Source organism: Heterocephalus glaber, unplaced genomic scaffold, assembly GCF_053883595.1.
Source record: "Heterocephalus glaber isolate CG9 unplaced genomic scaffold, H.glaber_assembly_v1.0 deba00001072, whole genome shotgun sequence".
Classification (NCBI taxonomy): Eukaryota; Metazoa; Chordata; class Mammalia; order Rodentia; family Bathyergidae; genus Heterocephalus; species Heterocephalus glaber.
In genome coordinates, this window is record NW_028258189.1 from 5,768,313 (window position 1) to 5,840,401 (window position 72,089).

A 72,089-nucleotide genomic window follows, 5' to 3' on the forward strand; every position below is an offset into this window, starting at 1 on the left:
CATTCCCGAATGGAGAACCCTTGGCTACATGTTCCACAGAGTTTCCATGAGGCCACATTTCCTGCAAAATAAACTCTCAGATGAAGGTGGAGAGTCAGGGACACACAGGACATCCTTGGAAATCAGCCAATTGTATTTTGGTGACGTGAACACACTGATGTCATTATAACTTTCAAAGTAATAATTGGTACAATCTTTCCAGTGATTTGGTTCTCTAATAGCCCCAGATGGCAATAATAGAAAACAAAGCACAGCCAGGAACACCCTGGTTAAGCATTTCAATTTTGAGAAGGAATGTCTTTAGAAAAGCCTGTCAGAATTGCATATATGCAACTGTGTTGGGAGGCTGAAGAGGGAGGATCGCCAGTTTGAACCCAGGCTGGGCAACTTTAGTGAGACCCTGTCTCAAAATGAAAACTCAAAACAAAAACAAAACAAACAAATAAATAAACAACAACAAAAAAAACCAACCTAGGGGTGTAGCTCAGTGTGAAGTTCAGTCCTCAGTACTGAAAAAAAGGTACAAAAGAGGAAGGAAGGAGATAACAAATAGAAAGAAAAAGGGACAGAAGAAAGGGTCACCAAACAAAAAAAATGGGGTGGGAGGGGGAGCAAGGGATGAAAAAAATAATTCTTAGAAGAGGGAGATAAAAGGGTTAAAATAAGTGACCTTCGCCCAAGATCTCCCTCCCTAATCCTTCAGCCTGTGGATGTGCCATGCTGCAAAGGTGAATGCGGGGTGCAGGTAGCACTGACATCAAGCCTCAGCTGGTCTGAACACGGATTACCCTGGGTTACCCACGAGGCCCGGTGTAAGCACAGGGTCTCAAATGCAGAAGAGAGAACCGGGGACTCCGAGCGTGGGAAAGACTGCCTGCAACAATGCTGGCTTTGCAGACGGACACAGGATCCAAGGAAGGTGGGCCTCTCCTACAAGCTGGAGTTTGCAAGGAAACGGATCTGCCCCCAGAGACTCCGGAAGGCTCTCAGCCCGGCCAATAGGTTGCTTTCGGCTCACAGAGACTGCGTGGGACTTACGACCTCTAGACCTGCAGGAGAACTAAAATCCGTTGTTGTAGGAGCCCAGGCTCGTGGAAATGCATCCGGAAACTCAGCTTGAATAGGTGCGAGATGCATGTGTTGAGACATTAATACTGACATGAGAAGATATCGGCCTGTCAGGAGGACACTGAGTTCAAGCCTAACACGGCCAACTTAGTGACCTAGAGAGATCTTTTCTCAAAAAAAGTTTGTAAAGAAGTAGTGGGCTTATAGTACCTGGTTTGACCCCCAGTACTGCAAAAAGGGTTGATAGATTGATAAATAGATGTGATGGATGGATAGATAGATGATAGATAGATAATAGATAGCTCTGACGAATGGAAACACGTGGTGAATTTCATTTCCTTTCAAATGACAATCCTATCTTTCAGCACAGTGGTGCCTTAAAACCACATTAAGTGCATGAGGATTGCTCTATGCTTTTGATCACGCTCCTAGTGGAAAAATAAAAGGCAAAGAAGGATTCAGTTCATTTGATTTGTTCTACATCCACTCAGTCCTCTCTCCAGTTTATGTTCTTTGAAACACTTCCGTGTCTTCGCTTCTAATTAGGCCCTCAATGTGCATATCCAGATTCCAATTCCCTTTTGTGGAAAATATGCAACTTGATCTGTCTGCTTTTTAAAAGGGGAGATGGTATTTTCCAGGTGCTTCTCGGGTGTCTAGGCCCTGGGCGTGCGTCTCTGTCTGAACATGCTACTTGTGTATGGCTCACTTCGGGACTCTGAGAAACAATCTCCCTTGGAAACTCTTCCCCAACACCCGCAGGCTGCGAGCTGCTCGTGGAAACAGAGGGGCCTGCTGGGTGACACAGCTAGTTGGTTGGAGACAGATTTGCAAAGCTCAAAGACGTAATGCGAGTGCCTGGGGCCACCAACCTCAGAGTTCAAGACTCTGATTCATAGACACCTAGCACCTTTTCCCCTAAAGCTGCCAGAGAGCATGGGATCAAACTCTGTTGCTCAATTCACATATTTTTAAAGTAGACCTAGTAACGCTACTTAACGTGCAAGGCGTAATTTGCAGTAAGCAGTTTCATGCAGTCTAACTTGAAGTAAGAACTTTTTAAAAAAGCATTGCTAGAGATAAAGAGGGATTAGTGCTGACAGGGATTTGATTCCAGTTGAATTGGCAGGACAGCCCTAAAATGAGGAAGATAATGAGAATATCGCTGATAATCAAGAGAACCCTCTCCAAAACCTCTGAGGACAGTCACCTTCAGAATGGGAGCTCGCCCACAAAGTGAGTCTTTGCAGATGTGTCAGCGAAGCATGTTAACCGTGTGCTACACAGTCTCCTGGCCTCAGAATCACCTTAAGATTTGGATTTAACAAATGCTGGTGGGGGTGTGGGGAGAAAGGAACCCTGCTCCACTGCTGGTGGGAGTGCAGACTGGTGCAACCACTGTGGAAGTCAGTATAGAAATACCTCAAAGAACTAGGACTGAAAGTCCCATTTGACCCAGCTATTCCCCTGCTGGGTATCTTCCCCGAAGAATTAAAAGAATCATACCACAGTGATATATGTGCACCCATGTTCACAGCAGCACAGTTTGTAATAGCTAAAGCTTAGAAACAGCCCAAGTGCCCATCAACTGGAGACTGGATAAAGAAAATGCGTTTTGTTTTATTTTATAAAATGGAGTACTACTCAGCCATAAAGAATGAGAAACTAGAGACATTTATAGCTAAATGGATGCATATTGAGACGATACTCTTAAGTGAAATAAATAGGACACACACGTGTAAATATCAAATAGTTTCTCTGGTGTGAGAAACTGAAAGTGTAAATAAGGAGCAAAATGTAGACTTGATAATGTGAAATAGGAAGAAAAGGTCTAAAGGGTTAGGGGAAGTGGGAGGGGAAGGGGAAAGGGAAGAAGGGAAAAGAAAAAATATGAGAAAAGGGAAAAAATTGTAACAAAGTCTTTCTAAATAGGGAAGTGTGGAGGGAGTGAAGGGAGGGCATGGGAAGGGGAAAAAATAAGAATCAAGATACATCATGTATGGGTACAAGATCCCAATGATGAATGTCACTGTACTGTGTACCTAAAATGTACCAATAAACAATGGGAAAAAAAGATTTGGACTTAAAAAAGTAGACCCCAGACTCCTAAGAGCCCCACGCTGGCGATTCTGCCCAGGTAGGTCTTCCCTTCCTCCGACTCTTGGCTTTCTCCTCTGTGTCCTTCCTCCAATCGCTGCCCAAATTCTCATTTGCACCTCAGCGTCCCCAAACCGATCCAGCACTTCCTGACCGAGAGATCTCAGTACCCACAGGAAGGCCAACAAACTGAATGCACGATCACATGGACAGATCAGGTGTTCAACTCCCAAAGGCCTCCGTTCCACGAGGAACTAAAGAGATCAAAATTATGCAGGAAAATTCACTCACCCAAGGAAAAGGGAACACGTGGTTGCATGAATTAGCTAATTCATGTTAACAAAGAACCATTAGCTAACTAATATTAATACACAGCCTATTACCATGCATATACCTATAATTTCAATTGACATGCATTTAAATGAAAAGAATCTACTGTATCGTAATAGAGGCATACATTATGATGCAAATTTATTAATATTCCTATAATTAGTGTTTAAATATGGATGTAACCTTGGTTCATGAGTTTTACTTCTGTGGATTCAAACAAAAGAAAATATATGGAAAAGTTAGCACCAGACCTGAGTATGTACACTGTTTTCCTTGGCACTTTTCTCTAAGCAATTCAGGGTCACAGCTATCTACACCACATTTATACTGCACTAGGTATTGTTAACAAATGTGAGATGAATAAAAATACATTTTTGGGGTACCAGGGATCAACTCAGGACCTTGCGAGGCAGGTTGGTGCATGCATGTCATCCCAGAACCGTGGAAGGCTGAGGCAGGAAAACAACTTGCCTTTGCTGGGGGCAGAGGGCTGAATAAAGGTCACCAAAGATATCAAGTACAAATTGGTCAGTAGCTGGAGCGTAGGCGGCTATGTGAGAGATAAAAGGCAGAGTGACGGATAGATAGAGGTGACAGATGCACAGACACAATAGACATGTGGGTATGATAGATAATTATATATGACATAGAGATGGTAGAAGATGATAGATACAGTGAAGATGGAGAAATACATACAAATATCAATTAATGAACCAGCATTTAGACTGTTGTGGGAAATCCCGAAATGGATGTTAGATACAGATTGGTATATGGTCGGGAGATAAGTATCTAGATAGATACGACAGATGGCAGAGAGATGAATAGATATATAAATGACGGGCACATACAGATGATGTAGATGTACACACAGAAATGGAAAGAAATATCATCGATAGAGCCTTTCCCCAGCCCAGAAAACACGGACTGTGTTGGAAGGTAATAAATGGTCGATAATCGAGAGGTGGGAGTTTTAAAATAAAATGACCGGTGCACAACGGTTGCTGTATTTCCAAGGAAATATGGTCTAACTGAGATGTCAGCTTCAGCCCTGAGTCCATGCAAAATTTCCATGGCACGCTTGGCTTCGTGCGGAGTCCAGTTGCTTCGGGAGCAAACAAAGATCATGATTCAAAATCGATGCCCGCCTGGAGCGTTTTGCGAGCCCTTCCCGGGAACACACACTTCTGATCCGAGGAGAGCGCAAAACACAGCACATGGGTCGTTTCCTCGGGGAGCGAGCGCCTCGGTATCTGCTCACGTGTGCATCTCAAAGCTCCTCTTACTCAGACCGCAAAGTGGCTAAGTAGACTGAACGCCCTCACGGAGGAGGAATCGAGGCATTTGTTGGAAAGCGGGTGCACGTGGCGAACATGCTGCCGAGGGCACGAAATCAGACACACGGGCTTCAGTACCAATAAAGAGCAAAAGAAAAGGTGAACAATGGGGAACAGGGGAGAGGTCTTCCTCCAATGAGAAGGGGGCCAGCAGACGGAGGGAGGAGAGGCTGCGGGAAGAACAAAAATGCGTTCTCTCCATGCATCAATCCCCCACGATCAATGCGCTCATTGCCTACTGCGAACACGGACTCGTAGAGCATAGAAATTCCTAAGTATTGAGAAACATTACCAGGCAAGGCACGCCCGAGTGTCCGCTCCGTTGTTTGACTTAGCAGGACACCTAACTAGAACGCCGTGCAGACCCTAAAGACGATTTTGCATGGTGGGATTCCCAAGCCGGCTTCCGTGACACACGGTCCTATCGAGGCAGAAGTGACAGAAACGGGGCCTTGCGAGGAGTTTCTAGGTAAATGTCATTGAAGAAGTACCTGTGCCAATGGGTGAGCCAGGCTTCTCACCAATATCCTTACTGAAAAGAGAGGGGCACAAAGCTACGTTTTATCCCCAGGGAAGCCAAGTTTGGCAGAGAAAGTTAACGCAGAGCTGGAGCAGAGAGGGGGCCTTTGCAGGGAGGGGAAAGAGAAATCATTGCCAGTCAGCCACGAGGGTGTCTCCTTTGGCGGAAGATCAAATGTTCGACACCATTCATTTCTAGCATTTTTAAGCCACAGATTTCACGGTAGTTTTTTACAGCCGCCCGAGGAGGAGGAGGAGGAGGAGGAGGAGGAGGAGGAGGAGGAGGAGCAGGAGGAGCAGGGAACCCACTGAAGTCAAACCGAGCTTGATGTTGCCTAAGTAATCATCAGCACACCTCCTAGCTTCTGTTTCAGCTGGGCTGCTGTCTTCCTGCTTCTTCTCCGCGGGCTATTCCAGGCAGCACGAGGAGGCTGTTTTCCTTCTGTGCTTTCTAAACACTCCGAGAACTCTGTTTCCAGCTCTTTATCTGTGAGTGCAGCCTGTTCACATCCCAAAAGGCCAAACTCCCCAAGTGCTTTGATGGTGCCCTGGAGTGCTTCCATGTGCATGTGCAGGGAGTGTGGCTTCCTACGGCTTGTTACACACCCGCACACACACCCGCACGCGCACACAAACACGCACACACACATGCCCATGCATACACACACATGCGCGTGCACACACACGTGCCCACACCTGGATTTACAATGCAGCAAATCTCAGCGGGTTTCTCTCTTCCTGATTCAGAGCTCTCCTGGCGTGAAGACTGATTCCTTCTCTGATTTCACAATGACTCCAAGTCTTCTCCGGCCCTTCCCGTTCATAAAGGGACACGTCTGACCCAAGGGTCCTAACCCAGGGTCCTGAATCCATCCGCAACTGCAATAAAAAGTGCCTTTGTGGATTTCTTCAGTATGTCACATAAGGGCAAGGTCTCCAGCAACTCTTTGAGCTCAGAAATCTTTGCAAGATATCCCGGGCTTCTCTCTCCCCGGTCTGATCGAGGAATCGCTCTGTTCCTTAATTCTGGCCCAGGAGGCACCTTTACCCTAGGAAGTGGAGTCAACATAAATGCGGGCCAAGTAGACTGATGTAAAAACGAAACACCAGAGTCTTGGTGCTTTAATACTATCATACTTCATTTCTAGAGCACTTTTGGCTCGACAGCAAACTTGAGCAGAAGCACAGAAATTTCTATGTATGAAGTGTGATTGAAAACTATGATGAATATTTACATTTTTTTAAAAAATCGTATCTCACTCAGGCTGTGCACACCCTCCTCCCGCCGTCCTGGCCGCTGTCTGCAGCAGCTCTGGAGTCCTCTTTCCTGAGGGTCTTTAGCTGCACCATCCCGGCTGCCTCGATGTCCCAAGTGGACTCAGAACGGTGACCTTTCCCGGTCATCCTGACCTTGGGGAGGAGCCGGGAGTCGCACGGTGCTGGCTGTGGTGACTCAGGTGGAGGAGGACACAGTGCCGTGTGTTTCCGAGCTGCCTTTCCGCTGGACGGCGCCCGGCAGAGCAGTCACCGTGTTTGTGACCTCACCTGGTGAAGCCCTCGGGAAAGAGGACCCCAGAGCGGCTGCAGGACACAGCCAGGATGGTGGGAGGAGCATTTACAGTAAGGGGATTTTGAGGGGGATTCATGGCCATGCATCTTTGACTGTGAAAGATTTTTAGCCTTGAAACCTTCGCCGTACATCCTGCTGATTCTTCACAGTCTCAGCCCTATTTCCTCTCTGCATTCTGAGGACAATGACGACCATAGTCCAAAAATGCTCCAAAACAGACCTTGCACCCATTCTCAACACTGCAGACGGTTTCGGTGGGAGTCTTTGGGTCTCAAACAGTCGGCGTGACTGCATTTACAGAGCACTGAGCTCGCACGACAGACTCAAGTCACGGATCCAAAGTGTGTATGAGGATGTGCGGAGCTGCAGTGGGTTGAGAATCAGCAGACTTTATGTGTTCTGGGGTCCCAAATCCCATCCCCGATCCCTCTGGTTTCTAGCCCATCTTTGGCTCAGGTATAATCTCATGTTGAGATACAGTTGATTTGCAAAATGTTATGTGGAAAAGCGAGGCGGGTCTTGGGTCTTGGTTTTTGTCAAATTGCCAGTGAGGCTTGAGGTCCTTGAAGGGGGGCGAGGGCATTGCTCTGGGTCACCTCCCGTTTATCCCTGTCCTCTGTCTGCAGCCCCTGGCCTGTGCAGCACAGGCAGCAGAAGAGGAAGGAGGAGGGGAAATCCTACTATTTCCTCCCCTCAGGGAGACCAGTTAGCTTTCTGCAGAGTGGCATTCGGCAGAGCCCAGCACTGCGAACCCCGTGTCTGTGAGCAGGGTGTCCCAAGGGCTGCAAAACTAACTCCCATTTCCCCCAGAAATCCTCTCCGCATGGCCCCGGGAGGCTCAGCCCAAGTTCCTTTCCGTCACTGCATTTTCTGCGTCGGTCGCTGCCTAACGGAGCCTCATTTCTTACCCCATTTTACGGACAGGAGAATTCCACTAGAAGAGCAGGGCCCTGTATTGATTTATTCACCCTTTGGTCTGATTTCCACACCATGCTGTTTTAACAAAGGCTGGGAAGAAATTCTGGGGGAATGGTCACCAGTGCACCAGACAGCCCAGCCGGGGAAGCTTCTATGCGGCAGAAGAAAGCAAAACAAAGATGCAGTCTCCTCTTCCCCTGGCAGCCGGGGCCAGCGTCTGAGGTTTACCCAAGCGGACCTGAGGCGGCTTTCCCAGGGAACAAGCTCAAAGTCTGCAGACAGATAGATGTGCCCCAGCCTCATTCCAACTCGGACCCCCAGGATTTTTGAGGTATGCGGGCTCAGGAATTCTCCACACACATTTCCTAGGCAGGCTTTTGGGTTCTGTTTTGCTTCTGTACCCAGCCTGGGATATTCACGTTCAGCCCTTCTCCTGACCAGCAGTGCTGGGAAGCAGGCTGTGTAGGGGACTCAGAAAGCCACTTTTCCAATTCCAGCTGAGCGCATGGCCTGGTGACTCAGAGCTCTTTGCAGTATTCAAACCTCTTGTATGAATCACAGCCTGCTGAGACCCACAGGACACCCGGGTGAACTTCTGCAGAGACCCTGCAGGCCAACGTAGAAGAAGAGCAGGAGGAACATAGGGAGAAAGCAAACCTCACTGAGCCAGGGCTCGAAAGATCCTGCATGTGGATGCTGTGTTCTGCCCGGTCTGGATGGATCTACTCTATCAGAGGGTCCTCCCTTTACCCTGACAAAGAGGGTTTTAGAGAGGCATGGTGACAAACATCTAAGCCCCCCAGCCAAGAAATAACAGGCTGGAGAGGGTGGTGGTTGGACCTCCACCAACCCCCTGACTCAGCTGTACCTGGCCCCCTTTACCCTCAGGAAAAATCCTCCAGGAGGTGGCTGGCCCTGCCACGCTACCGAGCCCTAAACATCTGATGGTTTTTCCAGCACATGCACATGGGTGATAAAGCAGCATTGCGAAATGAGACACAGCATTGAAATTAACAATAACTAAGAAGAAGAAAGTGTGCTCATCACGGTACGCCGTGATAAATAAAGGTTATGTGCATTCTCTCTCTCCCTATCTCTCTTCCTTCCTTCCTCCATCCCTCCCTCCTTCAAAATTCCTGATTTCGCTGTGGCCACCCCTGTTCCTGTGATAACAGGAGAAGGTGTGGCCTCGTATGGATGAAGTGGAGAGAGGCCAGTAAGCTCACACTGCACCCTGTGCCCGTCATACGTACTTACAGGAAGGCTGGCACGGACCCTTGCGCACATTCAGAGAGAAGATTCCTTCTCCTTGCTCCACCAAGCAAACCATTTTTACCCTCTGATTCATTTGCGAGCTCTCACCTTTTCTCATAAAGGAAGCACTTCATAGTTTCTCTTGCATGGGAGTTTATTAAGTAAAATAAGTGTTGCTGGCATATATCAAGCACTAGACATTGGCGAAATGGTGCAACTCTGTAAGCCCAGCACTCTGGGAGAAGGATCGAAAGCTCAAGCCCAGCCTGGGGAACTTAGTGACTTAGTGAGACTCAGTCTCAAAATGCAAAATGAAAAAGGGCCAGGGATAGAACTCTCTGTGAAGGCCCTGGGTTCCAAGTCCAGTACCATGAAAGAAGGGAAGGTTGATACCACAAATGTTGCCCAAGCACTGATACAGCAGCTAAAAGCCTGTTGGGTGGGTAGTGTATACAGCGTGGATACAGTGGATCCAGGAATGATGGCCTACATCATGGACCAGATACACAGAATCAGAAGTGCAAAAAGTCATCTCATTACACACAACTACTTGCAATTCACTGCCTCTGCATTGCTTAGGCAGGAAATTTTACCCTGAATATTTTTGAACTGTGTTTTCCCAAGGTCATCTGAAGCCCTGGAATTTTCACAAGAACCCTGGGGTTTGGAGAGACCTTTCTGTGGTGTAGACAGGACCACTGTGGCTTTTGCAGGACTCTTAAACATTGATTTTTTCCCCCCTCCCATGAATCCCGCATTCTTAAACAGAAGTCTGCTGCAGGTCCAGGGTGAATGCAGGGTAGGAGTCTTCTCCAGGATGCTTTTCTCTACATGGTCTTTGAAAAGCCATGAGCTCTCATGCTTGCTGCCAGGGTGGCTTAGTAGATAGCTTGGTGACAGCAGCGAGCAATGCCATCAGGCTTGTAAGACACATGTTTTTTTCTTGCTGCGCTCACAGATGTGATTTGTAGATCAAAGATCACACCAGGAAAAGTACACAATGCCTCAGGATGAATGTCAAAAGGAAAATACGGAATGCACCAAATACTGGGGAGGCTGAAGCAGGAGTATTGCCGCCAGTTTGAAGCCAGCCTGGGCTACGCAGTGAGTTCAAGTTCAGCCTGAACTATTTAGTAAGATATGTCTCAAAAAATTTAATTATTTAATGAGCCACTGAGAATCAGTAACACTATGTCAGCCAATTTTTATTTCTACTGTGTACTGTGACAATTCTAATCCATGCATTTCTTAAGAGAACTGAGCTTCACTCACACACACATTACTTCTCCCGTGTGTGCACATGTGTGTTCATTTAAATGAACACCTAGTGTGTGCTAAGCTCCTTGCTGTGACCCAGTATCAGAAAGCTACTGTAGCATCAATACAGGTAAGGAATTTTCATCTGTAATGGTGATGAGGCCCAGGGGAGCCACATGCATGAACAGAAATCAAAGCCACAGAACAATGATCAAGAGGGATTTCTCATAACAGATGGATTAAAAAACAGCCCCTGTCCCAAAATGGGCAACTGGCATGAAGAAGTGTTGCTTAGAAGAAGGGCAAATGGCCAGTGGGTAAGGGAAAGAAAGGTTCACCATCTTGGACCACTGGAGAAATGCAAATTAAGAGAACACTGGGATTCCATCCTAACCCGGAAAGAACGGCCATCACCAAGGAATCGAGTGATAACAAATGCTGGGAGGATGTGTAGAGGAAGGAACCCTTCTACATGGTTGGTGGGAGTGCAGACTGGTACAACCACTATGGAAATCAGGATGGAGATTCATCAAAGAACTAAAAGCAGAAATTCATGGGACCCAGCTATTCCCCTTCTAGATCTCTTCTCAAAAGATTGAACGTCATCGCGTTACAGTGATCCATGCTCAGTCATGTTTATAGCAACACAACTCATGAGAGCTACTTATTGGAAGCAGCCTGTATGTCCATCAACAGATGAATGGGTAAATAAAAAGTATTACACACTATGGGGTATTACTCAGTCATGAAAATGGACAGGACCCAGCCATGCCTAGGAAAATGGATGCACCTCGAGACCATACTTCTGAGTGAAATAATTCAGATGCACAAGCTTTAGCATTGTATGGCTTCTCTTACATGAGCAACACAGAGTATAGAGAGCAAAATAAAAGAGAGAGAGTAGGAAAGAGGGAGGCTGACTCTGAGGAGATGAGTGGAAGTGGGACAAGGGAGGCCAGGCAAAGAGAGGAAACAAAGCTGATCAACATGCACCGTGTATGCTTTCCAGTTCCCCAAGGTGAAAGTCACTGTTAGGAATCAAAAACATCCATTAATTCATTTGAAAAATACCATCAAGAAAGTAAAAGACAAAAATCACAACAATCAAAAAGTGCAAGGATCTGGTGCCTTGCAGTTCTGGACAAACCGGTCTCCCTATCCTTTGAAGGCAGGCTGGGGAGCCTCTGAGAAACCCCACATGGTTCTGAGGGTGACCATGACACCCCCAATCTTTGTGAAGGCCTAGGGCTGGAGAAAAGGCAGACTCCTGGAGGAAGAAGTTGGAAGAAGCCAGCACGTGATTCCCCACACTGCTGCAGTGCCGCAGGGAGGGAAACGGACATCACAGCCAGACACACTTAGGACCGAGGAGCTCCCTGGTGCTGGCCAGGGCCTAGAACTCCATTCCACCCAGAGGATCATGGGGCTCTGACCTCATTTGCTCTTAAGAGGAGAGGCCTGCTACGAAGAGTTGGTCATGGTAGGCGTGAGCAGAACCATCACAGCTCCCTTCCCTGCTCTTCCCTTCTTCTCTCTGTCCATTTCCCTTCCACCATGCTGAGAGCCGCTCCCATCTGGTGCGATGTTCCTGCCTTGAAGCAGCTGACCATGGACTGAGCCCTCTGAGACCACTGGAGCAGCAGACCAGGGACTGAACCCTCTGAGACCATTGGAGCAGCTGACCATGGACTGAACCCTCTGAAGTCATTGGAGCAGCTGACCATGGACTGAGTCCTCTGAGACCATTGGAGCAGCTGACCATGGACTGAGCCCTCTGAGACCATTGGAGCAGCAGACCAGGGACTGAACCCTCTGAGAACATTGGAGCAGCTGACCATGGACTGAGTCCTCTGAGACCATTGGAGCAGCAGACCAGGGACTGAACCTTCTGAGACCACTGGAGCAGCCGACCATGGACTGAACACCCTGAGACCACTGGAGCAGCCAAGTATGGACTGAACCCTCTGAGACCATTGGAGCAGCTGACCATGGACTGAACCCCCTGAGACCACTGGAGCAACTGACCATGGACAGAACCCTCTGAGAACACTGGAGCAACTGACCATGGACAGAACCCTCTGAGACCACTGGTGTAGCTGACCATGGACTGAACCCCCTGAGACCATTGGAGCAGCCGACCATGGACTGAGCCCTCTGAGAACATTGGAGCAGCTGACCATGGACAGAACACTCTGCAAACCATGAGCCCAAACCACCCCCTCCTCTTTTATTTTGTGGATGGTAGTTATTATCTTTTGCCAGCAAGGAGGGAAGGAGTTAGTTACAAATATAAAGAGAAGTTCCACGGGAAAGGTGATTTAAGTGTTTTTTTCATTCATTAAGTTTATTGGTACATTTTAGGTGTACAATACAGTTACATTCATCATTGGGAATTTGTACCTTTACATGATGTATCTTGGTTCTTATTATTTTCCCCCTTCCCCTGCCCTCCCTTCAACCCCTCCACCCCTCCCTATTTACAAAGACTTTGTTTCCATTTTTTCCTTTTCTCATATTAATTCCATTCCCTTCTTTCCTTTCCCCTATGCCTCCCACTTCCCCTTCCCCTTTGGACCTTTTCTTCCTATTTCACACTATCTGTTATACATTTTGATCCTATTAATAGTTTTGGTTTCTCACACTAGAGAAACTATTTGGTATTTACACATGTGTTTCCTATTTATTTCACAGAAGAGTATGGCCTCAACGTGCATCCAGTGGGATTCATCCCAGGGATGCAAGGATGGTTCAACATAGGTAAATCAATACATGTCATACACCATATTAACAGAGTCCAGGACAAAAACCATATGATCATCTCAGTAGATGCAGAAAAAGGATTCAACAAAACCCAACACCCATTCATGATAGAAACTCTACAGAAAATTGGAATACATGGTCTCAATCTCAACCTGACTAAGGCTATCTATGAAAAACCGACAGCCAATATCATACTAAGTGGTCAAAAACTGAAATCCTTCACACTAAGATCAGGAACAAGACAAGGATGCCCACTATCACCACTCCTGTTCAGTATAATTTTGGAAACATTAGCCACAGCAATTAGACAAGAGAAAGAAATAAAAGGAATAAAAGTAGGAAAGGAAGGTTTAAGTTTAATCAATAGGTTTTGGACAGAGGACCCCAAAGGTATCGATTGAAGGTTCCCTGGACATCTGCCAGGAGATACAGAGAGGGGAAAGGAGCAGAAGTTAGGAGTCAGAGTTGCTCACTCACCTTGGAAGTCATCATGGCTGCAGTAAGGAATTCTTTGACACCTCTGCTCCTTTTCTTTCCTTATGTTTTGAATTTATTCTTTTATGAGTCCATGTTTGTACTACTGAATGAGCACATTCCTTGTGTGGACTTGGTGCATGCACATAACACCTCTTAAACTCTTGGGCACATCCACCCATCCATCCATTCACCCACCCACCCATCCACCCATCCATCCACCCATCTACCCCCCATTCACCCATCCATCCATCCACCCACGCATCCATCCACCCATCCACCCATCCATCCATCCATCCATCCAACCATCCACCAACCCATACACCCATCCATCCAACTATCCCTTTTCCATCCCTTCTTTTATTGTGCTCTGTATTTATATTTTAGGTTTCTCATATAAGCAAGACCATACTGTGTTTAAGCTTGTGTATCTGATTTGTTTCACTTAACATTATAGTCTCAAGGTGCATCCATTTTCCTACAAATGACTCAAGTTTATCCTCCCTCAGGGCTGCGTAGTACTCCAATGTGTGCTATCTGCTCTTTAAATTGTTTTTCACTCATGTATGTTTGTAATGCTGAGTAGTTACTTTGTTTGGGGGAATTGGTCCATACATATGCTATGTGATTTATAATTTTTACTATGTAAAAATATAAAAAATATATATTTATAATTTTTTGACCATTTCTGGTCTCTTTACCCTGTCTTCCTCCCCTCCCTCACTGTAGTCTTCTCCAATCCCCTCCCCCTGTTCCAAATGTCTACCCCCCTGTTTCCTACAATCTCTCCTTCATTTTACTCCTTAATTCATTTATATATATATATATATTTTTTTTTTTCCCCATACAAGAGATACCATGGCATATTGATCTTTCCGCATTGATCCATTACACGTCACATGATGGTTTCAAGATCTGTCCATTTCCCCCCTAAAACATTCAGTGTGAACATCTGCCTTGCTCTACATTTCTGCAAATCTCTTGCATGCTTGGCTCCGTAAAAGAAAGCTGGATCCTCATACCTCATTGCTGATTTTAAAGCTCTGTGTGATGGTGACCCAGAATAAATACATTCATCCCGGGGAATCTGTACGGCCTCGGGTCCCATCTTGGTTATTTTTTATGTCCCCTTCCCCTCCATCCCTCTATCTCTTGTCCCCTTCTGTTTTGCAAAAGAGCCACCTCCTTGCTTCATAGTATCTGTCTTTGGGCCGGGGATTTAGCTCAGTGGTTTCACCACCTGTTGCACAAGCGCAAGGATCCAAGTTCAATTCTCGGTATCAAAAAAAAAGAAAAAGTAAACATAGTACCTATCTTTTATTTTGGTTTTCAATGTATTTATTCTCTGGGTTTCTCACATAAGTGAAAGCACGTGACATGTATGCTCCTGTGTCTGATTTACTTCACTGAACATCATGGTCTCCAGGTGCAGCCATTTTCCTACTTGTGACTCAAGCTTACCCTTCTTCATGGCAGAGTAGTACTCCATGTGTATATATACCACATTTTCCTTATCCATTCATCTGCCCATGGGCATCTAGGTTATGGGGCTTGGCTACCATGAACTGGGCTGCTGTAAAGCACAGCACTCAGATACTAAGTCTGAGGCGATGTCTTTAGCTCTCATGTGGGAAATCAAGGTGACGAGTCACTCATATCACTGCTGGAGGACAGGGGAGCCTCACTTCTGCATCCTCTGGGGACCTCGGGCCTAGAGGGTGCTGCTTGAGGGAGCCCTGGTGCTGTGTCAGTCCTGAACTCCCCCCCGCCCAGTCTCCCATCTGAGCTCTGGCCCAGCTCCCTGTGGGGGCTCACACCGACTTTCTTCCCCCCTCTTCCGGTCCCCCCACACCCCTGGCCTGGATCCCGCCCTCCCCAGCTAGCTGGAGCAGCGCGGCCAGGGCCATGAGTTGGATTTCCGCCCCCACCAAGGAGGAGGGGCCCGAGGCAGGGCCCAGGGCGGGCGCGGGGGCTCACGTTGCACAGAGGCCTGAGGCTGGCTCCGGGCGCCCGCCCAGCTGCTGCCCTCGCCTGGGCCAGAGGGAGGGAGGCGCGGCTGGAGCAGCCCCCTTCTCCTCAGACTGGAGGCGCGCAAACTCAGGAAAGGGAACTTTTCCACCTCCTCTTCCACTTTCCTCTGCTTGCAAGAGTGCAAATTTCTCTGCGCTGCTCTGCTACTCTGTGCAACTCCCCAGCACTTCTTTTTGGATAAGGATTTCTCTTTCCCCAAAGTCATACTCCATCCACCCACCCGTCCACCCACCCATCCATCCATCCATCCACCCACGGATCCATCCACCCAACCACGCATCCACCCACCCATCCACCCACCCATCCATCCACCCACGGATCCATCCACCCAACCACGCATCCACCCACCCATCCATCCACCCATCCACCCACCCATCCATCCACCCATCCATCCACCCACGGATCCATCCACCCAACCACGCATCCACCCACCCATCCAGCCATCCATCCATCCACCCATCCATCCACCCATCCATCCATCCATCCACCCATCCACCCACACATCCATCCATCCACCCATCCATCCACCCATCCATCCACCCATCCACCCACCCATCCATCCACCCATCCATCCACCCATCCACCCACACATCCATCCATCCATCCATCCATCCATCCATCCATCCACCCATCCATCCACCCATCCACCCACACATCCATCCATCCATCCATCCATCCATCCATCCACCCACCCATCCACCCACACATCCATCCATCCATCCATCCATCCACCCATCCACGCATCCACCCACCCACCCATCCATCCATGCATCCACCCATCCATCCACCCAATCATCTGTTGGTCCGTCCTTCTGTCCACCTTGGGCTCCTACTGTCCCTGCAGAGCGCAGCCCCAGGCACAATGCAGCGGTTTGGCGAGGGCTGAGCAGGGCGCGGTGTGGCCACCAGGGTCCCTTGGCTCGGGCTGGGCGCGCCCGGTCGCTGTCGCCGTCTCCCCGGGGTGGGGCGGGCTGGGGCTGGGTGGGGGTGGGCCGAGGCGTGGACTCCGGGAAGCCTCCGGGCGGGCGGGTTCGGGGAATAAAAGGGCGCAGCCGGCTCGGCTGTGCCCCGCGCTGGGAAGTGGCGCTGCCTGGCCCCCGGCCCCCGGGACGGGCAGGGCCCCCTGCGCACTCACGCCCCGGATGCTCCGAGCGCCCCGACCGAGTCCTGCAGCTTCCCCGGCGCAGGTGAGGACCTGAGGGCCCGGGCGCGGGGTGGGGACCGGAGCCAGGACCGGAGCCGGGACCGGAGCCCACGGAGCCCACGGAGAACACGGGCCTGGCGCGCGGGGAGGGGTCCTGGGCACTGCAGCACGGCGCCGGCGGGGTCCTGCGGAGGAGCTTGGAGAGGTCTAGTTGCTGGCAGTCTCTCTCTCTCTGTCTCTCTCTCTCTGTCTCTCCCTCTGTGTCTCTCTGTCTCTCTCTCCCTCCCTCCCTCTCTCCCTCTCTCTCTCTCCCTCTCTCTCTGTCTCTCCCTCTCTCTCCCTCTCTGTCTCTCTCCTGTCTCTGTCTCTCTCTCTCTCTCTCTCTCTCTCTCTCTCTCTCTCTCTCTCTCTCTCTCTCTCTCTCTCTCTCTCTCCCCTCTCTCTGGCTCTCTCGCGCGCTCTCTCTCTCTCTGCTCTCCACAGCGCACGGAATTCCTTAGGGCAGCTCACTGCCTTTCTGCAAACCTGGGGAACCCACAGTGCGGGCCCGGGCTACCCAGCTTTGCCTCTGCACCCTGCGCCCGGCCTCCTCCTCCTTCCGCCTCCTCCTCCGCCTTCCCTCCCCTCACCCTCCTTCTCCTTTTTCTCTTCCTCTCTTCCTCTCTACCTCTTTCTCCTCCACCTCCTCCTATCCTTCTCCTCCTGCATCTCCTCCTCCTCGCCTTTCCTGAAAGGCTGCCACCCAGCACCTCCCTGGCGCTCACTGCGTGTCACCCAGGTGGCTTTGATTCCCAGCCCAGGCAGCCAGGGGACCCGGGCTGCACCCAGAGCGGCCTGGCCTCCTGCAAAGCCCTGACTGCCTGCACCCTTCTCCGGCTGGGCTGCACCGAGCGTCCCGATGCCGGACCAGCCCGGAGGGCGGAGGGCGCCCGGTGTGGGTCCCCGCGCGGCTCCCTTCCCTCTCCAGCCGAGTCTGCAACCGGGTTGGTGAGGGGGCTCCTGCGCCTGCAGGACTGGGATTCCCTGGGGCGACTGCCCCGGTGCGCAGAGCCAGGTGGAAGCCGGCCAGACCACACGGCCAGGGAGCTCATTGGAAACCCTTGGCCAGACATCTGCTGTTTTCCCGGATCTTCCTGGAAGAAGCCTGTGCCGGGGTCCTGCCGGCTGCTGGAGCCCCGGGGAGCCCGAGCTGAGCCCCCCCAGCTGGCCCAGAGCAGAGCTGCAGCGCCCAGCTTATTTACGCCCAGCTGTGAGGCAAGGCGCAGGGGATCCAAGGGGACTCTCACCACTGCGCTGCTGCGAGGTCCCTCACGGGGTCGTTTCCATGCCTAGCCTTACTGTGAAGTAAGCTCCACTCGAGAAATGGTACAAATAGGAGGTGGCCGGGGGAGACTCACTACGTGAAATAAATCTGAAAAGCTCAGACGAGCAGACCAAGACAGCAGCGCTCAGCCCATCCGTGCCAACAGTCCTCTGAGTGCTTGCCAATTTTTTTTAAGTGACCTTCTTGAAGTTTTCTGTTGGTGGGGCGTAGGCCACCAGGTTCTTCTTTTTCACTTTATTTCCCAGTCGATTTTTATAGAGGTCTCCCACACGTCCTGTCCCTCACCCCGGAAGGACGCTGATCCATCTACATTGTGCGTCTTCCGAGACCAAAGGAAAATAGTCCAGAGGACGGTTGGGGGGACCGGTCTGCCTTCCTCCAATGCTGTTTAGGACAGAAGTAGAACTGTGACGGCTGGGGTTGGAGGTTTTCCTGAGATTGTTCTAAAAGTTCAAACACACACACACACACACACACACACACACACACACACACACACACAGTGGCTCTATCTCACCGGTACAGGGAGGCATGAAACCTTTCCACCATTACTTTTATTCTTATATTCTGTTTCCATCTCTCTCCACCAGACCCTCTCATTCTGTATTTCTCATCTCTCTCCCTTGCCCCCCTCTTTCCATCTCTCTCTCTCTCTCTCTCTCTCTCTCTCTGTCTCTCTCTCTCTCTCTGTCTCTCTCTCTCTCTCCCCCCCCCCCACGGATGCAGACTACAGCACAGTGCGTGAGATTCCCCAACCCTACCATCAAAGCCAGAGAACCAAGCTATGTTTTATCACAAGAATTAAAGCCCTTCCCGGCTGGCCCAAGGCTACCAAAAATTTAAATTTTATAAATTTATTTAAATAAAATTTTCGCTTTTCTGAAATCAAAGGTTTTCGGGGTCCCAACAAGGGCCCGGGTGGTCTGGAGGGGGGCTGCCCAGCACTATGGGCCATGCCCAACTCCGGGGAGCGGCGCGGGCAGAGTCCCTGCCCCAGCTGAACCCCAACCTCCTCGCCCCCTGCCCGCCCGCAGGTCCCGCCCAGCGAGCTTCGCACCCCGACGCCATGCGGACCCGCGTGCCCTGGGCGGCGCTGTCCGTGGTGCTGACCTTGGTCTGCGTCCATCCGCGGGCAGCGCGGTCCTGTCCCCACCCGTGTGCCTGCTACGTGCCCAGCGAGGTCCACTGCACCTTCCGCTCCCTGGTGGCCGTGCCTGCGGGTATCTCTGAACACGTGGAGAGGATGAACTTGGGGTAGGTACAGCTTTCCCGCAGCCCTCGAAGGCCCTCCAGGGCACGCTTTGGTTCTTGCCTGGGAGCGCACGCATGTCTGTGTGTGTGTGTGTGTGCGCGTGCGCATGTCTACTTAGGTTCCTAAGTAATTCCCTCTCTCCTCATCCATCATTCCTCACCTCCATTCGGGTAGAATGGCAAGGCCAGCTTTTGGGGTTACTTAGGGCAACCTCTGGGGTTACACGGACAGAGGAAAGCATGGCCAACTTTCAGCTGACCGGAAAGCTGCTTGCAGAGCGTGCTTCGGAGTTGGCTGTCGGTGCAAACGCCTACGACGCACAATGCACGCTCACTGCTTACACGGTTGGGCAATTACCGGCCCTGAGGAGTGGGATGTCGCTGACTTTTCCCGAGCGCCCTGCCTATCGGGGTTGAGCCCGTACCACAGCTCCTGCCTGTCTGCCTGTTGAAAATGTGACTATTCTTTCCGCATAAAGAACGGGCAATGTCATCAAGTTAGGGACAAATTAGATGAAGATGAGAAAGAAGAGAGAGGAGGAGTTAAAATCAGGGAACTGGCTTTATCCCTTGAGCTAGAACTGGCATTTTTAACCAGTGGGCCACTGAGCCACGGGGGATCCATGTTTTTCTGTTGGACACACACACACAAACACACATGCGCACACACCTACACTTTCAGAGACCATCAGAGCATGTGAACTTTTGAGTAAACTGTGATTACAAAATAACGGGGTGGCTTCACCCTGCATCTAAGCAAACATAAGCTCACTGAGATCCGCAGAACTGTCCAGCTCGCTCCTCTCCCAGCTGCTCTGGCCGAGTCCTCCCGATGCATTTCTTTCAGCTTTCTACTCACAACCTTGCCTCCGTCCAGAGAAGGTTTGAGGTACACAGCCAGCAAGATACCCTCGCTGTAGGGCATAACTCTTAACTCCAAAGCCAAATCCCATATGGGACCTTCTTTAAGAATTACCTAACCCAAGCTCAAATTCTGCAACAAGTGGTCAAAAGAGACATCGAATAGCCCCCATGCTGGCTTCCCCCCTTCTGCCGTGAATTAGACACTTCCCATGTTCAAGGAAAAAAAAATCCGCCTCTCTAAATGGCTATGATTAAGTACATGCCAGGTGGAATTCTTATATTTTCATCCCATTGCAAACACACACATATTTCATGTCCACAAATGCCAATTGTCATGACGATTGGAAGATAACAAATATAACTCATGTTCGGTGAATATATCCATCATGGGAATGTTTTTATAAAATGACCAGATTTGAGTCCTGGAAGAAATCGTTATAAACATGCCTCGACATTTGAGACTATAGGACTGGGAGAGAGATGGACAGACAGATGACAGATGATATCGACATAGATAACTTTGGTATATAATGCATACAAAGCCTTAGAACACAGAGTTAATCTACTACCTATTTCATCTATTAAATATACAGTCTCATGATAGAATAAGAGAATGGAAAATGTAGAAAATGAGCCAGGAACTTCCCTCACTCACAGTCATAGACCTTTAAATAGTTCTTTCCATAAAATGCTGGGGAATGCTACAATGGGCTGTCAGAAAAATCCAACCCCAGTCCTGACTACTCAACGGGGAAATCAATTAGCTTTTGCTGGAGGAAGGACTATTCATACGTAAACGGGTTTCCTTTTTTAAAAAACTCATACAGGAGCGTGAGGCAAGGCAGCGTGAACCAGGACAGGTTGGTCTGGGAGGGGCCAGTGGACCAGAAGCTGCAGCCGGCTCTAACTTCTGCTCTGCACAGCCTGCTGCCACTGCATGCTTTTGCAGTTCTTCTTCTCCTGAGACGTTTGAAGCCATTGTCTTGCTGCCTGGCATCCACCACCTGATCCCTCAAACTTGGCCCTCAGCTGGCCCCGTCAGCTAGGCCCTGGTAGAGTCTCCTACAGAGCATGAAAAAGAGGAGAGCTCAGATGGGTTCTCTGCTGGGCTCTTTGCAGGCAGCGAGAATATCCATGCTGAGTGTTGGGGACCAGGAGGTGGTCAGGTTGGGAACCGGGGTGGCCAGGCCACCACCTTCGCTCTGCCCAAATACAAGGTCCAGGTGCATATAGCCATAGCTGTAAACTCCGTAGCTTTGAACTAGCAACACCAAGAAGACCTTATTAGGGCTGCCCTGTTTGCCTTTGATTTAGGCTTTGGGGAATGTCTTTCTTCCAGCTCATTCTCAGGTGAAATCCTTTGTAATCTCCCTTTTCCCCCTGTTACTTTGGTGGCTCTGGGAATTAAATGAATGCTAGGGAAGTGCCCTACCACTGAGCTCCATCCCCAGCTTTAAACCAAAATATTTTGCAAGCATGAAATGCAACTGACCTATCAATGAGAAACTCAACTTCTGATGGCTTTATTTTAAACAACTCATGAAATCGCAGGGCCCCAAAGGCATTGGCGCTGGCATAAAACACAAATATCAAAGTGCTCCTTTCTCCAGTGGATGCCAATTAAGATGGATTTGTGTAACATCAAAATGTTAAAAAAAAAAAAAGTACTCTAGTGACTCACTTCATGACCCCAGCACGCATTATTTCCATCTGGCTTAATTTGTAACTGGGGTTAATGTGCCGTTTTCAAAAGATGTGACTTAACATCTTTTTCTTCGTTTACCATTTAACATGCGACCTTTCTTAGTCACTCATGACATTATACCAACTCTTTACAACACTGAGCTTAAAGTAGACAAGAAAACTGGCATTTTGCAGTAGAAAAGAGAAGAAGCCACGGCACTGAGTCTGATAAAGCTCAGGTCTGATTGCTCTCCACAGTGTGCAGAGTGCAGTGCTGCATTCTTCTTGTCTACCTTTTCCCAGCCTCAACATGCTGCCAAAAAGGACTTGCCAATCGTTTTCCCAAGGGAAAACAACCACCCCCCATTCCCAACCCCACTACCACAACAAATCATTCAACCACACTCCGGGTTACAAACTTATAAAGACTGCTTCTTCACCCTCATGACAAGACTCCCCCGGACAAGGTCTAATGTCCGTGTTGGTCCGATTTTTTAAATCTAGCTTTCGAAACGAATCTGTATCCATGACACAGTCTTGAGTCTATTGTGTGTCACCAACAATACCTCACCGGGTTTGTCATGTAGTCAGCCAGTGCCAATCCACATCGGATGTCTCACTTTACCCTGGAGGCCAAGACGCTCAGAATTAAGGGACCTGGGCTCTATCTATGCTCATCACAGTCTTTGGTTGAAGGCTCTTCCCAGACTGCAGCACTCGAACCCTGTTTCCCTGGGCAGCCAATATGATGCAAAGAGGATGTATCCATATTTTCAGGTGCAGAGAGGGAGGAGGATCCCACTTCTAACTAGGCAGTCTAGTGATGACCTCACACGATTAGCTGGAGAGCCACTTACTGGATTAGTAAAAGCGCACTTCTGGGGTGTCTGGGTGGGTCGCAGGGTTGAGATCATGGGGACTGAATCTAGATTCCAGCCCCTTCCTTCCTCCCTGTCTCTCTCTCTCTCTCTCCCTCCTTCCTGACAACCGTGAATGGAGCATTTTTCCTCCAACTTGCCTATCTGCCATGATGTTATAATGTATTGCACCCAGCCGACCATGGACTGGACCCTCTGAGACTGTGAGCCAAATTCAACCTCTCCTTCTCTAAATTGGGCTCTAAGGTACACTGTGTCCCAGAAATTGAAATCTGACCAACTGTAATAGCCTCTCTCTGTGACACAATATTCTCATACAAGAGAGATTGTTGCAGCCCACTGCTGTTATTCCTGTTCGGTTAGGCTATTTTAAAATATTTCTGGATTTTTAAATGTATTAAACACATTCACTCCTACACTATTTTACTCACATGATGTCCCCCGCCTTGTACCACTTGGCTGTTGGATTTATGCTTACTTTTACTTGGGGGCCTCGTGTTGCTGTGAATTCTCTTTTCTCCTCTCTGCCTACTGCTGGTGGCTGATTCAATCCGTGAGAAATCTCACCCATTCTGGGCACAAAGCACAGGCTGAGACATGATGTCATTCGTCATTATGTCGCCAACTCACACAAGGGCTTCTGAAGAAACAGTGATGAGCAGCGTTGCTAATAAGAAACGGGTTAGCAGGGAGTCACGTAACTTCCCTGGGGAAGTCAGGAGGAGGCTCGCAGTGTGATGCTATTTCGGCATGGCACAACCCTCATCTCCAGCCTAGGAAGGAGATCTGGAAACCGAAACCGCCATCTCCACTCAGCCCGTGAGTTTCCCGCTCATCTTGCTTGTCTTTCAGCATTTCCTTTTCGTAAGTTTTGCACTCTGATGCCAGAATTTGAGGAGGGAAAGCCCAGTTCCATTGGAGATCCGAATAGAAACGGTACAACATCAGCAAGGGGAATTCCGGGCCAATGAACCTCATATTTGCAGCACTAGACCCCTGCTCCTTGAGTGACTAGCACGCCTCCATCCAGAGCACAGCATTAAGATAAGAAAGGGGATGGAAATAAAATGAAGGCATAGATGTCGGGATTGGTCCTGCTTTTCGTTATCCACTGGGCATCTTCAGAGCCAGCCTCCAGGTCCCTGTGATGATAGCATTCATTTGCACCTAAAACATAAAAAACAGTGTGGCTGGATGTGGGGGCCCACACCTGTAATCCCAGCACTAGGGAGGCTGAGGCAGGAGGATCACTGTGAGTTTGAGGACAGCCTGAACTGCATAGCATGACCCTGTCTCAAAAAAAAGAAAAAAGTGAGTTTATTAAGAGTTGGAAACAACGAGGGAAAATGTTTGTGGTGTTAGGGTTTTCATTGCCTTTACTCTAGACAGAGCCGTTCAAGAGAGCTACACAGCAGGCGGGGTATTTCTGTGGACTTTGAAATTTGGGTCAGCATGTTTAGGTCTATTTGATTTTGTAAGCAATTTGGACTTGTTCAGTAAGAGTTCTCCCTCTAAGGTTCAATTTCCTTTTGTTTACCTGTTAATGAAAAGCAATCTACAACATCAGACTCTCTGTATCGTATTTCAGCAAACTCACTGAGGACAGGTAATTGCTATTTCAAAGGCAACATCTACGGTTCTCTATATTCTATAGTGGGCTCCCCAGAGACCAATCTGCCTGACACACATAACTTAGATGAAGAGAGGTTTATTGTGCTAGTGGATTTCAGAGGGCTCAGTCCATGGCCGGCTGCTCCAATGGTCTCAGAGGGTTCAGTCCATGGTCGGCTGCTCCAATGGTCTCAGAGGGTTCAGTCCATGGTCGGCTGCTCCAATGGTCTCAGAGGGTACCCATGAGCTCTTCCTAGTTCCCATTCTTCCTAGACTCGTTCCATGCATGGTCATCACTAGGTCCAAGCAGAATTTCAAGAACCAGCCCCATCCCCTGGTAACATTCTGAACCCTTCCTCAGGTCACCAAGCCATCTCCCGATGGCATGGATATCTTCCAAGTCTACTTCTCCATGGATATTCCTTCACAGAAAGAAGATGCATAGAAACATGTCCATTCCTCGTAACTCTCAGAGTTAGATAAAGACACAAAGAGGAGAATGAGTGTGATGTTAAGCTCTACCCCGTGCTTGCCTGCTCCTGGCCAGGCTGGGGAAATCATTCCCAGATGCAAATTCAGCATTCACTGTTGCTTATCCCAGGGATCATTTTTCTCCTTTTAAAGTTATTATTATTTTATTTTTTGGTACTGACGATCAAACTTGGGACCTTGCGCTTGCAAGGCAGGTGGCAGAACCACTGAGCTAAATCCCTGGCTCTCTCCTTTGCTTTTCTAGGTTTAACAGTATACAAGCAGTATCAGAAACCTCATTCGCAGGACTGAGCAAGTTGGAGCTACTCATGCTGCATGGCAACGACATTCCCAGTATCCCCGACCAAGCCTTACGGGACCTCAGCTCCCTGCAGGTAAAGTGGAGCTGCCCTGATTGCATCCTCCCGGGCCGGTCACAAAGAGTGGCACCCGCACATCCCTCCCAGTGAGCTACAAAATTGTTGGGGATTTTGGACATGAAATGTGAGCTTGCTATGTCATGGTGTCCCTGCCCTTTGAGCTGATTTCGGCCATTGGCTGTGGCTTTGTGAACCAAAACCCGATTCACTTCAGTCCTCCTCCGCCTCCTCCTCCTCCATCTCCTCCACCTCCTCCTCCTCCTCCATCTCCTCCGCCTCCTCCATCTCCTCCTCTTCCTCCTCCTCCATCTCCTCCTCCATCTCCTCCTCCATCTCCTCCTCCTCCATCTCCTCCTCCTCCTCCATCTCCTCCTCCTCCTCCTCCATCTCCTCCACCTCCTCCTCCATCTCCTCCTCTTCCTCCTCCTCCTCCAACTCCTCCTCCATCTCCTCCTCCTCCATCTCCTCCTCCTCCTCCATCTCCTCCTCCTCCCTCCCTCCCTCCTCCTCTCTCTCTCTTTCTCCCTCTCCCTTTCCATAATCGCTCTGTCTCTCTCTCTGTAGGTTTTCAAATTCAGCTACAACAAACTGCGCGTGATCACGAGACAAACCTTCCAGGGCCTGTCCAACTTAATGCGGCTCCACGTGGACCACAACAAGATCGAGTTCATCCACCCGCAGGCTTTCCAGGGCCTGCTGTCCCTGCGGCTGCTCCATCTGGAAGGAAACCAACTCCAGCAGCTGCACCCGGGGACATTCTCCACCTTCACCCTCCTGGACCACTTCCGACTGTCCACCCTCCGGCACCTGTACCTGGCGGAGAACATGATGCAGAGGCTCCCAGGCGGCATCCTGCAGAGCATGCCGCTGCTGGAGAATCTGTACCTGCACGGAAACCCCTGGGCCTGCGATTGCGAGATGAAGTGGTTCCTGGACTGGACCCTCCGATCCAAAGGTACAGAACAGGTGCCGTGGTCCAAGCTCTTCCAGTTGCTTCCTTGTTATTGCACTGGGTGAAGTCAGCCCTGAGCTGGTGAGGCAGGAAACGCAAGTGTTGAGGCCACCACTTTACAGGGGAAAACCCTGCCCCATCTGCAAGCATACCCAGCCTGCTGTCCTTTGGCTTGGTGAGAAGCAGTTGGATCGCAGCCAGGGACGGGCTCTGCAGTCTCGGGGGCCGGATGAGGAGGCCGGGCTGGGAAGGGGCTGGGACGCCCTGTCCCTGGAGCTCGTGTGGAAGGTGCACAGGGAGGAGCAGGTGGGATGTAGACAGGTGGGGCATCTCCAGGGATGGGCAGAGGCAGCTGATACAGGGCCAGGGCAACGGCTCGCAGGTGGGGGCTGCCTGGCTCCAAACGGGAACGAATCCTTCATCCACTTCCATCTCCTCCTGTCTTCTCTCCATTCCTTCCTTCCATTTCCTTCTACCCTTCCTCCCTCCTTTCCTTCCTTCCCCCCTTCCTTCCCCTAGCTCCCCACCAGTGGTAGGGTCTCATCCCCACACCCTCAATATCCAGTGGAGCACGAAGATCCATCTGGAAGTTTCTTTCCCAGCAGCTGCTCAGCACCCCAAAAAGGAACCGTGACATTCTCTGCCTCAATGCCCGATTCTCAGCGGTGTGCTGGTGTGTGCACGCGTGTGCATGTGTGTGTCTGTGTGCATGTGTGTGCATGCTGGTGCATTCACGCATGTGCATGCTGGTGTGTTTGTGCGTGTGCATGCTGGCGTGTTCATGTGTGTGCATGCATGTGTCTGTGGGCACGTGTGTACATGCTGATGTGTGCACATGTGTACACGTGGGTGTTTTTGTGCGTGTGCACACTGCTGTGTGCACACTGATGTGTGCATGCATGTGCAGCTCTGTGTTTATGCATGTGCACGTGGGTGTCTGTGGGCACGCATGTGTATTGCAGCGTGTGCATGTGTGCTTGTATGACAGTGCAGCCACCCCTTGGGGGTCATCAGGAATTTGCTTCAGAACTCAGATGCCGAAACCCACAGGCGCGCTTCCTTTCATTTTTACTTTTGTGAGTCTACGTCTGCAGTGCACAAGGACGCCTTCCCTCCTGTGGAGCTGGCGCACACATGGAGCTTAGCTTCATGCGTTCTTCACCCCTTTCCCCCTACGATTCCCTTCCTCCAACCACGGGTCCTTTTCTCACTGGCAAAAAGCTCTATTTCCGTTTTTTTCAATTCCTTTCTTACCCTCTCCCTGCCCTCCGTCCATCTGGTGACTCCCTTCCCCTTTGACGGATGTCTATCTCCCCACTTCCTGCCATGTGTCTGTAAGTTGGCTCTTTGTATGTGTGTGTGGGGGGGGGTGGGGCTTCTCCTACTAAGTCTCTTCTCCAACCTTGCTGTTCTTCTTGGGCCAGTTTTTCTCACTTATTCCCCCTGGAAGCAGAAAGCAAGGGGACATTCGATCATGCTAGGCATCTACTGCTTCCCTTGGAGGAGCTTACAATACCACGTGCAACCCAAATGCTGTGGAAACCTTTGTTAGGCAGGGTTGTTTGAGGAACCCTATCAAGCCAGAAAATGGCTGTACGTGTTCAGTTCAGACACAGTTATTTTCATGAATTGTTTTCTATTTCCCTCCAAATACTTCTCTGTGGTTCCTTCTTCTGCATCTCCTCCTCCTCCATCTCCTCCTGCATTTCTTCCTCCTCCATCTCCTCCTCCATCTCCTCCTCCTCCATCTCCTCCTCCATCTCCTCCTCCTCTTCCTCCTCCATCTCCTCCATCTCCTCTTCTTCCTCCTCCATCTCCTCCTCCATCTCCTCCATCTCCTCCTCCATCTCCTCCATCTCCTCCTCCATCTCCTCCATCTCCTCCTCCATCTCTTCCTCCATCTCCTCCTCCATCTCCTCCTCCTCCTCCATTTCCTCCTCTTCCATCTCTTCCTCCATCTCCTCCTCCTCCATCTCCTCCTCCTCTTCCTCCTCCATCTCCTCCATCTCCTCTTCTTCCTCCTCCATCTCCTCCTCCATCTCCTCCATCTCCTCCTCCATCTCCTCCATCTCCTCCTCCATCTCTTCCTCCATCTCCTCCTCCTCCTCCATTTCCTCCTCTTCCATCTCCTCCTCCTCCATCTCCTTCTCCATCTCCTCCTCCTCCTCCATCTCCTCCTCCTCCATCTCCTCCTCCTCCATCTCCTCCTCCTCCATCTCCTCCTCCATCTCCTCCTCCTCTTCCTCCTCCTCCTCCATCTCCTCCTCCATCTCCTCCTCCATCTCCTCCTCCTCCTTCTCCTCCTCCATCTCCTCCTCCTCCATCTGCTCCTCCATCTCCTCCTCCATCTCCTCCTCCTCCATCTCCTCCTCTTCCATCTCCTCCTCTATCTCCTCCTCCTCCATCTCCCCCCCCATCTCTGTAATTCTCCAGGTTGCATATTATGCAGTTTACTGGCTCATTCTTGCTGGGGAGGCAAGAGGTCTGGCTACAACAGCTACAACAACTCCCCTTCCTCCGTTTCCCCAGGAGGAAAGATGGTGGCCCCTAAGGCTGCTGCAGACAGGGCAGGAGAAGTCTGGGTTTGGAGCTGGGTGGGGAGGTCATTCTGTCATGTAGATGTCCCTGGGAGGAGCAGTGGGGAGTGGGGTCCTCCCTGGGAAACGGGCACAGGCAAGGATGAGACCGTGAAGGAGACCAAGCAGGGAAGGGAAAAACACCTCAAACACTGTCTGAAACAGAAAAAGTATATAGATGTAGCATGAGAAAAAAAAAAAAGATAGCTGGGAGCCAGGTGTGGTGGTGCACGCCTGTGATCTCAGCACTCTGGGAGGCTGAGGCGGGAGGATGCTGAGTTGGAGCCCAGCCTGGGCAACTTAGTGAGACCCTGTCTCAAGAGTAAAAAAAAAAGTTTTGAAAAAGGACTGAGGCTATAGGTCAGTCCACAGGCACTCAGTTTAGTCCTCAGTAGTACCAGAAAAAAATAAGTATCTAGGGCAGTGGACCCTGGAGTTACACCCCACCTGACATATGAACAACTTGGATTTTGACTGGAATTTTAGTTTTCACTTACAATCAACTTCTTGAGTTATAACCCGAGTGCTGGCCGCTTGTGCTTCCAGATGGGCTGAGATACAGAATGAACTCTAAAGAGCTGGGGAAGGAACAGGACAGCAGCCTCTCCCATGTGGGGCTCACTGAGAAATCCTGGGCTGGGGTCTCTCAGGACCCTGAGCTCTGCCTGTGGGCAGGAGGGAGACTCTGAAGGCTGTGGAAGGGCTGAGCCTCCACTGACTGACCTGAGTTACAACCAGCCCTGGGGAACAGGTTGCATTCCTAAGTCAGGGGTCCACTGTATGATTCATGTCAGAGGTCTTCCTTCATCTGGAAACGTTTTCATGGGTTGCAGTCCATAGATTATTTGGGGGCTTTTGCAGAAGGTAGACTGTGTAATGTATAGGAAAGGCTGCATTTCACTTAAGAATATTATTCCTGAAGAGCGATCATGCGTTGCTTAGTTAATGGGATCCATTCTAAGAAATACATCACCAGGAGGTGATTTATATCATGTGGCAATGCACTAGAGTGTGCTTACAAAAGTCAATGTGGATTCTTCATGGGATCAAGAGACACGGCAGGCAGGGCATAATGGCACAAGCTTACAATACCGGCGTTCTGGTAGGCTGAGCAGAAGGATTGCAAGTTGGAGCTCAGTCTGGGCAGCTCAGTGACTCAGCGAGATGTAGTCACAAATGAAAAAGGGCTGGGGAAGGAGCTCAGTGTGAAGGTCCTGGGTTCATTCCCCAGTACCACCAAAAGGAAAGAGAGAGAGAGAGGGAAGGAGGGAGGGAGGGAGGGAGGGAGAGAAACAGAGACAGTGGGGCCGCTGCAGGCATAACCCAGCATGCTGCTTCATTTGGTTGTTTTTAATAAGGAGGAGTACACCCTAGGGCGCATGCCTGTCATCCCAGCACTGTAGGAGGCTGAGGCAGGAGGATCACAAGTTCAAGCCTGGGCTGGGCAACTTGGTGACTTCCTGATATCCTGTCTTAAATTGTAAAACATTAAAAGAAGAGCTGGGGATGTAGCTGAGTACAAAGACCCTGGGTTCAACCCCCAGTTCTGCATCAACTGAACAGGCTGAGACTGAGTCATAGGGGAAGCCATAGCAGGCGACCTAAGTGTGTCCTTGCCCCATCTGGGACACACCAGGGGCGAGGGTCCGAGGACCACTCAAAGACACAGCGAGCTGCACCTGCGTCCTTTGTCCGGCTCCCTCTCAGGTGCCTGTCTGCTCTTGTATTTCAGGAATCCTAAAGTGCAAGAAAGACAAAGCCTATGCAGGCGGCCAGTGGTGCACTACCTGCTCCAGTCCCAGGCAGCTCCGGAAGCAGGAAATCCTCAAGCTGCCCAACGTGCCCTGTGTCAAGCCCTCCATAGAGTCCCCTCTGAAGCAGAACCGCAGCTGGGTGCAGGAGGAGGAGGAGGAGGAGGAGCAGGACCAGGAGGAAGAGCAGCCCTGGGACGGCCAGCTGGCCCTGGACGACTCATCCCCCGCATCCCGGTGGAACATCTCCCTCAACATGACGGACGAACATGGCAACACAGTGCTGTTGTTCTGCGACATCAGGAAGCCCACAGGGCTGCCCAGCATCAGCTTGAACCAGACGGAACCCCCCGAGATCGACGTCAATGCCACTGTCGCGTTGGACTTCGAGTGTCCCATGACCCGGGAGAACTATGAGAAGCTCTGGAAGCTCATCGCCTACTACAGCGAGGTCCCCGTGACGCTGGCCCAAGAGGTCCTGCTCGGCAGGGACTCAGGCGTGAGCCACCAGTACCACCAGGACCCCAACGCCAACCCCGACGCCCTGTACTACACAGGGGTCCGGGCCCAGATCGAGGCCTGGCCCACGTGGGTCCTGCAGCCGTCCATCCACATCCAACTCAATCGGCGCTCCAGCACTGCCAAGAAGGTCATCCTGTCGTATTCTGCCCGGTACTCACAAACCATATCAGCCAAAGACACCGTGCAGGCTCGGAGTCCAAGCTGGGTCATGATCGAGCCCAGCAGTGGGATTCACAGAGCCCAGACTTTCCTGGAAGGGGAAGCCGGCCAGCTCAGCTGCCACGTGAAGGCCTCCGAGAGCCCGTCCATCTCCTGGGTGCTTCCCAACGGCTCCGTCCTCAGGGCGCCCATGCAGGAGCAGGGCAGCAGGTTCTCTGTCCTCAGCGGTGGGTGGCTGAAGATCAGGACAGTGGAGCAGTCGGATTCAGGCTTGTACCAGTGCATTGCTGAAGTGCCGGATGAGGTCGACCAGATGGCTTTCCGGGTGCTCGTCCAGGTCCCCACTGTTCAGCCCCCTGAGGGCTCCATGGTGAGCATTGAGAAGGACGCGGGAGAGCCCGTCATGCTCCCGTGTAGCGCCTCAGCTGTCCCAGAAGCCCATCTCAGTTGGATTCTCCCCAGTAAGAGGATCATCGATGGCTCGGCTAACGCGTCCCACGCGTACATGTGGGCCGATGGGAGTCTTTCCATCCCCAGCGTGCAAGTCAGCCACGCCGGCTACTACAGGTGCGTGGCCGTCAACCTGCATGGGGCTGACCATGTCACCGTGGGGCTCACGGTGAGGAGGAAAGGAGCCGGGCGATCGGGAAAGAGAGGGAGACGCCCAGGCAGGCCCCGAGCTGACTCCAGACCTCGGGGAGACATTGTGGAAGATGAAGGAGGCTCCGGAGTGGGAGGTGATGAGAGCCCATCCGGGAGGACGCTGCACCCAAAGGACCAAGAAGTCTTCATCAAGCCCGAGGGTGAGGCCACCCTGGGGGATAAGGTGCCTCAGAAAGGGAGGAGGAAACTGAAACTCTGGGGGCCTTCGGAGGAGAAAGACCTGGAGAGCAACGTTGCCGAAGGTCGCAGGGTGTTCGAGTCCCGGCGCAGGATCAACATGGCCAACAAGCAGATCAACCCAGAGCGCTGGGCGGACATCTTGGCCAGAGTGCGTGGGAAAAATCTCCCCAAGGCCACAGAAGTGCCCCAGGACATTGTCACCACCATGCTTCCATCCGAGAGTCCAGAAGGGATGTCCCTGTCCCCAGTGATTTCTCTGCTGGCTGTGTCTCCCATGCAGGCAGCCCCGGATCCAGAGGAGTCCTCGGCACAGGGGTCTCTCTTTGGTGAGGAGGAGCGGGTTGCAAGTACCATCTCCTCCCCAGGGATGCGACAAGAACACAGCCACGGTGGAGCTCTTCTCCCCAAGCCGCAGGTGACAAGCCCCCGTCTGGATGACAGAGTGATTGGAGAGGATTTGCTGGAGACAACCGAGGATCTGTCTCCAGCTGCAGTTGACCTCCAGTGGGAGCTGGCCACCTCCCCTGGACCTGAGGCTTATGAAACATCTACTCCGAGGACCTCAGAAGAGCCCATCGGTGACCAGACAGCCACGGAGGCTTGGTCTCCTCCAGCAGACGTTGACCGCATCCCAAAACCCAGAAGAAATGAGGAAGAGCCTCCACTGGATGAGGTCTCCTTGGCTGAGTCCCAGAGGGTGAAGTCTGTTCACCCAGATGGGGAGACGTATTCACAACCGGATGTGGTGGAGACTTTGGAAGACCACCCACTCATTCCTCCCACCACCGCCGTGAGGGTGGAGGTCTCAAGTGTGCCACAGTCACTTGAAGAGCATTTAGAGGAGCAGGATGTCCCAGCCTGGTCAAGTGTGGAAGAAAAACCAGACAGTACCAGGAGAGTGGAAAATCGCCGGACCACTCAACGGACTCCATCTAGAAAGAGAGTCACAAAGAAGAAGTTTCTGGGGGAGACCCCCACCTCCAGACGTCGTGAGAGTGAAGAGCAAGACACCGGGCACACCACTCTGAAAGCGATGAGCACTGCCTCTCCCTTTGCGCAGCCCTGGGCCACCACACGGGGAACACTGCCGGCCGGAGGTGTCACCACACAAGCCAATAAGACACCAAGCCGGATGACCACTCCACCGCCAGCGCTGCCCACCCAGCCCTCCCGAAGGAGGCCCAGTGGACGGAGGAAACTGCACCCCCATAAATCTCGCCAACGCCAGAAACCAAGCCCCCCAGCAGTCTCCGCCTCCACGGACACATCATCTCCCTCTCCACCTTCTCCACTGCCTGCAACGAAGACCCCAAAGCAAGCCCAGAGTTCCCCGGTTCCCACCTCTTGGGTAGACAACACGGCTCACGTTACTAAGCAGCTGGACCCAGAGAAGCCTACAGAATCCATATCCAGGGGAACCACACGGAGAAGAAATGGGAAAAGGCCCAATAGACATCGATTTAGCACCACGGCTACGGTGAGCTCGAAGATGCCTGTGTCCAAGCCCAGCCCTCTTGAAACTCCGCATGAGCCAGCCATCACTTCCGGTTCAGAAACTCGACTTCCGCCTCTGGAAACTGGAGAGACAGACATGGTGACGAGGCGGAAGGATTATGCGACAGCCACCCCGGAAACACCTACAGCTTACCACAGAGTCCACGTGACGACTCCGGTCCCTTTCCAACCTGGAGCAGGTCGAGAAGAACTGACGGATCACGACTTCACCCACGCCGATAGTGGTGGGAACGACACACGGCTGCGCAGTGAGCTGCTCAGGGAGGGGTTCTCAATGCCTGATCCCTTGGTCCCCACTGTGGGGGAGTCCAAAGAGGCGTCTCTTCCTGTGGCTCTTCCCGGAAGTCCAAGCTGGCCTCTCCCCAGGACGGCCCTGCCTGGGGAACCCAGTACAGACACTCCCGGGCCCGGCTTAAGGGAAGACCCTGCAGACTCACCGCTCTTCAGAGAGCTGGAAGCGGTCGCTGCTACTTCCCAGTTTGCACCTTCTGCCTCGCTCTTCGCCTCCGTTCCACAGGGAAAAACTGGGGCTCCCACCACCTTTTCCAGCGCAGAGGTCGAGCTGTCTCGAAGTCTGGCAGAAACCACCACCGCTGGTTGGGAACCCCGAGAAGGCACAGTGGCCCACGTCCCTTCTGAAACGTGCTCACAGAAGCCCATCCCCACGCCGGGCCGGGTGGAGGAGCAGGCCACCGCCTTCCCACCCACGGCACCTGCATCGTTAGCAACCACCACCCTGAAGCCAACTCCCATCACCCCAGGGACGCCTCCAACATGGGCCGGTCCCAAGGAGAACATTTTCTTGAATTTTGTGGGAAATCCAGAAACCAAAGCGCCGGTAGAGAACATAGGGGGATCTCAGCATAGATGGAGACCTGAAGAGTTGTCCACCCCTTCTCACAACCAGAACGGATTCGATTTATCTCCAGAGCAAGAGTTGGCAGAGGAACGTGACAACAGGAGGACAAACAGCCTACTGCATGGGCCGGAGAGTCACCTTCCACGTGAGAGAGTCCACACTGCCCGCCCACTGGCCGGAGACCCCACAAAACCCACCCCGCCAAGGGGGTCGCTGAGGCCACCGCTCAGGGCCACGGAAAGCCCCCTTAGATACTTTGGGACATTCCAGCCACCCCACCACTTCACCAGCAAACTGGAAATCACTGCCTATCCCTCCAGGGTTTTCCCAGACAGCAAACAGTTCATGATTCCACAATTACCCAGCATGAAGCCAGCTGCCCCGACGCACCCATCCAAACCCAGTATCTCCAGCAGGTTGCCTGACCAAAGCACAAACCGATTCAATGGGTACTCCAAAGTGTTTGGAAATAATAACATCCCCGAGCCAAGGATTCCAGTCCACCAGCCTGCAAAGCCCAGACTTCCTTATGATTCCAATGGGAGATTCCCTTTCTTCACCAACAGGACCTTCTCATTCCCACAGCTGGGAGTCACCTTGAAGCCTTGGACGTCCACCTCCCCAGCCCCAGTAACAAGAGAAAGAAAAGTCACCCCTGCTCCCTACAATAGGTTTCCTTCCCAGAGCTTTCTCCACGTGGATTTGGGGCCTCCAGCACCCCCAGTGTTGCAACCGCCCCGGACCATGCCACCACCTTCAATTTACTTTCAGAAGGTCCCTCTGGTCCACACCACGCAGAGCTCTATCTTCCCCATGACGTCTGCCAGCCAATCCCCTGGAAGCTCTCATCACAGCAGCCTGAAGATCTTTGTTGGAGGACCACCTGCTCCCAACTTCTGGACGCTTGGAGAAAAGCCCCAAATCATCACCAACCCCCCCCAGACTCTCTCTGTCACTGCCGAGACGGACGCCCTGTTCCCCTGCGAGGCGACGGGGAAACCCAAGCCCTTCATCACCTGGACAAAGGTTTCCACAGGTAAGATACTGAAGCATGCAGCACGGTCAAGGGGTGACCTTGGGAATCATATCTGGTCTCCGGCCACTTCGTCTCTAGCACCACCTCTGCTTCCCGACCACCATGATGTGAGCATCTTTCCTCCTCCCCCCGCCTATCCATCATGATGTCCCTGCCTTGCAGTAGCCAACCATGGACTGAACCCTCTGAGACCGTGAGCCCGAATTAGCTTCTCCTCCTCGAAGTTGTAACCATGGTGACTGGAGTCTGATCCCCAGGGAGGAGCAGCCACACTGGGGGAATGAAAAGCTTGATGGGATGGAAAGACAGGACTGAGAACTTAGCACCAAGCCCAGTGCTTTCTTTTTCTCTCCTCTCCTCCGCCTCCCTCTTCCCTCTAAGTACTCTCCTTTCTGCAGCTAGGACAGTATGAGATTTTTCTCCTACTGTTTTTGTACACAGAACACGTAAGATTTATTCTATTAGCAGTTTTCAGACTTGAAGTATATCGTTATTGACTATGGTTATCCTGGGTAGACTCTACCTCTGGAATTTATTCCTCCCGTCTTCCGAAGTTTGTAGCCTGAGACCAAGATCTTCCCAGTTATCCTTCTGTCTGTCTTCAAGCTCCTGGTAAACACCATTCTAGGTCTCTTTTCCTATGAATTCGACTTTTTTAGTTTCCCTCCACAAGTGAGACCACGCAATATTCCTCTTTCTGTTCCTGGCTGGTTTCACTGAACATGACATTCTCTAGCTTTCTCCATGCTCTTACAAATGGCAGAATTTCCTTCTTACTCATGGCTGAATGTATTCTGTCATGGACACGTGCCACATTGTCTTTATCCATTCATCTATGGATGGGCACTAGGTTGATTCTGTATCAAGGCTACTGTGATCACTACTATGATACATATGAGACCAAATCTGTCTCTTCAACATACTGACTTCGTTTCCTATATATAGGCAGAGAAGGGGTGGCTGCACTGTAGGGCAGTTCTATGTTTAATTCTTCAAGAAACTTCAATACCTTTTTTAATAAGGACACTACCATTCACATTCCCACCAGCAATGTGTGCAAGACTTCTTTCCCCATAGTCTCACGGTATTGATCACTGTTGGGATAATGTAGCATCTGATGCCCACAACTTAGAGGAGGAGATGTTAATTTTGGCTCATGGTTTCAGATGGTTCCATCCACAGTCGGCTGCCCTAATAGTTTCAGAAGGTACAGTCCATGGTCAGCTGCTCCAATGATCTCAGAGGGTTCAGTCCATGGTTGGCTGCTCCAGTGGTCTCAGAGGGTTCAGTCCATGGCCAGCTGCTCCCGTGGTCTCAGAGGGTTCACTCCATGGTCGGCGGTTCCAGTGGTCTCAGAGGGTTCACTCCATGGTCGGCGGTTCCAGTGGTCTCAGAGGGTTCAGTCCATGGTCAGCTGCTCCAAGACAGGGGCATCATGGGCAGTGATCATTGAGGAGGAAAGATGCTCACATGATAATCAGGAAGCGGGGTGGGGGTACAAGAGGGAAAGTGGCCACAATCAGACATAGCCTCCTAAATCATGCCTTGGTGACCGACCCAGACACATTCAGATACATGCTTTAGTCACCTCCTAGGTGTCTCTCAAACCAACCCAGATGAACCAGCAGCACGCACTGACCAGCACTTTCTGTCATTCATCTTTTTCATGGTAGCCCTTCTCACCTGAGTGATGTTATCTCTGTTTGTGGCTTAATTTACCTCTCCCTGATGGTTTAGCCAGGAAACCTTTTCTCTCTCCTATTTGCTTTTGCAACTTTGAGCAACCAGAGGAGCATATGGTGATCCTAGCATAATGGCACACACCTATGATCCCACCCCGCCGGGAGGCTGAGGAAGGAGAATCCCAAGTTTGAGTCCATCCTGGGGAACCCTGGCTCAAAACATAATATAGAAAAGGGGCTGGGGATGCAGTTCAGTGTGAAGGTCCTGGGTTCAATCCCTTCCACTGCAAAGGGAGAAAATCGTTGCAGTACATAATGCTCACATTTCTTGTGTGGAGTTGGCACATGTGCACATCACATCCTAATTCTTTTTGCATCCCTTTTCTTTCCCTCCCTCCCTTCCCTCCATTTCCTGGTTCTGCTCCCCTTTGAGAAAGACCCATCTCCCTACTTCCCAGTATCTACCTTTTATATTGCTCTTTATTTGTACAGTGGGTTTCTCATAGAAGAGAAACCATGTGATATTTGAACTTGTGTGTCTGATTTTCTTCACTTAACATGGTCTCATAGTGCATCCATTTTTCTACAGATGACTCAAGTTTGTCCTTCTTTATGGCAGAATAGTACTCCATTGTGCATATACACATCACTTTTCCCTTATCCATTCATTTGCTGATGGACATAAAGGCTGCTTCCAGGGTTCAGCTACTGTGAGCTGTGCTGCTAAAAACACGGCTGTGCGTGGATCTCTGTGAGATGATGTCTTTAACTCTTTCAGGAAGATGCTTTAAGGGGGAATAGCTGGGTGGAATTGAATGTCTCCTACTAGTTTTTTGAGGAATCTCCATGCAGATTTGCACAGACATGCGGTAATAAAAATAAAAATGAGAAATGAGATGCTTTCAGCAGTCACTCCGGTGTGGCGTGGCTCACGTTCACCTTGCTTGCGTTTGTTCTCCCCTGCCAGGTGCCCTGATGACCCCCAACACCCGGATCCAGCGCTTCCAGGTCCTGAAGAACGGGACCCTGCTCATCCGAAGGGTACAGGTGCAAGACCGAGGCCAGTACGTGTGCACGGCCAGCAACCTGCACGGCGTGGACAGGATGGGGGTCCTGCTCTCCGTCTCGGTGCTGCAGCCCGAGATCCTGGCTCCTCAGTTCCAGGACGTCACCGTCTACTTGGGGGACACCATTGCCATGGAGTGCCTGGCCAAGGGCACCCCCGCCCCCCGGATTTCCTGGATCTTCCCCGACCGGAGGGTGTGGCAGACCGTGTCGCCCGCGGAGGGCAGGGTCACCCTGCACCAGAACCGCACCCTGTCCATCAAAGACGCGTCCTTCGCGGACAGAGGTGTGTACAAGTGCCTGGCCAGCAACGCGGCTGGGGCGGACAGCCTGGCCATCCGGCTGCACGTGGCCGCGCTGCCCCCGGTCATCCAGCAGGACAAAGCCGAGAACATCTCTCTGCCCCCGGGGCTCAGCATCCACATCCACTGCTCGGCCAAGGCCAAGCCCCCGGCCAGCGTGCGCTGGGTGCTGCGGGATGGGACCCAGGTGAGGCCGTCGCAGTTCCTCCACGGCAACCTCTTCGTCTTCCCCAACGGGACGCTGTACATCCGCAACCTGGCTCCCAGGGACAGCGGGCGCTACGAGTGCGTGGCCACGAACCTGGTGGGCTCGGCGCGCAGGGCCGTGAGGCTCAGTGTGCAGCGCACGGCGGCCGGCGCGCGCATCACCAGCGCATCCCCGAGGCGCACGGACGTCAGGTACGGGGGGACCCTGCGCCTCCACTGCAGCGCCTCGGGGGACCCCTGGCCGCGTATCCTGTGGCGCCTGCCGTCCAAGCGGATGATCGATGCGCTCTTCAGGTAGGGTGGCCTCTCTGGGCCTTGGGGAGCTGGGGGGCGGCGTGGGGCCCAGGTCCTCGTCAGTCCACAGGAGTCCGCGCAGACGCGGGCCACGTGGGAGCTGTTGAGCACAAGGAAACTTTGTCACTGATTTGCCCAGCTCGGGGGCGAGCGCCGGGCATCCCAGGAAGCTGGTGGGCTGAGGCAGGAGGATCGCAGATTCCAGCCCAACCCGGGGAACGTAGCGAGACCTTGCCTCAAATTCTTAAACCAAAAATAAGTGAGCAAGTAAATGCAAAGTTAAATCAATTGATCCATCAGTAGAGGAAGATTTTTACAAGGCCTGGGGATGTAGTTCTTTGGAAAGGTCCTGGGTTCAGTCTTCGTTAATGCTGAAAACAACAACAAAAAAGAGATCTAGGACATAACATTGGCATTTTTCAGGCTGGCAAGGTGGCACACGCCTGTCATCCCAGCATTTGGGAGGCTGAGGCAGGAGGATCACCATGAATTTGAGGCCAGCCTGGGCTACACAGTGAGTTCAGGGCCAGCCTGAACTGCAAAGGGAAACTCTGTCTCAAAAGACTAACAAAACCCCAAAACCCCCCCAAAATGGCATTTTCCCTTCTCTGGGTGACTAGACACACACACACACACACACACACACACACACACACACACACACACAGAGGATGAAATGAACTAATAAGACACTTGCTTAAAATGGTTACATTTGGGGGCAGACAATGTAGCTCAGCAGTACAAAATTTGGCTAAGAAGTCCTAGTTCCAGCCTCACAAAAAAGGAAAGAAGGGCCAAAGACAGACAGACAGACAGAAAAGAAATAGACACAAGAGAAACAAAGACATAAGAGAAAGAAAGAAAGGTGAGAAGAAAAACAGACAAAAGGGTATGTTTTAGCTTCAGAGAATAGCGGATAAAGTGATGAAGCAATTTAGTTGACCTTCCTGTGCCATTAGCAGCAAAATACGCCGCAGTTTCAGGTCTTGCTCTGCAATGGCCTTCACCATGCAGTGAAAGCAGGGGAACCAGAAGCAAAGGGTCCCGAGAGGAAGCTTAGAATCAGCAGCTGCATTTGGGCAGTGAAGGAAGCCACTTTGGTAAAGTGCGCCCGGCCCAATGCCAGCTACAGAGGTTGGGGTGGTGATTCTCAGCCAGGGCTGATGGTGCCCGTAGGACACACTTGGCAATGTCTGGGCTCCTTTCCTATGGTCACACGGGGTGGAGCTGCCAGGAGCTGGGGCTCAGAGAGGCTGCTCAGCGCCCTCCACTGAACAGCGGAGGACCCTCGGCCCAGATGCCCACAGGGAGGGATTGTAACCTCCTTCCTTCCCTGCTTCTTCTCTCTGCATGTCATGTACCATTTATTAGTCATGCAGGCATTCTATCTACCTATCTGTCTATCTATCTATCTATCTATCTATCTATCTATCTATCTATCATCATCATCATCATCATAGCATCATCTCTCTGCCTATCCACTTCTGGCTGCCATCTATTTACATCTATCTATCAATCTGTACACATCTATCTCAAAATTAGTAGCTCTCTCCATCTCTTCCTCGAAAATCCACCCATTTATCCTTCCATTCATTCATCATATCTGTGTATCTGTATCTATCATCTACAATGCATTTCTATCTGCCACCTATTCACATCTATCTCTCTAACAAAAATTAAAATCTCTTCTCCATCTCCAATCCATGCATGCATGCATGCATCCATCTACCTATCCACCCATCCATCCACCCACCCATGCATCCATCCATTCATCCATCCACCCACCCATCCACCCATCCATCCATCCACTCACCAATCCATGTACCCATCCACCCACCTATCCATGCACCCATTTACCTGCCCATGCAACCACCCATCCATCCATCCATCCATCCATCCACCCATCTACCCACCCATCCATCCATTCACCCATCCACTCACCCATCCACCCACCCATCCATGCACCCATCTACCTGCCCATGCAACCACCCATCCATCCACGCATCCATCCATCCATCCATCCACCCATCCATCCACGCACCCATCCACCCACCCGTCCACCCACCCATCTACCCATCCATCCACCCACCCACCCACCCACCCATCCATCCATCTATCCATCCATCCATCCATCCATCCACCCATCTACCCACCCATCCATCCATTCACCCATCCACTCACCCATCCACCCACCCATCCATGCACCCATCTACCTGCCCATGCAACCACCCATCCATCCACGCATCCATCCATCCATCCATCCACCCATCCACCCACGCACCCATCCACCCACCCGTCCACCCACCCATCTACCCATCCATCCACCCACCCACCCACCCACCCATCCATCCATCTATCCATCCATCCATCCATCCATCCACCCATCTACCCACCCATCCATCCATTCACCCATCCACTCACCCATCCACCCACCCATCCATGCACCCATCTACCTGCCCATGCAACCACCCATCCATCCACGCATCCATCCATCCATCCATCCACCCATCCATCCACGCACCCATCCACCCACCCATCCACCCACCCATCTACCCATCCATCCACCCACCCACCCACCCACCCATCCATCCATCCATCTATCCATCCATCCATCCATCTATCCACCTACCCATCTATCCATTTTTTATAGCTCTCCATCCATCCTATGATAATGATTCTCAACTGGAGATCACTTTGTCCCTTAAGGAAAATCTTTCTCTCCATACCTGGAGAGGTGTTTTCTTCCAGTGGGTAGAAGCTGGCCCTGGCCCCTTGGAGGTGGAGCCCAGAGATGCTGCTACACACCCTAGAACAGACAGCCCAGTGCCCCCGAGAACCCTCTGGCCTCATTTGCCCACAGGGCTGAGAACTGTATAGGAGACACCATGTTTCTATCTACCCATCTATCACCTATCTATGTGTGTCCCAATGAGTCTACCTGTGCCTCTTCTATTTTGCTGTCACCCATTAGTTTGGTATGTGTCTATCACATTGCACATTTAGGCATGCGCTTCTCAGTTCCGGGATGCTGCCCTTCCTCGGGAGACCCTTGGCCATGCCTGGAGACGCATTCATTCCCGCCCTGGTGGGAAACTTGTTCCTGAATTCTCTGGGGTGGAGACCGACCGGGACCTCTGCACTCTCTTCTGCCTGACCCAGGGAATCATCCACAGGTATAGCGCTGAAAGAGAGGTGCAGAAAACCTGGTTGGATCTGAGAGCCCCAAGGCCAGCGTCCCTTTAAGAAGAGCTGCAAAACCTAGAAAGGACAGCAGAGTACAGGGACAAGGGCATGTGGCAAATACCAAGGGCACTGCAGGCAGGAAAAGCCAGCATGTGGGGTCTGTCATCTTAGCAACCCAGACAGTAGAGCATTTTGCAGTGGGGCCCAAGTCCATGCTCCCAGGTCTCCTTGGAAAATTCCGTCTCAACTTTCTGGAGCCTTCTCCATGGCTGCCTGGTGCTGTGGGCTTTGAACAATCAAAGCCAAACACCACATCCATCATTTTCCCTGGAATCTCTACCAGCCCAGCCTGCTGACCTCACCATGCTGCAAATGACAGCACCAGGAACTGGTGTGAGAGAGAGCCCCTGCAGGCCCCAGAGAGGTCGTAAATCAGCATCTCCATGGCTTCGTTCTTACTAAACCCTGACCAAACGCACTTGGAGCGGAATGTAGTAAAGCAGCCAACGGGAGTTTTATGTGTGTCAGCATTATTTAAATCACAGAAGCGCATCGGGATCGTTGGAACTTCCCCTTTGGAAGCCAGCTCCGTCTCGATGTGTGGTAGGAGTGCGAGTATGTTTAGGATTTGCTGAGTTGATTCTGAATTAACGAGGGCTACGGATCACTGCTCCAGCAGCTTTCTGGGCAGAGGCTTGTTGTGCACTTCCAAGACGAGTTAAGATATCTGCACTCTCTGATCCTACCCAGTGGCTCACCAAGGTTTTGGCTTGATTCTCAGTTTACAGTGGGCCCTTAACTTACAAACTCAATCCATTCCCAAGGGCTGGTTGTAACTCAAGTTGGTCAGTGAAAGCTCAGCCCCTCCACAGCCTTCAGAGTCTCTCTCCTGCCCACAGGCAGAGCTCAGGGTCCTTAGAGAGACCCTGGCCCAGGATTTCTCAGTGAACCCCACACGGGGGAGGACACTGTCCTGTTCCTTCCAGAGCTCTTTAGAGTTCAGTCTGCATCTGAGACCATCTGGAAGCACGAGGGGCTGGCATTCGGGTTGTAACTCAAGACTTTGGTCCTAAGTTACAACTAAAATTGGGGTCATAGCCCAAGTTGTGTGTGTGTGTGTGTCAGGCTGGTCGTAACTCGGGGGTCCACTATATCTGGGCAGTATCAGTAGCTGCTTTTATTAGTGATGACTAATTTGAGTTAGTAATTAGTAATGACCAGGTTGAGTCTAATCACTGGCCGCTTTTGTATGGATATACAGATAGGATACATATAATCTATAACAGCTCTGGACCCACCATGAGAATAATGCTGTATCAGCCAGGGACCGTGTGGAAGCGTGAGATGCTAGCACTCTGGGAGGCTGAGGCAGGAGGGTCACAAGGTGCAGCCCAGCCTGAGCTACTTAACGAGGTAACAAGACCCTGTCTCAAAAAAATAAAATCTTGTTTTAAAAATGGAGAAGGAGGGTGATATAGTACAATCCCCAGTTGAACCCTAAATATCACTATATTTAGAAAATATTAAAGGACTAAAACACAGACTCTCACCTCCTGCCATTCCACACTGATAACGTCCCTGCAACTGAGATCTCCATATGGAAAACCTTAGCAACGGAAGCTTCCAAATCTTGTCACCGGGTTCTTCAAAATATCAGTCCTGAAAGTCTGCAGAATGCCCCAGCATATATTAAAAATATCACATGCACAAGGAAGGCCTTTCAAAGAAGTCCTCCTTTCCCCATTCCAATGCCCAGTTGTTAAGCTGGAAAAACACAATTCCTCAGCCTAGTCCCACAGCGGCTGGGTTTTCCCGTGGCGGTGGGCCGGGAAGCTTTTGGCTCTGACCCGGTGGAGTGAGAACCTCCACCTCCCTTCCGGAGTAGAAGGGATTATGGCCAGGTTGGAAGGTGCCAGCATGCCTGTTATTTGTCACCCTTGACATTTTTCAAAGCCACCCACTCTGGGAACCAAGACGGTAGCATTTCATCTGATTTTGTCATTACAAAAGCTGAACACCGTGATGGAAAATAGTTGAACACACACACACACACACACACACACACACACACACGTGAACAGGGCTGAAACCGTCCGTTGTATTTCATTTCGCTGAAGCAATGGCCAGGCCAGGGTAAGGGAGTTCTTGTTTGTGGTACGTTATTTTCGCATTTGCACGCAGTCCTCCCTGCCCAAAGCCCAGTGGGCATTTTGTGCCAGTGGACACTGGCACAGACTTTCCCAGACTGGGCCCTTTCCTCCAGGTTTCTGAAGTCATTGCTGAAGAGACGTGTGTCTCTTCCCTTCCTTGTGTCTGGCTCATCACCTCCCCTGGCGACCCTGCTTTTATGGACTGGTGTTTCCTGTCTTTGCATCTCGGGCTGGCTCAGGGTTTTGTTCCTCAGTTGAAAAGCCAACCCCTCCATTTGACGATCTTTAGGATTGCTTTCCTAGAAGCTCGGAGGCACAGAGTGAGACAGAAACTAGGGTGCAATCGGGGGACGTGTCGGAAGTTACAGGTAGGACAGAAGCATTCATGGGTGCTGTTCCTCAGCAGGGTGACTGTAGATAGTCATAGTGCCACGCACACTTCAGAAAACCAGAAGAAGCGGGGCGTGATGGTGCAGAATCCCAGCACTCGGGAGGCTGAGGCAGGAGGATCTCCACGAGTTCAAGGCCAGCCTGGGCCACATCTGTCTTTAAAATCACAACAAAATAGCAAAGCAAAGCAAAACAGGTAGAAGAAAGGATCTTGAGTATTCAAAACAAATCAATGATTATTGGATAAGGAGATAGCTAGGCTTACCCTGATTTGATCATTCCATATCATATCCTGATCTGATCACGAAATGTATCAAGTGTATCGAAACATCACCTCATAAATCTCTACAATTTTTATAGGTCCAACAAAAATTTTAAAAGCGCGGTCACATTTTTCAATTTTATTTTTGATACATACATACCAATCCCCCCCCCCTTTATTGGGTGCCGGGAATCGAACTCAGGACTTTGCACTTGCCAGGCAGGTGTGACCCCAGTGAGCCGCATGCCCAGCCCAACAATTGCCCGTTTTACTGCTTAATTGTTCAGCACTGGAACAGCCTAGCTGACGGATCCCATCCCGAAGCAGCCCAGCAGAACTGAGGCATCCGGTTTCATTGCTAATCGATTGACTCAGGAGGGCGGCAGGGCTGTGTGTGTGGACAGCGAGAGTCACTGAGTGCTTGAAAACACGCACGCTGATCAAATCAGGGGAACTGGTGGCTCCTCGTCCTCCAGGTTCACCTCTGTCTGCTGGAAACCCTCAACAGCCTCGGCTGCAGCTCGGTGAACACACCCAGCCCTGCACACGGTTCCCAAGCTCGTTCCTCCAGCCAAAAACCACATTTCCTTTTCCATCCCCAGGACCTGAACTCAGGGCACAGGGGAGCCTCAGAGCTGACCGCTGTTTTCCTTCTCTCCAGCTTTGACAGCAGAGCCAGGGCCTTCAGCAACGGGACCCTGGTCGTGAAATCCGTGACCGACAAAGACGCTGGCGAGTATCTGTGTGTGGCCAGGAACAAGGTGGGCGACGACCACGCGGTCCTCGAGGTCAACGTGGTGATGAAACCCGCCAAGATCGAGCGCAAAGAGGACAGCGACCACAAGGTCGCGTACGGGGGCGACTTGAAAGTGGACTGCGTAGCCACTGGGCTGCCCAACCCGGAGATCTCCTGGGGCCTCCCCGACGGGAGTCGGCTCAACTCCTTCATGCAGTCGGACGACGGCGGCGGGGGCCGCGCCAAGCGCTACGTGCTGTTCAACAACGGGACCCTCTACTTCAACGAGGTGGGCCCACGGGAAGAAGGCGACTACACCTGCTTCGCCCAGAACCAGGTGGGGAAGGACGAGATGAAAGTACGCGTCCAGGTGGTGGCCAGGCGCACGGCCGTGCGGAGCAGGACGCCCTCCGTGGTGCAGGTGTCCTACGGGGACCGGGTCACTGTGGCCTGCGAAGCCCCAGGCGAGCCGGTGCCCAGGGTGACGTGGCTGTCCCCCACCAGCAAGGCGATCCCCACGAACTCGGAGAAGTACCACATTCACCCAGACGGAACTCTGCTCATCCAGAAGGCCCAGCGCTCGGACAGCGGGAACTACACCTGCGTGGTCAGGGGCAGCGCGGGCGAGGCCCGGAAGACGGTGTGGGTCCACGTCCGCGTCGAGCCTCCAACCATCAACGGGAGTCCGGACGCCATCACCACGGTGCGCGAGGTCGCCCCAGCCGGGAGCCGCAAGTTCATCCACTGCAAGGCCCGGGGCGTCCCGACACCTCGGGTGCTGTGGGCCTTCCCCGAGGGCGTGATCCTGCCCGCCCCGTACTACGGCCACCGCGTCACCGTGCACAGCAACGGCTCGCTGGACATCAGGAGCCTGAGGAAGAGCGATTCGGTGCAGCTGCAGTGCATCGCGCGCAGCGAAGGTGGCGAGGCGCGGATGATCGTGCAGCTGACCGTGCTGGAGCCGCTGGAGAAGCCCATCTTCCACGGCCCCGAGAGCGAAAAGATCACAGCCACGGCTGGCCACACCATCAGCCTCAACTGCTCGGCTGCGGGGAGCCCGCCGCCCACCCTGTTGTGGGTCCTGCCCAACGGCACGGAGCTGCGGGCCGGCCAGCGGCTGCACAGGTTCTACCACAGGGGCGACGGCATGATGCACATCACGGGCCTGGCCCCCGAGGATGCGGGAGCCTACCGCTGTGTGGCCCGCAACAGTGCCGGCCACTCGGAGAGGTTGGTGGCCCTGAGCGTGGGGCTGCAGCCCACGCTGAGCAAGCAGTATCACAACCTGGTGAGCATCATCAACGGGGAGAGCCTGCAGCTCCACTGCAGCCTCCCGGGCGCCCAGCAGCCTGGCCGCTTCTCATGGACGCTGCCCAATGGCGTGGCCCTGGACAGTCCCCAGGCGCTGGGGCGCTTTTCGGTCCTGGACAACGGCACCCTCACCGTGCGGGAAGCCTCCGTGTTCGACAGGGGCACCTACACGTGCAGGGCGCAGGCGGAGCATGGCTCCTCCTCCTCCTCCTCCTCCTCCGTGCTGAGCATTCCGGTCATTGTCATTGCTTACCCTCCCCGCATCACCAGTGAGCCCACGCCTGTCATCTACACCCGGCCAGGCAGCACAGTGAAGCTGAGCTGCATGGCCATGGGGATCCCCAAGGCTGAGGTATCCTGGGAGCTGCCAGATAAGTCGCATCTGAAGGCTGGTGCCCAGGCTCGTCTCTACGGAAACAGGTTCCTGCATCCTCAGGGCTCCCTGACCATTCAGCACGCCACCCAGAGAGATGCCGGCTTCTACAAGTGCAAGGCCCAAAACATCCTGGGAACAGACTCCAAAACGACCTACATCCACATCTACTGAGACGCCTGCGAGACACAGCAAGGCGCACGGCAGGGTGACTCTTTAGCAAGGGACCCCAGTGCGCCATTTTGTAAGGAAGCCCAGGGCTCAGGCTTTGGAAGCTGCAAGGATTCCCAGGGCACATTGGCCCCTGGTGGGTTCCATGTTGGGGTTCGCCTTGAATTGAGCTTCTCGGATTTCAGGTGGAGGCCAACTTTGATTTAAGTTCCGTAGGTCTGAAGTTGGAGTTTAGTTCCTTGTGTTTCAAGATGAGGCAAATCTCGACTTCAGCTCCTCACGGTAGAAGTAGAGGTCAATCCTGAATGAAGCTCTTAGGTTTCAAGGTGAAATCTTGACGTAGGCTTCTCGTGGTGGAAGTGAAGGTTGACCATGACTTCTTGGGTTTCAAGCTGAGGTTGACCTTGACCACCTTGGATTTGAGGAGAAGTTCAAGCATGAGTTAAGCTCCTTGACTTAGAAGTTGAGGTCAACCGAGGCTCCTTGGGCTTCAGGAGAAGATCAACCATGAGTTGAGCTCCCTGAGTTTGACGTGGAGGTCAGTCTTGACTCAGGTTCTTGGATTTCAAGTTGAGGTCAACCTCAATCTAGGCTCTTGTGCTAGAGTTGAGATCAGCGTTGACCTCAAGTTCCGTGTGTTTCCAGATGAGACTGACTTTGGCCTGGGCCCCTTAGGGTTTCAGGTTGGGCTTCATGTTGACCTGGGGTCCATGACCTAGGAAGTTCTAGAGACACCTGGAAGGAGGACTCCCTGAGAACTCGCCTCCATGTTTACATCGTACCACAAACTCTCGCCTGGCATTTCCTCGGACCCGAGATCCAGCTGCAATTTCTGCTTTTTGCAAACATCACACAGCTGTCCTCACCAGCCTCTGCAGCGTACTTCAGCAGCATTTTTCTGAAAACAGTCACGTGAACAGTGCCTGAACACCCCACGGAAGACCCCTCACCTGGCTGGCTCACCCCTCACAGCTGTCAACTGATGGAACATTCTAGAGCAACTCATCTCTCCCACTATGTCTTCTGCAGCTACAAAATGTGTCCGATAAGGTCTTAGGAGCACAGTGATTGTTATTTTTGTTTAAATCCCCAGTTCCACGCTTTACAGCTCCCATTCTAGATGAAAGAAGTCTGTCTTCCTGGAAGTCACTTTTTATATACTGTTTTATATAAATATATAAATATATATTTTTTCTTTCTAATGAGACAATGAGACAGAAAGGGAAACACTCTCTATCTCATTAAAAAACAATAAATTATTGGTCTTTACAAGACTTGAGTACATTACAGCACATATGGAAATGCAATTAATAAAAAATTCCCCAAATTTCTCTCTAATCTCCTTCAAATTCAATAACCACTATTATGTTCCTCCCCCCCCCCAGGCTGGGATATTGAATATCCTCAGATGTAGAATTAATCTTGAAGACTGTGGTCTGGGATATGCGGGGTCTGGATGGGGGAACGAGAGGAAACAGAGAGCTAAGTCGCGGCCTCTCAAAATCGAACCCGGAAGCTTCCAGAGCAGCCTGGCAGCTTCTCTGTGGCATGGGAGCGCTGCGCGTGGCCGGCCAACTTCCCTCCCTGTGCCTCGGGCCTCATTCCGTGCTCACGCGCAGCCAGAGAGCTGTCACTCTCACGGCTGCTTTCCTGTCTTCTGGAGGTCCTCTTGCTGTCCATTTGATAATAAAATAATATTTTCCAAATACCCATGTGATATTTCTGATGGCTGAGGAATGTGGGGTGCAGATGAGAGCAGCTGGAAACGAGGTCCTGGCCCCCCACATGTCAGTGATTCTGTTCCCTACACGTTAACAGCCGAGGAAACAGACTCAAAGGGTCAGCTGAGGGACTACGAGGAGCTCTTTGCCAGGACCGCAAATAACTGGACACAAGTCCAAGAACCGGGCAGACAATTTGAGGATGGCAGGAAGTGTTGCTGGGACACCTTCAGGAATTTCCCCTCCCCCTTCCCCTCCCCGACCCTCAACCCTACTTCCTTCCCTTCCCTTTGCTCTTCCTGCCCTTCCCTTTCCTGTTCCTTTTCCCCTTTCCTTCCTGTCCCCTCCCCCACCTTCTTCCCTTTCCTTTCTCTCTTTCTTTGGCCAAAACACACCTGGGGGTACACACACCGGCATTCCCTAAATATGCAAAATTATCCCCTCTTTGCTTCCTCCGAGAAGAGGAGAAACAGCAAACTTAAGACACATGTGAGGGAGGCCATGTGAACATTTCAACAAAGGCAATGTTTGCTGATTATCCACAAGACAGAAGCTGAAATGAAGGAGTGCTCATTTATTCCCACAACCCAGGAGGACACAGCCTGTCGTCCATCCATCCACCCACCTATCCATCCACCACCCACCCACCCATCCACCCACCCATCCATCCATCCACCCACCCACCCATCCACCCACCGACCCATCCATCCATCCACCCATCCACCCACCCATCCACCAGCCACCCATCCATTCACGGACCCATCTACCCCCCCACCCCCTATCCATCCATCCACCCACCCATCCATCCACCACCCAACCACCCATCCATCCACCCACCCACCCACCCAACCATCCATCCATCCACCCATCCACCCATCCACCCGTTCACCGACCCATCTACCCCTCCCCCCACCCCCATCCAGCCATCCACCCACCCATCCACCCATCCACTCACCCAGCCATCCATCCACCCATCCATCCACCCGTCCACCCACCCGTCCACCTACCCACCCATCCATCCATCCATCCACCCACCCACCCATCCACTCACCCATCTGCCCACCCACCCATCCATCCACCCACCCATCCATCCACCACTCATCCACCCATCCACTCACCCACCCATCCATCCACCTGCTGTGTGCAGGGCACAGGGAGAGGTCTATTGGAAGCAGAGACATGTAGGATGCAGGTCTTGTTTGAAGCATTTGTGGTAAAAGATGGGCCCTGCAGGTAGAGCCGAGCTTCGCAGCCTCCACCCCGAGGGCGTCTGGGGCGGGGGTCTCCTCGGGGATGTGCTATGTCCTGCAGGATGTGAGCAGCCTCTCTGGGCTCCAGCTAAAGGGCCAGGAGCAGCCTCGTCCCAGTGTGATGAGGAAAATGTCTCCAGACATGGCTCACGTCTCCCGGGGGTGCAAAACTATCCCTAGCTGACACCACTGAGAGATGGTAAATAAGTAGGTGATAGGTGTTGTATAGATAGATGACATAGATGCATAAAAGCTTTATGTGGTGTGGGCCAACAGACGGGTAAGTAATGAGGATACACGACACAAAGATCCACAGAGAGATGATTTAGGATAGATGGGTGATAGATACAGACACGATTATAGATATTAATAGATATTTATAGACATTAACAGATCTATAGACAGAGGATATGGACAAATAGAAGATGAACAGGCACGTGATATGGGCAGATAATAGCCACATAGATATGCTAGGTGATTGATACATACCTGAGTATAGATACATAACAGGTACATAAATCACTAGATGGTACAGACAGGTGGATGATTAATCATCTAGGGCTAGACGTATAGATGGGTCAAACAGATAACACAGATCACTACTAGATCCACAGATAGAAGACACATGGTAGGTGGGTGACAGATGGATACGTGATTATAGATGATCCATAACTGAGAGACTTAGGGATAGGAGATTAATAGGCACATGCTAAGGTCAGACCTATGGATACATGATAAACACAGATGCCAGAGATAATATAGGACATTCGATGGATAAATACCCTGGTGATTACAACTGGGGACACGAATGATTAACAAATACAAACAGATAATAGATAGATGGTTGATACAGATGGGAGCATGTGATACGCTAGATAGATGACTGGGAAATAATGCACACAGGTATGTACAGAGCAGATAGATGGCATGGATAGATAGATAGGCTGGATGATAGACAGAATGGATGAATAGACAGACAGATAGGATGGACAGACAGACAGAATGGATGAATAGAAGACAGAAACACGGATGACAGACAGATGACAGATAACAGAAGATCTGTCATGCCGAGACATTCGCACACTCACCACTGTGCAAGCTAAAGTTACTATTCTCCACTGTTTGAGCCTAAACAAGTCTTTCTTACTGCTCTAGACTTCTCAGAAGAACCTCCTGTCTACTCAGTGTCGTGGACTTCAGTGAGCATGTGTCAGGTTCCATCCATCCAGACACACGCAGTACAAACAGTGGGGGTGAGGCACAGAAAGACACTCAAACATTCTTGTCTCCAGGAAATGCACTGCCTGGTGGAGGGAGAGACACACCGAGAATGAATTACAATATACGGAGAAGTTTATGAGCGGAAAGCTGTCTCAGGCTTGTAAGTTTTAAAGCTACATCTAGAAAAGGGACCCCCCCACCCCCGTGGGATTTTTTAAAAGATAAAACCACGCAGAACCAAGCAATAGGAGATGTAAAGAGCTGAGAAATGCTCACCAAAGTTTGGAAGCTAGAAAAGTGATCGTTCAGTGGGAACTGATGTAGCATTTGCAGAGGTCAGCCGGCTTACAGGAAACAGGAAATGACCCAACATGGGCACATGTTCCCTGCGGCCACAGCACAGCCTGACATAAAGCGGGTGACAGAAATATACACGGCAAGCAGCTGAATACAACTTTGGGCTGACCCCCAAATTATAGTTATGCTCTATCCGCCAAAACCTACAAATGGGATCTCATTTGGAAACAGGGCCCCTGCAGAGGGAATCGGAGCAGGATCTGGGGACGAAGCCATCCAGGGTCGGGGGGCCCTGAATACAACGGCAGCGTCCTCACGAGAGGCAGAGGAGGAGATGCAGACAGAGGAGGAGCTGCGTGCAGACTTGGGAGGCAGAGACTGCAGAGAGGGGGCCGCAGCCCGGGGCCACCCGGAGCCTGGGAGAAGGCACAGCAGGCAGGAGGGTCTCCCTGAAGCCTGTGGAGGAAGCTCGGCCTGGGATGCCTCGATCTGAGCCCCGTGCGGGGAATGAATTACTGTTGTTTGAAGATACCTGTTTTGGACTGGGCGTAGCAGCGCTGGGAAACAAGCACTAATAGTTAACATTTTCAAGAGGGGACTGCCATGGCCACAGTTACTAAGTACTTTGTGACTCAGTTACAGTAAGAAGCATGCAAACTACCTTTTTTTTTCCTCCCAAAAGCCAATGTTGCATCTGAGCTGACCATGTATTGCAAGCACATATAGTTGCACCCTTCTTTATAGAGACTGTGCTAAAGGACAGCTCTCTGGGAGGTGGAGGCAGGAGGGTTACAAGCTCAAGCCCAGCCTGGGCAACTCAGCATCTTAGGGAGACCCTATCTCAAGATGAAGGCCTGAGGATACAGCTCAGTGCAGAGGCGCGGGGTTGCTGCGAGAAAAACAGAGTTGTCTGTTCCCTCCCCAGAAGGGCTAACTGGAAACAGCTGATCTTGCTCTTGTAAAAGTGTGTGCACAAGCCAAATCTGCAGCCCATGCTCTTCGCACTCTGATGCCTCCCAGGCCCGCGCTGCAAAACAAAACCCACGCCCGCCGGAGTCCTGCTCTTGAGACCAGGTCTGCAATCACAAACAGGAAGCTGGAGTACCCTCGGGGCTTGGGAGGAGGTCCCCACCCTGCTCCTGAATTCAGTCTGTGACACGCCGGGCCAGGAGAGCTGCTGCCTACCTGTCATGAAAGACGCCAGCTCCCCAAATTGCTAGAAGGTGACAACAAATGTCCCAAACCAGTGGCTTAAACCACAAGGATTTATGCCTCCCAGGCCCCGAGCCCAGGAGTCTGAAATCAAGGTGTCCAGGCCCGTACTCTTTCCACAGGCTCCAAGGGAGACCCTCCTGCCTCTGCATCCTCCTGGGGCTCCAAGTAGCCCTGGGCTGCGGCCCCATTGCTCCTGTCTCTGCCTCTGTCTCCACAAGGCTTCTCCTCTGTGTCTGTGTCTCCTCCTCTGTCTCTTGTGAGGACGCTGCCATTGGGTTCAGGAGGCTGAGGCTGGACTATCTCGTTTCCAGATCCTCCACTAATTCCCTCTGCAGGGACCCTTTTTCCATCCAGGTCCCAGCCCAGGTTCTGCAGGTCAGGGTACAGATATGTCTTTTGGGGGACAACAAGCCCTCCATTGCCATTGTAACCCACTGCTAGTGGAAGTTTCTTCCTGCCTTTCTCAGCTCTGCAGGGCTTAACAACTTCACAGATGCTATGACATAGATCTGAGGTGTCCCCCAAAGGTCTCATATTTGGAGGCCCCATAATGGCCCCAAAGCAAAAGCAGTGACGTTGGTGACTCAGAGAACACGTAAAGCACTTGCTCTAAGCGAGAAGCTGAAAGCACAATGTGACTATTAACTGTGATAGTTAACTGCACCAGTAAGAAGGGCCCTGCTCGTTGCTAAAGCCCGGTGCTGGGAGGGTCCGTGGATGATGGACAGGTAGGCCAGCAAATGGAGCAAGGGAAGCCCCCCCCATGTGGGCGGCATCAACCAATAGGCTTGCAGCCTGGAGGGAAGAAAAGGGAAAGAAGAAGGAAGTGTCGCCATTTTGGGAAGAGCTCCAGTCTTCCCCCTCTGGTGAATCTCGAGGAGAGTTCCAGGCCTTTGACCTTGGAGCAGGGCTGTGTCCTTGATCTCTCTTGTTCTCAGGCACCATCTTCTTGGGCTGAGCAGCTCATGGGTCCGCCAGGATGTAGACAGGCCCTGTGGACTCTCCTCCAGAAAGCCCTTTGGACTCTTCCAGCTCCAAGCCCACCTTACACCCTTTCTATAATTGGACATGTATTTTATATTGATTTTGCTCCCTAGAAAATGCTAATATGTATAATAAGACATCTGGAGAGACTATATTCACATAATTCATATCCCAGAGTATTATTATAATTATTCTATCTTATTTTTACTGATCGCACTTTATGTTTTATGATGCCTAATTTAAATATTGTTGTACATATTATTTTACAAGTATTTAAGTATTTATTGTACATAAATATCATTGTAAATATTGTACATATCTTACTTTTAGTGATTGCTGTTTATGTTTTACTATGCCTAATTTAAATATTATTATACATATTGTACAATATTGTACATATTGTACACATTATTGTAAATATTATTGTACACATGCATGTGTAGGAAAGACCATATATATAAATATATATGGTTCAGTACCATCCACAGTTTCAGACATACATTGTGAGTCTTTGAAGGCATGGTCCATGGGTAAGGGAGAACAATTTTATCAGCTATCATTTTTATTATTGTTTTGTTATTACTACTATTAATTTTTCATGGGCTGATGCTTTAACTCAAATTCATTCAATGCATTGTAATTTTCAAAACATCTTCAGTATAACTGCCATTTACACTGCGCACCAGTGCTTTCGGCGAAGTGTTACTTTTTTATTACAAACCAGACGGTTAAGGCTCACGAGATTATGTGAACAACTGAATTGCTCCCCCGTTGTGGAGGACAGAGAAAGACCTGTTGTGGCTCTGACACATTTTGGATGGATTATTAATCACAGCACATATTAAATTTTTCTACAGTTCCCCAGTCACAGTCTTGATCCACTTTACCGTCTAGGAGACATTGCAAAAAGTGTATTTTACTTATTTTTTTTAAAGCCATAAAGAAGCTTGGGAATAATGATGCATTGTTCGTTGAAAATCAATTCAACTTTCTTTTATGAAAAATAAATCTGGCTGTATGGGTTTTGGAATTAAAAAGCAAAGCTAGTTTGTGTTCCTGTCTAGCAACATGAATTTTAAGGCAATGATCAAAACAAGCAAACTCGAAACCTAAGAGATTCCATGTACAATGTGAAGGTTATTATTATATGCTATATGAGCTCTTGTAAAGTATGGGAGCATAATGCAATAATACATTTCCTGGGCCTGAGTGACTGGTTGGAATAGATCGTTTCCCTCAAGATTTCTGCCTCAAGGACTGCAAAACCAGCTTAGGTATATAAATTTGTCCTTCTGCTTTTCCTTCTGGATAATGGTAACAGACTGAGGTCTATTTTAAATAAACAGTTAAAGGAAGCCACATTAGAGGACTTTAAGAGGACTTGAAAAAAACCCACTGTTTAATTTTCTTACTGTTGAGATTGGAAATGGAAACTTGTCCATAAAGTCAGGATTTAAACTAGTAGGAAACAAATAATCGCCATTGATATTTTTTTTCCTACAGAAAATTAGTGCATTGCAAAATGAGGGGAAAATAATCTGTTTTTTGTCACCCTCCCTGTGGAAACCCCGCAGTGCACAAAATGCCTGAGACGATACCTCAGGGGCAGCAGTGCCTGACCAGTAGGCAGCGGACATCGGACACTACTCGAGCAGGGATGTCATGCACACGGCTGGACTTATACACCCAGAGCTCTCTTTACCAAGCCCCTGTTTCCTGTTATATGCAAAGTGATCAACATACACAGTGGATAGTTACATTTATATGCATTTATTTACTATATATATATATATATATAAAGTCACGTGGCCACGCATCCCCTCAAAATCCCCCCCGGCCATGCACACCCTCCTCCCGCCGTCCTGGCCGCTGTCCGCAGCAGCTCTGGAGTCCTCTTTCCTGAGGGTCTTTAGCTGCGCCATCCCGGCTGCCTCGATGTCCTGAGTGGACTCAAAACATTGACCTTTCTTGGTCATTCTGACCTTGGGGAGGAGCTGGGAGTTGCACGGTGCCAGATGCAGTAAATAAGTATCCTCATTCTCCACCTCATCTTTCTCTTCTTCCTCCTCCTCCATCTCCTCCTCCTCCTCCATCTCCTCCTCCTCCATCTCCTCCTCCATCTCCTCCTCCTCCATCTCCTCCTCCTCCATCTCCTCCTCCATCTCCTCCTCCATCTCCTCCTCCTCCTCCTCCTTTCATGGTGAAACTACGTAATGACCATCTCATAGAGAAATTTTATTTCTGGGGCAGCCTCAAGTTTCTATTCTTCTATTTACACTTGTTTTGTGAGTCATATGAATAATTTACATGGCATGACATTTATCAGACAAATTGAGCATGCCTATAAGGAGGTGTTTTGAATAGAGCAAATTCATTTTTACCACAAATTTTTCTTCTTAGTTCTGTTTAAAAAACTGCATTTTTTGAAGGAAAGAAGTTTTAACGTTTCTTCTGTTTCTCATATTTTCTGTTGTATTTCTCACGCTTCTTAATTTCCAGAAATCCTAGCTTCATTCCGAGGTTACATATTTCTTTTCCTGCATGCTTCTATAATAGATTTTCATTTTTATGTATTAAAAGGTAAAGCTTTTCAAATTCAGTTGAATGTATGTTGTTAAGATCTTTGGTTTCATCTGAACATTAAATCAATCACTCTAACAACAGTTATAAAGTAATTTATTATTTTCCCTTCTGATTGGAAATTCCATTTTATCTTAAACATCACTCTTAGTTTCTCTCTTTCACTGTAAGGCATTTCATTGTAAATTTTTAATATGGGCTAGGGATGTGGCTCAGTGGCACTGTGCCTGCCTGGCAAGTGGAAGGTTCTGAGTTCGATTCCCGGTACTGGAAAAAAAATTTAAAATATGTCTATGCACGTCTCTTAATATTGTTTATATTATCATGGGTTCTCTTCAGCACTTTTGTCCTTTGATAAATTTCATTTGCTTAGATTTTTGTAACCAAAAGCCTTTGTGATTTCATTAGGATTTCATTGATTGATTTATAATATTTTGTGTGGCCCTGGGGATCAAATCTAGGGCCTCATGCATGCTGAGCAAGTGCTCTGTCACTGAGCTGCAGCCCCAGCCTCACTCATGGAATTCAGAAAATGGTATCATTTCCCTTTATTATCTTGTATGATATTGTATGTCCCCAAAGATGCTTCATGGTTTATGCATGTTCTGTGATGTCTTGAATATGTTTCCTCAATTTCAAATCAGTTAGTCTCATGGGCACTCTTCATCTGGTTCATTTTTATTTGAGATTCTTAATCATTCTGCCTGTGAAAAGTTATACAACTTCCTCTCTTCTCCACTAGCTATAATGTTTTCTTATTTTTTTCCTACTTGCTGGTTTCAAAACAATTTCTGATTCGTAGAGAAGGAAAGTATCAGTAGGGCAGCCATTTGTAGTTGAAGCTCCAGGCACTAATTCTGATTTTATCAGGTGCTCTAAAAAGATACAGGAATTTCCCTTGAAAACGGGATGCAGAGGAACACATTTAAGAAGAATGTCTTTATGTCTACATCACTAAGTCTCCTCCACCCCCGCCCCATACTGGATATTGAATCCAGCACCTTTTCACTAAGCTACATTCTCAGGGAGTTTTTTTGTTAGTTTTTTTGTTGTTGTTATTAGTTTTGAGACAAAATCTCACTAAATGGCTGATTTGCCCAAGTGAGGCTTGAACTGGCAGTCCTCCTGCCTCCCAGGGTGCTGTTTTCAGGAGTGTTAAGTTTCAGCCAACGCTTTGGTGGAGCACTTGTACCACTGGACTGGATTCATTCACAATTAACCGTGAAACATCCAGAAATTCTTCCACACATCTGTTCAAACACTAGTACCCTGGAAATCAACCTTGTAGATGTCTCTACAGAAGGAATTGACACACACTAGAAGTAAGTGTGTACGAGTGTGCCCGCACATAATCCGTGTTGTGTGCTTGAAAACACACAAGCTTCAATAGCACACGCTTTCTCTTAGGTGAGAAACCTGAAGTATAATGAAAGATGGGTGGTGAGAAATAGGAGATAGATTTCTCCCAAGTGGGAAGGGACCAGGAGAGAGAGAGGTAGGAAGGAAGCGGAGGGGAAGGGGGTGAAAAAGGAATTAAGATGTGTCATGTGCATGCGCCAGTTCCACACAAGGGATGTAAACGCTCTGCACCGCAACCATAGACTAATGGAAAATTCATGACACTGGTTCCCGTAGCACATCCCTTATCTCACTCATGCATTTATTCGGTACCCCTGTGCGGACCTATTTTATGTTCACAACAAGGAGAAAAGAGTAAAATAAAAGGGGGCAAAAGAGAATGGAAATGAGGAAATAAAGCTAGGCGAAGCCTGTCATATGCACGTAGCAAACTCACAAACTGAGCTCATTAATCTGTGTGACTCGTAACATTTTCAAAAAGGGCAAAGAGGCAAACTTTGAATAAATCATCACACAGGGATCAGTGGGAGAACCTGGCCGTGATATCTCCTACAAAGAAGAACGGAAGCCCTCAGACTTTGTAAAAACATGTGTAGCGAAATCCCACGGAAAACCCCTCTGAGGGAATGAGACATCAGCTTGCCCTGACCCCTTCCAAGAGCTCAGACTTCCCCCTGCGCGGAAACAGTGCCTGCTCAGCTGGGTCTCCCTGGGTGAGATTTTGCAGCAGGCGTGTTTTTATCTTAACAACTTGCCAAAATAAACAGATTCCCCGTCGGGGATGGGCACATCCAAGCGTCAGCATCGAGATAGAAAGCCTCGCATATGGCATGAGGGAAATCTGAGGTCACATAGGCAGGAGGAAGCATTGCCAGTAGAGTAGGTGGAAGGGCCTCCCAGCTTCCTCTGGAATCGCTCCCGAGATCTTATGCAAAATTCGCCCTTCCAAGGCTTCCTGACTTCACCCTGCTAAGCAAGATGCTCCCAGCCCCGCTTCTTTGGTTTCCAGATGTGTCTTTCTTTGCCAAGCAGAGTTGTGCACGGGAGGAAAACCGAGGGGCTTTGCTTAGTTTGCAAAGAAACAAAAACACATCTTGCCATGATTCTCACTCTCTCCCGTGCCGCCACGGCCCTGCACGTGTGAGGGTTTACACGCCTGGCGGTTTCTCCTTCCGTTTGTCCTCGGGTCTCCGGTTGATGAGCAGGCGGTGGCAGCAGCTCTGGTACACAGAGCATGGCTTATCCCAGCGTTATGCCACTTTACCATGTTACTTACTAAGAGGGGAGCTGAGGAAAGATCAGACCGACACGGTCACGCGTGCAGCTGCTTTGTCATCGAGATCGACGTTTGCTTCTAACCCGGAGAGTTGCGTTCACTTATCCGTGACGTTCACAGCAGACTCGTTCCCTGCAATCAACCGAAACGCCCAAGCCCCTTATACAGCACGGCCAGTTTCTCTTACATGGGAAACCCAAAGTTTAGAGACAGAGCAAGATAAAAGACAGATGATAGGGAACAAAAAGAGAGATCTTTTGCAAAAGAGAGGGGACCAAGAGGTGGAGGGAGAGGTGACGAAGCGGGAGTCAAACGGGTGGCGAGGCGACACGAGTGTCTACCAGTTCCCCATGTCATCATCATGGACCTCTACTCAGAAAAATGGAAATCAAAAGCCAGCACCTGTCAAAACCTTGCCAGGACTTTAAACGACATCGAGGTGACTTAGTAAGTCGGAAATGCTACAAAACTAGTAGTCATGCTATGTGACTCAGGGAATCATACCAAGAAAAACATCCGTGTGGGCTCAATACAGAAGTCATTTTCTAGTCTTTTTTCTTTTGCTTTTTTGGTTTTTGAGACGGGGTCTCACAGTGTAGTCCAGGCTGGCCCCGAACTTGTGACGATCCTCCTGCCTCAGCCTTCCAAGTGCTGGGATGACAGGCATGCACCATCATTTTCTTTTCCAAATAATTTCCATCGGTTTTGACTCAATTCTTGCACATAGAACTTGGCGTTACTGAGGGCCCACTGCATGTGACCTGGTGACGACTCAAGGTTGGTACAGTTATGTGAGTTTTACACCTTTAGAGGCTCCTCTATGTGGTGAATACCTACTATGAGCAATGATTCACCCTATGGTGAAGGAAAAGAGACAGGCAGCATTCAAGGAGCAGTGGTCCAATAAAGTGTGCTCAATAAGCTTTTTAGCAGAAGAGAGACAAGGAGAAAGAGAGAGAGAGGGGAGGGAGAGAGAGAGAGGGGAGGGGGAGAGAGAGAGAGAGAAAACCAGTTGGATTAGAAATGACCCCTTAGAAAAGGATTCACAGAAACATTGCTATGATTGTAGGTGACAGAGAAACAAGGGAAGGCACCAGGAAGGTGCATCCTAGTGCCGACTTGAGGAAAAAAATTAATTATTCTCTTTAGCTCCAGGATGGGCACCTGGAGTTTGAGGTGGAAGAAAAGACAAAGTATTATGTTTTATTTTGTTTTGTTTGCAGTACCGGGGCTTGAGCTAGTGGCCTTTGCTCTGAGTTATACCTTTAGCCCCTTTTCATTTTTAATTCCGAGACAAGGTGTAGCTAGGTCACTAAGTTACACAGGGTGGGTTCAGACTCAGAACCCTCCTGCCTCAGCTTCCCCCGCCAAGTGCCAGAATCACACCCTTGGCCTGTGTTTTAAAGCATGCTCTCTCATAGAGTGAACTGGATGGTCAGCGTGGACAGCCATGCTTGTTTATTTCTTTCTTTGTTTTAAACAAGTGCCATGGAGTATTTGACCAGAAAGGAATTTTAACAAAATTGAGTTGCAGAGACATCTAGTTCCAAATCAACTGCTGCGTGTTAACAAGCATCCATGAGGACTCAAATGAAAATGTTTGCAAAGAATGAAAAGGAAGCAAGAAAGAAGAAAGATGGTTGAGAAACATAAAAGAGGAATATTGTCTAGTATGTGGGGATCGCTGGTTGAGTCCGGGGAAAACATCAATGTCAAACGATTTACGATTTTTTTTTTTTTTGGTCTTACGAAAGCTCTTCTGTGACTTTGCTAACAGTTTTCCCTTCTGTCCTTGGAACTTGCGCTCTGTCCTGGCTCTGTCAGTTTATCCTTTGCTGCATGATTTTTAGCCAATGTTCCCGTGTCCCTGGTCAACGTGGGCTTCCCTCATGACACATCGTTGAGTCCCCTACTAAAATAAGGAAATAATTTCCAAAGCTTAGGGCAGGAGTTTGTGTTCGTCCTGACTTCTTTTGTACTCCCTTGGTCACAGCTGCTGGAAAACAAACTAAAACTCAGACGGTGACCTGCAGCTCTGTGTCTCCCACCTCTCTTGCACATCTTGCTGCAGAATTTAATGGGATTCTGCCAAAGGCCTGCGGAGAGGGTTTTTGGGAGGAGGACAGATTCTCCTCAGCTCCTCCCTTAGTGTAGACACCATTCTCCAAGCCTGGACTGGCCCGGCTGGCTTTATTTATTTGTTTATTTTTCTGGCAGTTTAGAAAAACAGACACTCGTTGCTTTGTCGTAGCAGGTGAGGATCTCATCCGAAGGGATTCAAGTGGATTTCAGGTGAACAAGAATGGTCCCTGGCTCACCAAGCAGTGTTTTTGATTTTGAAGAGTTTACACAGAGTCTCTTTCTCTTGCCCAAATCTTTCATTTTGCAGAAGAGCTCTGCAGCTTTGCTTTCGCCTCCACCCTCTGCCTCCCTCCTGCTGGTTTCAGCCACACCAGCCACACCAGCGTCTGAGTCATCACCATGTGGTCGGGCAGCATCTGGCCCCGGAGCTCTCTGTCTGCCCCTGGAAGTCCCTCCTGAGGGACTGTGAGAAGAGATAGCCTTGCTGGGTGGGCCCTGGTGACCCCCGGAAATGCCCGACAGTAGCACATGCAGCACATCACCTACACAGTCTCTCTATGCGTGGAGCCGGATGTGCAGGGCAGTTGGATGCAGCTCTGAGATTTTAGAAACCGGGCAGATCTTGCTTGGAGTTTGCTTGCTGCAACTTGGCCCAAGAAAGGAATGTTTTAGGGGCCACGAACAAACCTTCTGCCAAGCTGCAGCTGGTATATGCTTGGAGTTATAATGATGGAATGTTTGACTGCAAATAAACATTTCCAGAGTTTCACCTTCTGCCTCCTTTCTTTTCTCTGTCTGCAGCTTCATTCTGATTTTTGTGCTAATGACACAACCTTTTTTCTGTCTGGATCTTTTGCTTTGAGAGAGTAGATGTGCAATAGCTGAAAATGTTAAACTTTCAAATAATGGAATAGACTGGGCCAGGGTGGCACATGCCTGTCATCCTAGCCACTCAGCAGTCTGAGGTAGGCAGACTTCAAGTTCAAGGCGAACTTGGGCAATAGGGTGAGAGGGCTGTCTCACCATAAAAATGACAAACAATAAAGACTGGGACGTGGCTGAATGCTTCCTGGGTTCAAACCCTAGTGCCACAAAAAAATAACTAGCTAGATGATAGCTAGCTAGCTAGACGATAGATGATACATAGATAGGTAGGAATATGGAATAGACGGATGGATAGAAAGATAGATAGATGATGGATGGATAGGTAGAGATATGGGATAGACTTATGGAAGGATAGACAGATGATAGACAGATTGACTGACAGATAATAGATGGATGGATACTTGGATAGAATATGGAATGGATGGATGGATGGACAGACAGAGGAATCAGTACAATTTGTTATGCAGTCCAGTGTTCCTCAATACCCAGCTTTTATGAGTATTTCTGACTTTTGGCCTAGAACACACAACATATACCACAATTATTTCACCTTTTCACTTCTCCACTCTTGTTGAACAGATGCATTACATACTGGTGGCTTGGGTTCAAATATCGTCTGAGGCCATGTATTGACAAATACTGTCTCGGTACGCAGAGCCGACCCTAAAGAAGGGTTGGAAACCAAGCCAAACACTGCCTTCTTTTATAACACAGGATATCGCCAATATACCCTTTGGGCATCACAGAAATCATTGGTTAATTATAAATCTAATAATATAGACAAAGCGGTTACAGCGAAATGCATCAAAAGCATTGCTTTCGATCAGGGTTCACTGAAGAATGAATAGAAAAATTAGCAAGAGGAACGAGGTCTTCAAAATAACCTGGAAAAAGGACTCAGGGGCACAGAGCAACACAGGTTGGCTGAACAGCAGGGTCGCTTTCCAGGCAACCCGCGGAAAGAGGTACAGTCGTTCCTCAGTCACCACAGGGAGCTTGGTTCTGGGAAATAAGGATACCAAAATCCACGAATGCTTGAGCCCTTCCTGGAAAATAGCACTGTATTTCCAGGGAACATACACACATCTTCTTAGACACCAAATCATCTCCAGGTGATTATAACACTGAGCAAGAAGCAAACGTGAGGGAAGCAGTTGCTATATGATATCGTTTAAGAAACAACAGCAAGAAAAAAAGTCGATCCATGTGCAGTGCAGATGAAATTATTTTTCGGACACGTTTGCAGGACGTAATATTTACATGGCTTCTGAGGAGTTGATGCATGGACTGAACTCTCTGAAACCATAAGCCCAAAGTGAACCTTTCCTCCTTTATTGTTCTCCTCGGATATTTCACTGTAGCAATGGAAAGGTGACTCACACAGTATCCCTGTTGGTTCTGAAATACAACCAACATCATTGGGAATCACCTAAGATCTTGCAAAAATTACCAATTCTGGAGTGCTTTCACAGATTCGCTGAATCAGGAAGGAAGTAGGACCCAGGAAAGTTGGTTTTATTGGCACTCTTTTGATGTTGAGAGTCTCTAGTCAGGAAGGGAAGGTCTACTAATAAATCTCACTGATAGTGTCATCTGTCACTCCTTGTTTCCAGGAATCCTATATTTCACTAGGTGAAATGAGCAGAATTAATAAAGGAGCGGCCAACGTATGGCTACACCATGAGGCTTTACAGTACGATGGTGGGGTTTGCCAATTAAATCCACATGGAGAATTTGCAGAAATGGAAACCTGACCATTCATGGGTGCTGAGAACACATATTTCCAACCTTTCACAAAATCTAGGAACATGGGAAAAATCTAACTGTAGGATCGTGTGTTGCTTAACAACAGGAGCACGTTTTGAGAAATGTGTCTGTGTCATTTGGCAATTTCTTCCTTGGGCAAAACTCAGCGTAATTGGCCAAAGAATCAGCAGGCAACATTAATCATCGGAGAGGAATGTCCAATCTGCAGCCATGTGGATCCAATGGATAAGGATCCGTGTGGATCGTTATGGCCGATGGCAGAGCTGCTGGGCAATGATGCTTGTGTTTAAATCCTACCTTGAAATGTCCTAGTTTAAGTCACCCAACAGACTTGCTTCTAAGTATCTGTGTCTCCACTCAGCAAACTGTAAATATCAGCCTGTATCTGCAAAGCAGAACCAAGAGTTTTCCATTCATGAAGAAGCAAGACTTATTTTTCTGTCTACAACCAAGATGGCGGAAGGCAGCAACACCTGTGATCAATGACCATAGAGTCGTCTGCTCTGATCAGGTCTCCGTTTAATGGGGAAGGTTTTTGTCTTGCTCCCTTTATAGAACTATTAAAATCCAACCACACCTGGCCAAAAACTTTCAAATAATCAACTTGTAATCATAGCTAAAGGAGAAATTTTTAAGACCACAATTCTATATGAAAGCAACATGCATTTTGCATAGGTGGGCAGTAAGAAGGGGTTGCACCCAAAAACTGATATTGTCATGGGCCCCCATCATGCATGGAGCACTGAGCTGAACACAATTGTCTCCACTTTTCTGTGGTGATATTTTCTGCACTTTCAGTTATTCTTAGTCAACCATGGTCCCAAAGTGTTATAAAACACAAAAAGATATTGAGAGAGAGAAAGGAGAAAGACAGACTACATCCGTCTAACTTTTATAATAGTATGCTGTTCTTGTTCCAATTCAGGATTATTTAACATTGATAATATTTTCCTGAGCCTGATTTATAATCTGGTTTTTTTTTTGTTTTGTTTTGTTTTTTGGTACCAGGGATGGAACTTGGGACCTTGCACTTATGAGGCAGGCAATGGCACCACTGAGTTAAAAAAATCTCCAGTCTAATTTATAATCTTTATCACAACCTTGCATGTATACTGAAAAAATGCTATACCTAGGGTTAGGTCTCTCTCTGGAATTTCAAGTATCCCCAGGGGGTCTTGAACTGTGCTTCCTGCAGAAAAGGGGAAACCACCATGCTGCAATTCCCAACATAGATTTGTGGGTGGAAGACACTACCAGCGAGATGGTTGATGGTGATACCTTCAGTGATAAGGAATAGCTCCTGGCCAATTCAACCCAAGGTGGTTCTCAGTTCCTACTCATGTTAGGCAGTTTTCCATCATCATGACAAAATAAGCCAATCAATTATATGGAAGACAGATTCAACATGGCTCATGGTTTCAGAGGGATCGGTCCACAGTCATTCGGATCCAAGGCAGGAACATCATGGTGGAAGGGCTTGGTGGAGGAGGAAAGACATTCACGTCACAGTAGCCAAGAAGGAAGGGGCTTGGGATGAGACCTGGTCCCCAAGGACACAACTGCATTGCACACTCCCATCAACCACCTTTCACTTCCTAAGTTTCCATAACCTCCCCAAAATGCCACTAACTTTTCATTGGATTAAACCCTTTATGAGGAGAGAGATCAATCAAGACATGGAGGGAGAGAGAGAGAGAGAGAGAGAGGGAGAGAGAGAGCCAGTGAGCCTGTGTTGTCTGGCTTCCTTGTTTTTTCCAGCTTTATTCCATCTGGGCACCCAGCCTACTGGGTGGCCCCACCACGTTCAAGGTGGGCCTTCTGCGTGAGTTTGCCGTTCTCCATGCCAGTCTTCTCTAGGAGCACCCTCATGAATGGCCCCCACCCCTGGAAGTGCACTTTACTAATTCCCTACACATCACTCAAACCAATCAAATTGAACATCAAGATGAATAATCACACTGCTGTGTGGCTTTCTTGTGACTTTTCAGCACTTATTAAAATTTTATTAGGTGGATATGGTGTCATACACCTGTCATGACTGCATTCTGGGAGGCTGAGGCAGGAGGATCATTAGTTTGGGCAACTAATGACTTAGCAAGACCTTGTCTTAAAAGAAAAAAATAAAAATAAAGAGTTGGGGATGTAGCTCAGTGCAAAGGTCCTGGGTTCAATTCCCAGTACCACTAGAGAAATTGCACAAAATGATTTTTTTCTCAGCCTATATGAAAAATAAAATCAGGCCCCGGGCTCAGATTATTACAAAACAGCTCTTCCCTCTCCACAATTTGCCTGCCAGACCCTGAGCTACTTAAAGCTCTCACCCACTAAATTCAGGCAGTGCCTGTAGTCATGTTGCCAGTGAAAAACCTCCACACCCATTTCCAAAATGCCACATGTTGAAAAAGTCCATTGCATCAATAAGTGCTAAATACTTAGAAGCATCCATGCAAAGTAATCATTAATGTCAATGACTGCTTTTAACAAGCAAATGTATTCAGAGGAACGGTCTTTATGCAAATTGACTTTCTGATACATACAAAAGCAAGCTCTTTATGAGGACATTAGAGAGCCACTTAACGAATGTGTTTGCATTTAGCAGCGTTGAATGACAATTTGTGTCCCAGATTGGTTGAGATGATCATAAAGCATCTTCAACTGCAACTATTTACCACATCATGTTTAGATTATCGCAGTACTCTTGCCCTATGCCCTGACAAAATTACTCATAGGATATATTCATTGATCTCCCAGCTCTGCTCTTCATATTAGTTTTCAGTTGTGGAATGGACTGGGGAGTTGTGAATTTTCTCCTGAAATTCTTTGTATGGTTTCTTATAGAAAGAAGGCATAGGATCCCTGTGACCTTGATTTAGCAATGGGGTATACATCTGGGAAAACAGGATACATAGAGAAGGCCCAAGGGCTTCTATAGAAGGACAACAAATAGAAATGTTAATAAGGTTTCCCAGGCCGTAGAAAGCAGTTACTCTATAGCAGCTCATTTCCAGCATATTGCTATGTGCATCAGGATCTCATGAGGGACTTCTACATTTGCCAGTTGCTCAAAAGACACTAATCTCACCCATGTGGCTCCACTCTCCTGACATCACCACTTCCAAAACCCCCACCTGCCAATATTATCACCTTGGAATTTAGAATTTCAACACTGCGATTTGGCATGAACATTTCCACCATAACAGCAGCCGATTTTTTCAGAGGAAAAGGATATTTTTAAGTGTGCATAGAAATCCAATTGCTCTGTTATATACTGTGTCAGTCTATTCTAGTAGCTATAACGCAATCTCACAGCTTTAGTGCTGACACACAGCAGGGCTTGGTGCCCAGTCCTGGAGGCTGAGGTCCACTGCACTGGTCTGTCCCTGTCTCAGTCCATCAGGGCCGCCATATGCAATCCCACAGCCCGGGTGGCTGACACACAGCAGAGCTTGGTGCCCAGTCCTGGAGGCTGAGGTCCAAGGTCCAGGCATGGCAGAGCCCGTGTCTGGTGAGGCTGCTTCCTGGGTCACTGGTGGCTCCTTCGCACTGTGTTCTCACCTGGTGGATGGCGGGGGCTCTCTGGGGTCTGTGAGGAGGATGTAGATCCCATCCATGAGGCTCCACCCTCAGGACCTCAGCACCTCCCAGAACCCCCAGTTTTGACATCATCACTTTGCAGGTGAGGATTTCAATTTACAAAATTCTGTGGTGACACAGCCTTCAGTCTTCAACACCCTTATTTTGGGGATTAGTGTTTCCATATATGAGGGCGACCACACAGGCATTAAGCCCATTGCACCGCCACAATGCAAAGTCGGTTTCCATTTATGAATGTTAGAGGGACACAAATCTTGAGGATATGGCACCTTCCGTCTGACTCCCAGAAGATTAAGGGTGCCTGCCCGTTAAATTCCAACGCTCCTCTCTCTGTCAGTTCCTCCTTCTGCTCACAGATGTCACATATGCTGCAAATTGGCTACAGAGCTTCCATTGCAAATCTTGAAGACAGCATGAGGACACATTGAGGATCGGGCTGTCAGGCACTTGACAGGCTTGGAGGGCCTTTAATTAATGACCATCAGAGAGATGCGGGGAGTCCTCAGCACACCACGGGGGAGCAGGTGCCTTCTGCCCAGCATTTGCAGGATGAAATATTAGAAGCCGTGTGTGGGACCGAGTGACCCAACTGGTTGACAAGCAGATGCTTGGAATTCCGTCTGAGAACAGGTATTTTCATTTCCCGCCAGGCAGGCTCTGGGAGATGTTCCTAAAGTTTTTGTCAAGATCATTCAGTAGCAATTCATCCTGCCTTGTGATTTGACCCTTGGCGTCAGAAGGGACTGGTGGAAAAGCTTTCCTACATCTCAAACTTTTGGATAGAAGGGCACCATGATGTCACAGACCTAGGACAGGAAAGTTGGGCCCCAGGGACTACTGTCTTCTGCACAACCTGGGTTTACTGACTGTAGCAGTTCCGCCCTTGGGAGCGGCAGGGCACAGTTGAAAATCACTGGCCATGTGAAGGTGAAACTTCACTGTGTCAACTTGGTTGGCCTGGCGGAGTAGGAAAGCTCACTTCTGGGAGTTTCTAGGTGGGTCATGGATGCGTGACCTTTGATCCCATCCCCTCCCTTTCTGGCCACATTCTCTGCTCCGCTTCACAGTCTCCATGAAGTCAACAGTCATCCGATTCCATGCTCTTCTGCTATGATGTTTCTGCCTTGGAGCCAGCCAGTCGTGGACTGAATCCTCTGAAACCGTGAGTCAAAGTAAACCTGTCCTTTGTGAAGCTGTGGGTACCAGGTATTGTGTCAGCAGCAAGATATCCACCTAATACAAAAAGTCTTCATTCGTACCCTGTTCTTAAATGCCCTTGCTCTTTGCTGATAGCTAGGCTGTGACCCTTGGGATCAAAATTAAACATTTATGAACAAAGAAGGAGGAAATGGAGAGGAAATCAAACTTCTAAGAAGGTCTTCAACAAGAACGCAAGGAAACATGGCAAAGCCACAAATCATTCCATTTTAGTTTCTGCAGCTGTTAAGGACTCCCTGTCCTTTCAAGGAAGGTGGCACTCATGTGTGTGTGTGTCTGTGTGTGTATACACACTCATGACACACTTAAAGTTCAAGAATATCATGCTGACTTGTCAAAGCGACCTGACTTTCTGTCCCTGAGCACACACTCATTGTGGAAATATCTGCGGTTACCTCAGAGTAACAAGCACACGTGTCTCACGCACACGCCAATTCCGCTCATGTCCCTGGGATTTCCTTGGGTCTACAAGCAACAGAGAGGGCTGCTGCATTTCGCCATTTCCGCAAGCCCCCACAGGCTCAGCTGTTCTCAGCTATCTACTTGCCACATCCAGTCATTAGCTGCTTCTGCCAAGCAGAATGTAAACACCAGGCTCCTGAGGAAGATGGCAGAGATTGCAGGCTTTGACACGCAAGGCGCGGTCGAGTTAGTTTTAGAAGCTGATTGGGTTTGATGCAGCAATGTTTCCGGGCAGCTCCACAGACAGCTGGAAAGCGGGCGGCCACCTTGGAGTGGAAATCTGTGCAACAATTCAGCTGAGGGACCTCGAGTGCAGAAGGGACGTGGCAGATGTGTGTGCTGGCATTCAGCCTGTGCCCCCTGCCTTCCGTCCCTCCCTCCCAAGCCGGTGTGGTCCTGCCTGCATCCGAGTCCTAACTGCGAGGCCGCCTGGACACACTGTGAGCCACAGCTGGCATGACTTTACCACCTTGCTGACCGGCAGAACTTGCTGCTCCCTTTGCAAAGCCAAGGGGACAATAAATTAAAGACATCACCTTGACTGTTGGCAAACGCTTCAAAGTGAAACAGATTCATCCATGTGAGCGATGTCCCTGGGCAGAATGCTGGAGGTGACAGCCACCCCCAGGCCCCCGCCAGATGGGTGCAAGAAGAGCAGGCTGGTTACTGGAGCTGCAATTCATCTTGGGGTTTTACTGCGTTACTCTAGCGAGCTCTAAGTGACAAGGGTAATTTCCCTTTTGGCACGCAGTCAGGTGACATATGTGATCATGCCACACTCCTCTTAGAAGCCCATTGCTCTTGACCTAGAGCACAGAGCTAGTGAGAAGCCATCGACTCCCACAGACCGAGGGCAGTTTGGAAAGAAACAGCTCGGGTGGCCCTCTCTGTTGGCACGGGTTAAGTGTACGTGTCCTGCAAGAACTCATGGACGGGAGGGTTGATTCCCAAGCAGCAGTGATTACAAGTGAGGTCTACAGAGGTGACTGGACTGGGAGGCTAATGAGCTCATAAATGGATTAACCGATGGGTAAGTCCAAAACTGAACGAGCTACGGCAAAGTGGGGACTGTTAGGAAAAGCCACTTAGTGGGGGCATGCCTTTGAAAGGTATATTCCTCCCCTCTCTCTCTCTGTCTGTCTGTCTGTCTCTCTCTCTGTCTCTCTCTCTCTCTCTCCCTGTCTCTCTCTCTGTCTCTCTCTCTCTCTCCCTGCTCATTTCTTCCAGGCTACCATGAGTCAGCAGCTCTCTTCCCCCTTGCTCTGCCGCCATGTTTTTCAGGCTTTTGGCCCAGCCATCCATGGACTGAACCCACGAGCCCATACAAACCTTGTACCCTTTTGATTATGCACACCATCTATTTTTGTCCCAGCCACGGAAAGATAAAACTAACACATTTCTCGTACAGGTTTTATTATGAAGATACGTATGACCGCAGGGTCAAGGTTTCTGGGCACCCATAGGTCTACCTGGTGGGAAATGAGATATTTTCATTGATGATCTCATCTCACTGTTTAAATGTTTGCAAGAGATCAGGCTTCATGCAGTAGAATCACAGTGACAAAAGAAGAAATAGCTGAAACTGATGGTGTATCGATGAACTTGCCATTGAGGCCTAAAGAGCAATGCCCATCTTGACAAGGAAATTGCTCTAATGCAAAGATCTCCATGACCTGAAAATCATGCTTCTAGCCAAGATGGAAAAGGGAGGTGAGAAGTAAAACCCTCCCCTCCCCTACCTCTCTTGAAATCATCCTGGTTTCTGATATTTTGAGTGAGGACAAGAACTCTTTATTTTTTGGAGAACTGGTTGGTATTTCTATAGTTTGCAGGACTCTGGAACTGAACTCAGGTACAGAAATCACATAAACGTATCCAATCATCACACCTGCCAATGCTGAAATTCTTTTCCCTCTGCCAAGGCCAAGCTACATTGAAAATAAAACGCTGCATTGAGAGCAATGTTAAAATATGGTCTTGATAGATTCATGAATTAAAGGATATATTTTAGCCTTCTGTTCTTGTTTTTTCTGTACTTTTTCCTTTCTCCTTCTCATAGTCACTTTCCTTGTCCCTGAGACACAAACCCAACACCCACAATTTAAAGGAGGAGAGGTTTAATTTGGCTCATGGTTTCAGAGGGTTGAGTCCATGGTCAGCTGCTCCAATGGTCTCAGAGGGTTCAGTCCATGGTCAGCTGTTCCATTGGTCTCAGAGGGTTCAGTCATGGTAGGCTGCTCTAAGACAGAAACATCATGGTGGAAGGGCATGGGGGAGGAGAGATGCTCACATCATGGTGGCCAGGAAGCAGAGAGAGAAGGGAGGATCACAAGAGGGAGATAAACACTTGCAGGTCACACCTCTAGGGACCTGCCTCTTCCGACCAGACCCCGCCTCCCAATAGCACATGCAGCACTGAACTCCAAAACTTTCTCTAAAGATGTGATATTTCAGCTAACCCCTAAAGGCTGAGAAAGAGCTGAATTTCACAACAGCTGACTAAAATATTTTCAGAAAGAAGAACCCACAAGAGGACAGACCCGTGGTTTGTAAAGAGGTCCACCTATTAAATCAATTGAATAACAGACCCAAGGTGTTGGTGTGTACATAAGTAGAAGGCA

General features: G+C 49.8%; 1 protein-coding gene across 1 annotated transcript; it reads left to right on the forward strand.

Moving 5' to 3' along the window:
- Window positions 1-16,640: 16,640 nt before the first annotated feature.
- Mxra5 (matrix remodeling associated 5) lies at window positions 16,641-49,265 on the forward strand. The gene is made up of 7 exons (XM_004867378.4): window positions 16,641-16,799; window positions 19,115-19,334; window positions 25,104-25,233; window positions 25,783-26,173; window positions 30,479-35,431; window positions 38,081-38,981; window positions 45,628-49,265. The coding sequence occupies exons 2-7, from the start codon at window positions 19,147-19,149 to the stop codon at window positions 47,558-47,560; spliced, it is 8,496 nt and encodes a 2,831-aa protein (XP_004867435.2). The 5' UTR covers window positions 16,641-16,799; window positions 19,115-19,146; the 3' UTR covers window positions 47,561-49,265.
- Window positions 49,266-72,089: the final 22,824 nt, after the last annotated feature.

What these genes read in the sequence shown, in the direction of transcription:
- Mxra5 (XM_004867378.4), top strand. Translation starts at nt 19,147, where the DNA reads ATGCGGACCCGCGTGCCCTGGGCGGCGCTGTCCGTGGTGCTGACCTTG. An exon ending in CTGGACCCTCCGATCCAAAG is followed by an intron (nt 26,174 to 30,478) that starts GTACAGAACAGG and finishes CTTGTATTTCAG; the next exon opens with GAATCCTAAAGTGCAAGAAA. An exon ending in ATGATCGATGCGCTCTTCAG is followed by an intron (nt 38,982 to 45,627) that starts GTAGGGTGGCCT and finishes CCTTCTCTCCAG; the next exon opens with CTTTGACAGCAGAGCCAGGG.